Raw genomic sequence first — 72,089 nt, forward strand, 5'->3', positions numbered from 1 at the left:
CATATTGCTAAAAATTTATTTTTGCAGATACTTCAAAGGAGCGAAAATAAATTCAATGCAAGGACATTGTAAATAGAACAATTTAGATAATACAAAGCTATTGACTCAGGTATTACTTGCAACCAAAAATATATATTTGACATTTGATGTATTAATACAAAATGATTACAAGTACCATTTGTTTTTCTATTATTGCTCAGAATCTCTCTCTTAACTTTTTTGCAGTGGAGACTCCTAAGAATCTTCCACATGCTGTTCAGGTTGCTGCTGCTATACATCTTGTTGTGGATCCTGCTACTATGGATCTTGCTGCTGCACATCCTCTGTTGGTACTATCTCTTCCTGCATCCACTCCTCCTGCATCGACTCCTCCTACTGCTTTGGTGTCCCTGCCTCCTCATCCATGGGCTTGGGTTGTGGAATCGTACTGCTTTGATGTCCCTGCCTCCTCGTGAATAGGCTCGGGCTTTTGGAAAAGATCAAGTAGCTCATCAACTCCGACACCTTCTAGAATGTCTTCTAGATTGCTAGTGCCTGGGACATTCTGAGCCTCTTATTCAACTCGGAGATTCCTCAGTGCCTTTTGAGCCCTCTCCTATATGGATTGGTTGGTCTGGTGGTAGGCAAGGGGAAGAGTGATCTAGCAGCTTCAGAATTGTCTTTGCTCTGAAGCTATGTACATATTCAGAGCCAAACTATCCTCTTTCATATGCAATAAAGACAAAGAATGTTTTTAATATTTTTGTATCAATTCATTAAATTTAGAACTTCTCAAATAGTATGCAATGAAAGCACTCACAAATTTAGGCTATTTCTCTGAAAAGTATGTGTCCATCATATATTTGGCACTGATGAGAGTTCTCCATTCATAAGAGAAAGGATCCTCCTATTGTGGTGTCTGTTTTATCAAAATAGAAAGCTAAGATGTATATTGGACTATGAAGAGTGCAAAAATAAGAGGGAGATAAAGATAAGTGACAATGATTACTGTACCTGCAATGACATTGGGTGAGCTGAATCTAACATCTTTAACTTTGGATCACGGAGGTCCAATGCATCCATTAGTCTTTTGAGACAACTGCAATGGGAATGAAGTGCAACAAATTATAAAATTCACACTTTTGCAAGTAAATGCGATATGGCTGACTTTTCAAGAGAAAACCTAAAAATCGCATTTTAGAGAAAAAGTATAGGCAATGATTGACTTACAATTCCAAATCCGGGTGGGTACCCTTTAAGGAGTTGAATGTATAGCATAGCTTTTGCTGTACAGCTGTATGTACCAAACTCCAATGATTGCTACAAGAGAAACAAATAACATGAGGGGACTAGGCCAAGAGGGTGTAAATTTAATTTAAACAATCAGGATTTTGACAATAGAGGGTAGCAGTGGAAAAGGTCAGGGAACCTACTTTGAGCAATATGGGAGGAGAATCATATCAACCACATCAAAATTACAAAAGTGAAACCACTTGGAAATGCTTTTGGTTGATGTCTTGTTATCTTTCAACTTGAAAGATATAGCTGGATCAACTATATACACAGAGTGCTGAAGGCTCTGGTGGATCTGACTAAAACTACAAAAAATAACTTCACTTAGCTTATGAAAAAGTGAATGCTACAAAGACATAAACACAATTGACATAGAAAGATATACTTACTATAGAGCTGTAAGCATGATTGTGCAAGTCACATGTTTTTCTTTTTGTGCTAAAGCCATGATGCAGTCTTCTGTCAAGTCCCAAGTCAGGTCATCATTCACAGTCTGGATGGCTACTCTGATCCTTGGTCAAGTAGTAGGAGCTTCTACTGAATTTGCACTATCCTCACTAATGTCTAGGATTGCAAGACAGACACTGTTTCTTTGACTCTTTCCCTAAGGGACTCTTCATTAGGCAACCTTGCCTCGGGTATGAAGTTGGTGAAACACCTCTACAACCTTGAATCCATCATCTTCAGGTTTCCTAGTTGGAGGTATTAACAAGATATCTCTCATTTTTAGATCATCCCAATCCTCTGCATTAAGGATCTTGTCATATCTATATCTGACCCTGACAAGTGTTTGGATGTCTTTCTTCATGATGGTGACCCTATGTGCATGTGCTACTATCATCATGGTGTCCATGAAAAACTCTATGAGCCACTCTTCAGTAGCTTCTTGGAGAGCAAGTAGTGCAGTCCTTTGCCATCTAAAGTCCACATGCCAGTTCATGCATATTGCCCTGACTAGCCTCTGGAATGGTGCCATGGGTACTACATATCCTATGGCTTTCTGAGCCTTCCTGATCTCCATCAGGATAGATCTGCTTTGGCTCACTCTTTTCTTCCCGTTCCTTGCTAGCATGTGCATGGGCTTCCCCTTTATTTAGACCTGGATAGCCCCTGCAATGTCAGGTCCTTTTCCTTTCCTTCTGGCTATTGCTTTGGTTCTTGCCATAGTATATTGTGCTCCTCTCCTGGAAAGACACCCAAATATCACAAGGAAATCATCAACCTAAGAGTTTGCTTTAAAACACAATATGGTGTAAAAAGATTAAAGGCCGAAATCGCGTTTTTTAGAAAATGTTTTTGGACATACCCAAGGAACACCCAACATGCTAAAAGTTTTCTAGAAAATGTGATATGGAGGAGAAAAACAAAGAACAAGCTCAAATCGCATTTTTGAGCAAATATACTAAAGCCTACTCTAATCAATAAGTTTGGACTCTACCATACTCCTAAACCCTACAATGTAGATGAGATATGCTCAGAAAAACAACTCATAGAGTGCCTTTGAGAGAAAGCTATGGAATGGTCATTTCACCTTACTAATAGGAAAAACCAATGACTTGTGACATATTGCTTACCTGGGCTTGTGTCTATAGTTGGAGCTGGAGCTGGGGAGGTGTGAGATGGACATAGGGAGGTTGTGGCTGGAGCTGTAGTGGGTGGTGGAGCTAGTGAGAGAGGTTGGAGTTGGAGCTGCAGTGGGACTTTGTGATGGAGGTGGTGAGGTAGTGAGGTTAGAGCTGGAGCTGGTGAGGTAGTGAGGTTGGAGCTGGAGGTGGTGAGGTTGGAGGCAACTGAAACTAGAGATAGGGATGAAATGAAGGGTAGTTCTACTTAGAGGGGGTTTTGTCTCAAAATCTATGCAAATAATGATGCAAAAATAAATGCACAGGAAATTAGAAGACCGTCTTCCACACGTGTGGCTCACAAGACAGATGTGACATGCATTGGAAACTGTGCCCTTTCCTCTTATCTACACTTTCTCCATCCCTCTAGCAATTCTGATCTATACTTTCCTCGATCCCTCTAGCAGTTTTGATCTGCATCACTGCCATCATCCCCCCGCCCCCACCCCCACCCTTACTGCACTTGTGCAAGAGCCACAGACAAGTCACCAAGGCTAGTCATGGACAGAAAAAATCTAGGTACTCATTCTACCACTTAAGAATCTACTATATTTGTTTGCACTAGTGTTTTCTTGATCTGTGATTATGTAGGTCTCATCTTTTCTTAGGTGCGAGTACTTGGTCCATAGAGGATAACATTTTTTTCTAGAAAATGCAATTTGAGGTTCTTTTCCATAAAAACACCCTATATTGCGTTTTTTAGCAAAACATGCTAGGTGTGCATAAGCTTGTAGGAAGGACAAAGTGAATGATACTCTAAAAAGCTTGGTCTAAAAATAGGTGCATGCAATCACTAAATACTCTAAATCTAGTACCTTGAAGACCAGTTTTGGCATGTGTTTTCTCCCATGATTATCCCCACCTACCTATACTTGTGCAAAAGCCACATACTTGATCTATCTAATTCTATTGCATCAGCAGCTATTAGGCATTTACTTGAACTTGTCTAGACATGATGTTTTTGCATCGAGAGGAAGGGCTTTTTGCTAAAAAATGCGATATGGAAGAGAAAAACAAAGAAAGAGCTCAAATCACGTTTTTGAGAAAATTTTGCTTAAGCCCAATCTAATCAATCGGTTGTACTCCACCATCCTCCTAAACCCTAGCTTATAGATGAGATGTGCTCAAAAAAACATTTCAGGGAGTGTCTTTGAGAGAAAGCTATGGAATCATCATTTCACCTTAACAATAGGATAAACCAATGACATGTGACAGATTGCTTACCTGGGCTTGTGTGTAGAGCTGGAGCTGGAGATGGAGAGGTGTGAGATGGAGCTGGGGTGGTTGTGGCTGGAGCTACAGTGGGTGGTGGAGCTGGTGAGGTTGGAGTTGGAGCTGTAGTGGGACTCTGTGATGGAGGTGGTGATGTAGTGAGGTTGGAGCTGGAGCTGGTGAGGTTGGAGCTAGAGGTGGTGAAGTAGTGAGGTTGGAGTTGGAGATGGTGTGGTAGTGAGGTTGGAGGCAACTGAAACTAGAGATAGGGATGAAATGAAGGGTAACTCTACTTAGAGGCGGTTTTGTCTCAAAATTTGTGCAAGCAATCACGAGGAAATAAATGCATAGGTACCTAGAAGACCGTTTTCTACATGTGTGGCTGACAAGACAAATGTGTCATGCATTGAAAATTGTGCCCTTTTCCCTTATCTACACTTTTCTCCATCCCTCTACCAGTTTTGATCTACACTTTCCTCCATCCCTACACCACATCCTTACTTGCATCACTGCCATCATCCCCCCCCTACTCCCATCATCCCAACACCCCCCCTCCCCCCTACTCCCATCACCCCCCCCCCCTTACTGCACCTGTGCAAGAGCCACAGACAAGTCACCAAGCCTAGCCATGGACAGAACAAATCCAGGTACTCATGTATACCACTTAGGAATCTGCTATATTTGTGGGCAGTAGTGTTTTCTTGATCTGTGATTGTCTAGACCTCACCTATCCTTAGGTGCCAGTGACATAACATATAGAGAATAACTTCTTTTGCTAGAAAAAGTGATTTGAGGCTCTTTTCCATCAAAACACCCTATATTGCGTTTATTAGCAAAATATGCTAGGTGTGCAAGAATTTGATAGAAAATGTGATTTGGAGTAGTTTTCCTGAAGAAACATGAATATCACCTTTTCTAGCAAAAGGTACTAACCTTATTAGTATGTATTAGCTTGAGAAGAGCTTGATGGGTGATGATGGTTGTCAACTTGATGTATCTTGAGTTGTAGTGGGTCAGTGTGGATAACAGTTTGATAGGTGTTAGCTTTGATGGGTTGAGATAGAGCTGTAGTGGGTATGGGGGAAGGACCTGGAGCTGTATTGGGTTAGGGTAATAGAGTTGTTGAGGGTGTCTGTCATTTATTTATTTTTTCTCCGGATGCAATAGAAATCTTCTAGCCTTTACTCCACCAATAGATGGCTTGATAGGAACATCTTTTCCATTTGTAGATTTTTAAAGATCCTTTGTAATATGTACATCACCTCCATGGAGACCAATTTCTGATAGAACTGCTTCTAATGATTGTAGTGCCTCTTTTCTTCTACTCTCAGGGTGAAGTTTCCATGCAAATCCAATATATAGGAAAACAAGTTTCTCAATGATCCTACATAATGCATGCAATGTACAAGTGTGAACATTGCATAATGGGATCTCAAGAACTGCTTTGAAATTTTTATCTACTGTATCTCTATTGGGTGCTCTTTTCCACCATTGAGAATCTAGGACATGTGCTGGTTCGTTGTAGTACAAGCAAGGAGATTTTGAGTTACCCCCTTTGCTTATATTGAGCATACACTTCAGTGTCTTCAGGTCACTTGCCATATGCCATTCAATTTGTAAATCACCCTTCCCTGGAACATGAAGATGGTGTCCTTGGACTTGACTCTTGTTGATAATTGATGGTATATTTGTTTGATGGAATACCCAATAAAGTACTGCATGGTCCTCAGTCTTCACCTGTAATTTAAAACAACAGGTTTGCAAGATATATGATATAAAATTTATTACATTTCCAGTAAAGACTAATTTAGAAGGCAATAGTTTACATACCTCAAATGTGCCCAACCACCATACGTGCTTTTTCGATTGGACACTGAAGTACTTTGAGCGACTTTGTGATCGATTGATCAAGTGCTCGATTCATCAAAGTGATAGAAACTCTCTCAATCTTTTTTTCCTTGACGATTTCACACTCATCGAGCTTCACAACAAACTTCAAAACTCCTTTACATTCTTCAAATGTGATACTGTAGAACTCAACCATAAGTCTCTGCAATTGTTCAAGATCTACAAAAATATTATTCCAAGCATTATATGTAGTGCTTCCCTTTTCACTTTCATATACACTTTCGATATGAAAGTACTGTCCAATAAACTTATCAATTTCTTGGTTGAGATGACCTCGCTCCTTCCACACTTGTGCTTGTGTTGGTAACAACCCACATTTTATTCGTTGATCTTTTAATGTTGATGATACAACTATAAATATTGAAGCATTTCTCTTTCTGCTCATGCCGCTCACATCAAGAGCCTCTTGAATTTTCGTGACATTAGCTTTACTTTTTGATACGAAGTCTTCAAGCACTTCACGTTTTACCTTCTTAAACTTCTTTTCCTCCATCATGTTCTTTGTAACAACAGTGGAGACTAAACCCTTCATTTGTTTGATAAGAATTAAATTAGGATTAATGTTTTCTTTCTCAGGTCCTAAAATTTCCTTGCAATAAGTAAACTTTGCAATATTACAGATTTTCTTGCAAGACAGACACACATATACATATACAAATACAATGGCTAAATAAGATGTACTCTTACCTTGCTTTATGTACTCTGTGCTTACATCCTCTAGTGCCAGCTTTCAACTTTGCAATGTTTTGAATTCTCTTGCTTAATTGTCTCTCTCTAAGAACGGTTCTCTTCATTCTTGCTCTCCTTAGCTCATTCTTTGTCTTTGAATGCTCTTCGATTTCCCTTTGCAGCAGCTGCTCTTTCAACTTTGAATTTATCGACATTTCTTGGTCCTTCTCCATTCTTTCTCGGACATACAATGCCTTGTACATTTCCGCAGTTGAATGTTGAGTTGAAATGTATCTATACATTCCATTGTTCCCGTCACCCACAAACCTCAATAGCGTTGTTGGATTAGAAAATTGAGGGCTCGAATTTCTCAATGGACATTTTGGGTAAATATGTCCGTCGCACCATAAGTTGATGTGTTGGGAGCCTGCTCTTCTCATGTTTTTCTTTTGCTCAGCATTCACAAGCGGAACCTCTCCTCTTTTTTGTAGCGGTGCATATTTTTCTTCTAAATCAATATGTAAATGGTGTAGTCGCTTCTTTTGAGGTTCTTCTTCAACAACATGGTTGCACGCAGCCATTTGGTTCTTCATCTTGTCTGCTTTTTATAAAACTCATCTAATCTTTCGCGATAACCATTCAAATATTTGAAAAAAAAAGGATTAGTGATGGCGTGATGGGTTCTTTATGAGAGGCCGCCGTTGAAAGAGATGCGGAATCTATATGGAGAGTTTAATGCAGCGTCTTCTCAATTATTTGAAAGGACTTTTTTATTCCTCCCTGGATTGACACACCTGTGGTCCTAAACTGACAGATATCCGTATTTTATTGCTTTTTCCACATTTTAGAAGAGAGATAAAAGAGAAAATAGCAAATTTCTTATAGGGCCCTAAAATGAGCTCCCTTTTTTCCTAATGTCTTGGAGACCCAAGGCTACTACCAAGGTGAACATTATATTTGGGCTGTGAAAGTTTCAGACACATAGAATCCATGACCTCACGACACTTGGATTCATGGGGTAGTAACACAACAACCTGTGTTGGAGTCCTGATGCAGTCCCACAAGAACCTACCCTCAATTCCAGAATGAGGAAAGCTGCTCACATCCCAGCCCCAGTACCATGATACCACGTGTAGTACTACTCAAGGGGAAAGTCAACAAAGCCATCCAGGGAACAACACAAGAACTGACCCCTGAAAGTAGGAAAGTTACACAAGAACCTCCCTCAAAGCCTATGCGACACACACCTATAGTGTTGACTGGCACTACTGCCACTTCCAAGTTGAAAACTGTAGTACCACAAGAATCTACCTCCACAAAGGGTGCAACCACACAAGAACTTGGGTGCTTCATTTCGAAGAATGACCATCAAAAATGGCAGTGATGATCCACCACTAACAACCAGGCTGATGAGCACGATCAACACATGCTCTACCTAGCTAACGACAAAGTATGCTACTTGGAACTCAACCCCATGACAATTAACATAATAGGAACTCCATCTAGGTCTAGGTGAGTCTATACGATAGGCATATCATAAAAAAGCACCAACAGCTCACAAGTCCTTGTCGATCGTTACGCACCCACATAGTTAAGGTCAGCATTAGGTGAATACGACTAGTATATTTTTGCATTAGGACACGTTGACCTCACAAGTATCCACCGCCCACATTCCTAGGGCTGACTATTGCCACCATTCCAATGTCGTAGGCAGTACCGTTAGCATCTTCCAACCCCCTCAACAGGTCAGAAAAATGTTAAATTTGCAGATTCAGACCAAACTGGCACCCCCATGCCTTAGGGCCTTAGCATGGGTTTAGGATGGGAATCTTTTTGTCATCATTACTCCCATCCTACACCAAGTGGTCTAGGATGGATTTAGAATGGGAGTAGCTACTTTTTCTCCCATCCTGGACCATGGCCTCTAGACCCTGGCAACCAAAATGGGTTCCCCCTTTTTAGGGATTCAAAAACATGGAAGGATGACATGTGTCCCTATCCCCACAAGGTCCCCACCTCTTAAACACATGAAATGATGCCATGTGTCCTCTTCCTCCTAAACCCATCCCTAGTTCCTTTTTTTTAAGCACATGGTGGGATGGGAATAGGATAGAAATATGCATGGGACCACTTGGGACCACCTTTTCCCATTCCCATCCTATTTCTTCCCATGTGCTAAGCCCCTTAGCCAGCTATCCCTCCGGATTGGTGTCATACTATTGGCCCCTTGACCGGTGCCATACTTGAAATCCCCCGACTCACTGCATTAGCCATCTCACCGGATCATCGCCATACTACTATCCCTCCAGGTTGGCTCCATAACGCTATCCCCCTCTTGGTGGGATACTGAAAACTATAAAAGGACCCCCTTATCCCATCGGATGTCGCCTTAGTAGAAACAACAAAACTCTATTAGGTTTTTGCCCGAGTTTGTTCAGCTTCCAACAATCTTTCCCACTGCCCACCAGCCTCCAAATCAACCGTTGAATGTCCTCTGAATCCTCCTCCTCTACCGACTAGTTCATTACTTGCTTGCCAATTATGATAGAAAGAAAAGGATTTGGAGAGACATTGTGACATACAAATGCGGTTTTTGGTTTGGTTGTAATCGTACAAAACATGATTGTATCTTATACAGAACACTATTGATCACCTGGAGATGTTTTAAAACATTTGTTGAGGGCTTTTGTGATCTAAGTTGGTTGATTATGAGGATTAGAAAGGCGTCTTGTGCCTGAAATTAGGTTATTCTTGGACCGCTGTTAGAAGCGCCATTGTTGTGCATTGTATTTGTTTGTTGTTAATCATTGTTGTTTGATCCTCATGTATTCTTTTAAAATAATCTCCTTGGTTGTCTTACCTGGCTTGTATTGAATTTGAACCATGGTATGTTGTAGGGCACGTACCCATCTAGACAGTTTGCTTTTTCGTCTTGAGACTCGTAATTGTCTTATTGTCAATCTGCAAGAAGGTATGCATGTAGTTTCTCAAAGGCCCACACCGTTGCAAACAAGTTCTTTTTCAGTAGCTCCATGTCTTGTTTTGCTGTAGACAAAGAGTAGCTGATGTAGTAGACATGCCTAAGAATTCACATTTTTGTGCACCTTTGGAGGATAACTTCCCCAATTCCTATGTCAAATGTATCTGTCTGCCAATTCCTATGTCAAATGTATCTGTCTGAAGGTAAAATGGTTGAGTTAGATCTGAGTGATGGAGATCAATTGTATCTGCTTGTATTTCCTCAATGTTTTTCCAATGAATTTTGACAACTTTCATTCCATGTGAAAGGTGTATATTTTTCCAGAATCTCCATAGGGGTGCTGTGTGAGTTTTGCTGTTGACTGGATTTTATAACTCTTGCACTGATTTGATTTTCCCAGGATTCCATCTGCAAAGACAACTCTATTTGGCCCCACACACTTTTTGTTTTTCAGCTTCAATTCCAGTCAATTATATAAATCTTCTGATGGGACCTCCATTGATTGAATGGGTCTAGTCCTATATGTTCAGTATAGGGGATGGAAGCAGTTTGTGTTGAGATTGCCGTCAAGTGTTGTGTTGAGTGTTGTGTTGATGTCCATCTAGATTAGAATGTTGTGAAGTAATACCAAAAATGACTCATCCTTGGGCTGCAGCAGTTCCATTTTTGTCTTAGATTCTTGCTCGTAGGATTGGAATGTTAAGTTGAAATTGCAACTCTTACTGAAGCGTCAATGTCCACTGGTTCCCCACAGTGTCATACTCTGATCCTTGTTTGTTGATTGAGAGCCACTAAGATTAATCTAAATGCCTCTGCTCTGTTGTTTCATTGTGTGTTCTAGTCGTAAAGGAAGTCACAAGGGTGAAGTCAATTGTTCTTTGAGCAGGAGAAATGAGGATGTTGATCCACCAGGGAATCAGGACTGGATTGATGTCTTAGCGACCCTGCCTGGTAACTCCGAAACATGACTAGCCACAAAGGACAAGTGGTCCACCGATGGGCAGTCTGAACTTGCGTAAGTCATGGAGTTGTTAAGGCTGCGGATTACAGCTTATGTTACAAAAAGGTACGTTTATCATATTTTGTCCTCATTACATGCCAAATGTTCATGAAGTGGCAAGCTTGAACATCTTGGATTGAGCATGGAGGTTAACCATACACATAAATCGTCTCAAGATAAAGATTTTGTGGATGTCAATGGTTGGTATCTTTTGCAAAGACACATGGATATCCTTTCTTTTTTGAGGTTATATCACAATTGCTTTTGAATATAATACCTTTTCTTATAAATGAGGATCCACTACAGTCACAACCCAAGGACTACTGCTTGGTTGTAGGTTATGGCACAAGAATTACAGCAAGACTTCCCGTAATCCTTTTGAGGTAAAGAAGCAAGAATTTAAGGGTGGTGTCAAACACCCAAGATCTTTAGTGGCATGACCACGTTTAAAGATCCTATGAAGGCTAATTTAATGGATCCTATGCTTTGAATGCAAAGGCAGCCTAGCTTGCCAATAACTAACAGTAAGAATGGGGGCCATGGTCACAAATTTGCAATGATGTAGAGCTGTCTCACAAAGATTTCCCTACATGCTCGGCTAGAAGGGGTAACCATTGTTGCCCTGAGAGTTTTAGGGGATTACTGTACAAGTGAATAAGATTTTTTGGGGGGCCCCCTTCCAACACAGATATGCTTGTGTCTCTTGCCCTTTACCTTCTGTTACTTTCTGTTACATTGTATTGGTATTGGCATTCCATTTCTTAGAAATGAAATGCTTAAATACCAATACCAATACAATATCTGAGCATTTTATTTCTTAAAAGATTTCCACATTAAGAGTTCCTCAATCAAGCTATATATATATTCTTCTCAAATCAAGAATATTGAGATGATGTGTAGTTTGAGGTTATGAGTTCCACTTGGTAGATGAATAAGAAATCAAAGTATTTCATCTTTGTTGCCTGAGTTTCATTAACTATGTCCAAGCATGAGTCTTGCTATTCAAACTGATGTATTAAGAGCTTCTTTCATGTGTACTGATTATATTGAGAAAGGATTTCTCCTGAGATATATCTTTTCATGTAAATGGATTCAAGTTACCACGAGTCGTGACACTAATCAAGTATTGGTGTGTCTGGTTAGACTAGAATCAAGTGTGCCTCTGATAAAATCAAGTATTGGCATGTCTGGTTAGATTGGAATCAAGTTTTCTTCGTTGAAGGCAGAGAATTGCCAGAAGTTTATTGGCAGCATAACACTCCTTCCACCTTAAATTTCTACGAAATCACAGCTCATCCTGCAAAATATATGACAATATCAGGTACACAAAATGAGACAGTGGTATGACTACCAAGTACTTAATTTCACAAACAAAAGAGGATGTAAATGCTTCAATAAAGTGAGGAGCTTGCATGTGTGCCCTCTTCAGCATCTTCTTCAGACTCCTTTGGATCATCCTGCCCTCAGGTTTCATCAAATCAACAAAATTAGTACTCACCCAAAGAACAAGCACAGAAAATCTGAACGAAGTCAGAGAATTTATCATTACGTCCTATGAAAAAAATATTGAAACGCTATTATTAGACTTGCATCACAATCCTGTAGATGTTAGGGAAAATGTCTCTGAAGATGAGTGCTGAATATGCAAATTGTTAATTCAAATTTCTGCATAATGCAGTGTACTAAGAGAGACAACATCTTTTGTAAGCATCGTATGTCTCGCTGTAATCAGAAAGTTAAATGAGTATTCCACCAAAATCCTTTACTTGTTAAGTCACCATCCCCAACTGTAGGACATCTCACCTCTATCTTCTTCTTCTCTGCCTCAGCAAACGCCTTCTTTTCAGCCTGTTATGAGAAAAAAGCAGCCACTTTATTGAAATATTGGAGTTCGAACAAAACATTAATGCAGCCCGTCTACTTGCCTGCTTATGTTTTTCCCAGGTTTCTTTAGCAAAATTCTTGGCATATTCAGGGTCATCAGCTACAAGTATGTTATCGAAAATTGAGCCTGCTTTGACCTGCAATTGGGCCAGTCAGCCATGCACTTTCTTACACACAGACAATTATAAAAATACATCAAGAAATCAATCATACCTGCCATAGCTCAATGCCCACATACTTCAGGTTCTTGAATACATAGAGTTCGGGATCGTCTTTAAAATCTGTCATAACATATGGATAATATGTGAGACTCTACATCTCGTATAATCTCTTGTCAGGGTGGCAGGTGCACATGCATGTAGACGGGCAGGCCTTACTTCTTATTGAAATTTGGAAATAGCCATTGCCTGTAAGCCACGAGTGGCTTTTTCACTCCCCAAAAAAAACCTCGAGCTTACTAAAGTGCAATTCTATTCTTTCAAACTACTTTAAAACTTGAAGAATATCTCCACAGGAGGATCATACAACGAGCTCTACCTGGATTGTCAATCATGGGAGATTTCCACTTTCCCTTGAATGCTGGGTTCTTTAATTTCTGCAAATGGGTACTCTAGATTAGTATGAGTAATCAACTAGAAGCAAACAAATGCAGCCATCCCTTTCTTCGAGAAAATAATGACAAGCACTTAGACACTGTATTGTAACTGCAAGCGAGCCTATAAATGAAGAAGTTAGCTAGAGCCCTTTCCTTTGACTGAAAAACATTCAGAAAACAACTTTATTTTAACATTCAAAACCAAAAGCTCACCCTCTGAAAGGTGGTCTTTTCCTGCAACTCAGAAACTAAGCCAAACTGAAAATAAATCATAATTTTTTTGCACAAAGAGGATACCACGAAGACCTTCTCATTTAAGGACGAGGGGTCTTTGTAATCCAGATGTCCACTCTAGAGTCTTAGATACATCTCCAGAGTTCCCCCACTTACCTCCGAGTCGGACCACACTTGGTTTTTTCCATACCTTGGAAGTTGGTACCATGTTTTCATTGTAGAGGACATGGAGACATGCCATGACACCCTGAGGTACCTGATGATCTTGCCATTAGCAGGCATGTCACGGGAGTACAGGAGTATTCTCTCCTTGATTGGTGCCAGGTTTGGGATCGTTTCGCAGCCCCCCAAGACAGCAGCCTCAGTTCTTATGGAGGACAGGGTGCCAAAGGTCCAACTCGCCCCTCCACCTTACCTTCTTTACCCTTCTCTCTGAATAATTTGTCCTCCAGCAGATGGAGGTTTTAGGGCTTCCAGGACAATGTCACTGTTGTAGGGAGCTTGGCAATCTAGCCAAGGCTTGCTAGCCGCTAGAGAGCAGGGCAGGGTGGTGAGCTAGGGCCACAGTCACCTAGCACCCTCCCCCACCCACCATTGCTGTTGCAAGACCCCACTGCCCAGGTTTCCCCAAGTATGGCCTATATTCTAGTCCAAAATCGGAGAAAGAGACATTATACAAAGAAGAATGCAAAAGGACACCCATGGAGATGCCCCCCTGTGTAGGCACATGGGGAGGAATCCTGCAGAGGACTCCACCCAACTTGCAGAGGGACCACAGTATACGATCCTGCCCCTTAACCTAAGAAGCCGTGCTGAAAGGTGAAGCTAGTCCCACCCTGTTGGTAGGGCTGCCAGGTCTGTCACCACCATGCTCTCTGACAAGACTTTATCAACTCAGACAGACATGCATGCAGAGACGAGGGTGCTATGGATGGCGGGCAGGGGAGGGGGGAGATAGGCGTTTGGAACCATTACAAACGTGTCGAATTTTTCCCAAATGCATTTCGAACCAAAACTTTTCAAGAGACCTGTTTTATAAAAAATTATATGCCTAGTATAAAAAAACACATGCATAGGTCCTTAAATGCATGATGCCCTAATGACATTTCAATTATGATTTATGATGGCCTCAAGACTCAAGAGTGAGCACTGAGCCCAGGAAAGCATCAATTATACGGACTCAAGAACGCTTCAATGCAGAAGTGCACAAACCTTCAGCTGTGGGCAAGAAAGACGGGCAAGGCAAGTGCGGGTTGTATGGACATACAAACCACTTTAGCAAATTGCAAGGCTGCAATGAGTACAGGATATGATTGTGATGGCTTCATCAAAGCATCTGAACTGCAAAAGGGCAAAAATTTCTTCTGCACAAAGTACACCTACCAAAGAAATGCATTTCAAAAGCCAAACCTTTGACAACGTTTCGAAACAATTCAAAAAATATGAAACGTGTTTTCATTGCAACTATGGGACTTGGAGACGGCTCAAGAGAATGGGTGCTGACTCACTCAAGGGAAGCTGGAGAGGAAGAAGAGGGGGTAGACACCCTCAAGGGAGCTGAAGGAGGGAAGGGAGGGCAGGAGGAGAGAGGGAGAAATCATCACAACTGCAACTCCTGCAGTGAGGATGGGGAGAGAAGGAGAGAGCGACGAATCATCCCAACTGCACTTGCAGTGTGGATGGGCATTCATCCAGGGGATCCTCATCTTGAGATTCTAAATGTATATGCACTAGCAATGTCATCAGCACAGGGCTCCCTTTCAACGACAGCTCAGAAACCGTGTCTCTGATGTAGACTCTTGGATTGGGTTGAGACACATAGCATGAGTTGAGTTTACTCGGCTCACTTCGGCCAATGATGCTGTGATAGTCTCCTAGAGAGGCTAGACAGGTTCTATGTCACAGATAGTCTCTGCACAGCAGTGGGTACATAGGCATTTTAGCGAGCACAAAGATGACTCATCACTCCCCCTTTGTTCTACACTTGGAGGAGCCATGCCAAGGGATCTCCAACGTGAAGTGAGGATTCTGGATGCCCTTCATTAGGAGGAGGAGATACAACATGCCATTACCCAAATTTGGCTCATAGAGGATGCCTGCTTCCAAGATGGGTTGGCTCTTTGGACAATAGAGGTTATCCAGAGAAGCAGTCCAGAGTTGCAAGCCCAGGCCTTAAGGTGCAAGCAAGCTCTGTAGATGAGGGAGATGGCCCTCTAGTGTGATTTGGCATCCATAAAAAGGTTGAGGGAGCAAGAGCCTCTCCTTGGTTGGCTGACAGATATGAGTCTGCACAATTGAACCTACGCGAGATAGAGGCCAGACAGGCAAAGTACCCTTACCATTCCTCACACGTTCATTGGGTACAACATAGAGATAGGATAATGAGGTATTATTTCAATGGTCAACCAAAGCGCAGCTTCAGAGGTTGAGAGATGAGGGAGGCAGCTCCACTCCAGTTCCTAGAAGATCCTAGAGATCTCCACCTTCTATCATCTAGCTCTTCTAGCAAAGAAAGTTGGGGCAGCCAGGGAGAGGTGTTGACCCACATTTCTTCAGTAATTTCTCCACAAATGATGAGCCAATTAGAGACTCCCTTCACTAATGTGCAGCTTCGTGAGGCCAACAACGCCCTCCCGATGCAAAAATACCCCATGGACAATGGCCTCTCCTCACTGTTCTTCTCTATTTTTGGAAACATCCAGCCCCGTCATTGTGCTTGGCTTTTCAGTAGATTTTTCCCTCCGGACAATTGCCTGACTCTCTTGCCCGTGGATGGATTTGTTTGATCCCAAAAGAGGAAGATCAGATCGACATTTGATAGTGGTACCTAATCACTCTCCTAGACACCACATACAAGATCTTGGCCAATGTCTTCAATTTGCAGTTGCTCCCAGACATCATCCACGACACATAGACAAGTTTCATCCAGAGAGAAGCATCATGGATAACATCTTCACTTTTCAGGAGGCCACTGAGTCATCACGGCACAAGTCTCAGCCCTAGGTGATCCTACTCTTGGATTTGAGGCAGCCTATGATAGGGTGGATTGGACCTTCTTGGAGGGGACAATGAGGACACTCGGTTTCTCAGAGTCGTGTGTAAGAGGGGTTTCGGCTCCTAATGCAAGCTGTTCCATCCAAATGTTGTCAAGTCACATGAGGGAGGCATTCTCTTTCTCCCATTCAGCGAAGCAGGGCTGCACCCTGGCCCCTTTTGTGTTTTTGCTCATGGTTGAGCATTGGGTTACTCCCTTAGATCTCAAGACGCAGGCTTGGCTGGGATGTGCTTGCCTACCCAATAGGATGAGGAGGTCTTCGACAGAGTTTGAAGATGACACGGTTCTTTATGTGGAAGCCTCTACCGCCAATCTAGAGGGGTAAGACAGAGTTCTTTATGTGGAAGGCTCTACCGCCAATCTAGAGGGGTAAGACAATTTCTAGAGGAATTTATATATCTACATGAGCCAGGAACATGCCCAAACTCATCCTTTAAATAACACAACACATAGTAGTTTCAATCTCATCATAGTCACTCATAAGGTTGAAAACCATAGACTCCATCATGCATAGCAAGGACCAAAGTGATTGTGGTGAACCGATTCCACAGAGGATACATGGGACAGCTAAAGAGGTTGATCTGAAACTCTCTGGGCAGGATCGGATGACACACGGGATACCTGAGCGAGGTTAGTTTGGACCATGGTGGTCCTCTCCCAGGCAGAGGCAGGCCTATTGATCCAGACATTCAGAGCAGATCCCTCCTTAAGCAAGCTCATCGTTTGAGGACTCATTCCAGGCATAGCACTTTTGCAACGCTTGGCCTGCAAGTATCTTTTATATTTTCATGGCATGACGTATCCATTGGTTGTATACCACGACCCCCCTTCTCCTCATGAGCTGTTGGCACCTCCTTATATGGTGCTCTAGGCAGCGAGTGGAGACCCTGAAAGGTGGGTTGCAGGACAGCAAGCATCTTTTTCATTGTGCTTCATGGATTGCTGAATTTGTATTTTCTCAAAGCTTCTAATAGATGGGTCTTATAACACCTTTAAAGTTGCCTTTGTCCACCCATTGTTCATGAGGTTTGTGGCAGTCTACATTGTCGTGTGCTTCTCCAATCTTGTGCGTGGCTTAATCTACTTGTGTGCGAGAGCTGGCGTAGTATGATCCACGGGATCTGTCATTCCATTGCAAGGGTATGCTACCCTCATGACTTTGACCAATGACAACCCCCAAGTAACTACAGGCTATACACAATCAAGACAAGGGTGGGGCTAGCATCCGGGTGAAATGTTAGGTGTTTTACACAGAACCTGAAGCATGTCAGCTGATGAGCTGACAGAAGTCCGACAGTACTGCCATTTTGGATGCAGGATTTTGCAAAGATTTTCCACTTGATCCTGAATTAAGTAGATAGTAGTATAGACTTGTTAAGTCCGAAAAAGCCTGGACCTTGATTCCATGGACTCAAGCTGTATAAGGGAAGAAAATCTTATGTGGGAGGAACCTTTTTAAGGGACAAAACCGTTATTCATGTATCCCTCGACTTGTGATGAGAGTGCCTTTGGTATGAGAGACTCCTGAGCATATAATGTGAAATCTCGTAGCAAAGAGAAGGAAAAGCAGTGTGTTGTCCAGCGAAAACAAATTTGTGTGTGACCTTGCTTCCTGTGGAAGGAGCAGGCAGCAGCGATGGTTGCTGATGCACTTTGAACAATGGAAGCACAAGATGTGAAGCAATGAAATGAAGCAATACCTTTGTAAATTAATACAGCTACAGTAGCCTCCGCAGTTGTTTGAAAAAGAAAGCTCCGCTGACTGAGATAGGATCTCGGTCGATGCCCATGCAATGCTGAATCATGGTGTAATGACTCAGCATAGCTGGGTGGCAGACTGAGAGGTCAAAGCTACTCAATGTATGATATTGTGGATGAACTCACATTTTGCAGCGGTTTGCAGCATCCGAATTGCTCACATGTTTGAGTTCATTCCTTTATCGACTCTGTAGCAACTAGATAACAATCCAGAGCATTTCTGCATGTTTACTTAATTGCTGGAGAGATTCTTACACCTATAACTTAAGTGCAGTTGGAGCTGCTCTAGCTGTTAGATCAAGCTGGCTATTAAAAGCCGTCATGGTACAGTAGCAAGGAATGTGAACATCTGCATTCCAGTGGCTTGGTCAAGCCCTTTTTTTTGCTTGCAAGAACATGGGTTGACAAAGCAGGACTATGAAAAACATAGCAAACAGAGCCCCCACAACACAATATAAGACATAAAATTATGTTGAAAAGGATTGTGATAAGTCTGCACTGCAAATTTGTAAACAAGAACAAAAGAAGTAACTCATTATCAACACATAATCATGGATCTCTATTCACTGCATTGTTGTGCAAGTCCCCTGCAACCATAATCTTAACTTTAAACCATTAATACCTACCTTGGGTGACCATGGACCTTTGTACTCAGGGTTGGGGATAGTTGGAGCGTTCCATTCGCCGTCCTCATCGTCATCCCAATCCTCAGGCTGAGTTACCATAAGAAATTTGGCACAACTGATCGTACGTTATCATTCTAACATGCACTATAATCATTATTTGTGTAGTGAATTAGTACTAAGACAGTTGACCTTTGTGGCTTCCAGATCCGTTATTTCAGCTGGAATATCATCATAACCCTACAAGCAAGAGACATGACATGAGGGGAAAAACATCAGGGTGCATCTCACAACCCTTGCTGGCACTATAGGAAGACAAAAACTTGAGAAATGGTCTCATCATATTCCACAGATACTGCAATAAATATGTAAGTGAGAAAGTTACAGCACTTCTGACTTCAAATCCTCTGGATTCTCACTAAAAGAGAAGAACATCAACAAATCGTCACAGTAAATCCCACATCCATATGTAGCTCACCTCAGGCTTTATATCCTCTGGATCATCAACAAACTCCTCGTCGTCCCAGCCCTCCGGCTGTAAGAACATCACAAATGGCCAGGGAAAAAAAGTTGAGACGAACTTGCATTAGTATGCAAAAGATACGAGACAGTTAAGAACGCTCACCACACTCCCTTGTCAGATGACGAGCACAGATGGAGGAGAGTCAATTGCTACTGATTAGGTGCTAAAGAAGAATATGGGACAAAGCAAGCCAAGGGGGGGGGAAAAAATCCCTAAACCCTTTGAAAGATGGGGGTACCTTATTAGTAATGCTAACAAAGACTCAAAAGTGCCTCACCTTCTCAGCCTTGGGGTCTTTGATCTTCTCAGGTGGTAACATTTCCCAGTCCGTGTATAAACTACCTGATTCCCTTTTCTTATTATCTATCAACACACTGTATGTATTGTCAGGTTTAATGATAAGTGTGTACACATGTGTCAGCCGGTCAGTTGCACAAGGAATGTCCTTCTTGATAGGGTAATTTTCCCCCTTGTATGAAAGAATAACGTGGACCTTGTTCGTACTGTAACCACAAATGTCGGGCCCAAACATGATACTGGAAAGAAAAGATGCAATTTGTCACTCTTATGAGCCCGAACATTATAACTACTTGATAACTTCTACAGGTATTCCCAGAACCAAAGAGCTACGATGGAACACTATAAAAATACCTGTACGGCGTTTCCCCACCAAAGCTTGACTGATTGATGTCACCACTTAGTAACTTCAGGTAGCCACCGCCACAGTCAAGGTCTTGCTCGTGCTTAACAGAAAACTGAAACACAAGATCCTTGTCCTTATTACTCAATTCAGGAAACTTAGCTGAGATAGCAAAAAAACGGGAGTTGGGCCTTGTTTGAATCCCTGTTCAGAAGCAATCACGTTTTCAGAAAGGAGACTAAAACAACATCAATAACACTATCATAAAGTCCTCTTAAATGTGTGTTCTTGAGCTTGATAGTATACAAAGAAAGTAAATTGTTCAGAGCGAGAAAGAAAAGACAAGTGGAGTACCTTTATCGTTTGGATCACCATTCCATATTCCTGCAGTGTGCACCCAATGTCCTGCAGCATTATCGCTTTTCTTCCAGTCTGACTTTACCCAACGATCTTCCCAGCCATCTTCATTCATTATGCACATACAGCGCAGGGATGCAAATCAACACCAAGAGCAACAAAGATTGTGCACGACGATGTGAGAGGCCAAGCTGAATTTCAAAAGGCCGCAGAGGTGAAAGTTGCAAACAGTGATACATGCATTGCATTGGTCTGAACGGATAGACAACAGACGACCCAACGAACTCAAACGGACATTCTTGGGGTCAAAAGTTTGAGCATATCCTAGATTGCAATACAGCTTAACAATCGATGTGCTGATGGGCCTGTATCAAAAACGGCATTTAATGCCTTCTATGTACAACGCCTGATTGACATTGGAAGGCGAATTTACAAATGGGAGTCAGGTAGATCATAGCAAGCAAGATACAAGACAACGGTTTTTTACTATCTCAGCTAAGTTTCCTGAATGCGAAATGCAGCAGTCACCACATAACCGCAAAAAACAGTGGAAAATACGAAATGAAGCAGCCACCACATAACCGCACCAATTTCAATCAGCAAGCAATTCAGCAAATGCTCCCTAGTTCTAATAACGAGCAGAGAAAACTACAGAAACGAGCTGAATCGAATGCCATGGGATTTTTCTACCGACAACCACCTGGGACAAGTGCAGACAAGCTAAAGACAGAAAATTCCAAACAAGCAGGAGGGGGTGCACCTTGGAATTGCTCCTGGAAGAAGATATCGGCAGAGCTGAGGAGGATGGAAGAAGAAAAGAGGAGAAGGGAGAGAACACCAGGAGGAGGAGCAATTGCCATAGCTTTGAGGAGGAGGCTATGGCGATAGAAAGGTCTTGCAAGGTCAAGAAAACAAGAGTCACACTTCTTTGTAGATGGCAACGTTTAACCATCTTCAGATGCATCAAGGTTTACAGGGTTCAACGTTTGGTCCCAAGGTTTGACCACCATCAGTTTAATCCCTGCATGCATGCAGGGGGAAACTATGGCAATGGAAAGGTCTTGCAAGGTCAAGAAAACAAGAGTCCCACTTCTTTAGATCCCAGCAAGGAGGATGCAAGAAAACAACAGTCCCACTTCTTGAGATCCCAACAAGGAGGCTGGGAGAGAAGAACAACTGAGGAGCAAATGCCATAGCTTCTAGGGTGAGGAGGAGGCTATGTTGATAGAAAGGTCTTGCAAAGTCAAGAAAACAAGAGTCTCACTTCTTTCCCTATGCCTCTCCAAGCAATGTGTTTAAACCACAGTAACACCAGGGTTTAACCATTTACCCACACGTTGCGCAAGTGGATTCATGGAGTTCTTCACTGGAACCTTGATCAATCGGCTCATTAGTTGCTATAAGGTTTGAACACTTGTTTGACCCTTCGATAAAACACTTGTCGATGCTTTCGCTAAGCATTCGAACCTTTGTGCTCAGTTGCAATCTTACATCGATCAACTACCATTGCTTGCCTTTAATTGTCGGTTTGTAGCTCTCCCAAAACCTTGATTCGAATAGAAAAGTGCGTTTGAACCTTCATGCCACTTCTTCCATTGTTTCTTAGTTTTACATGATTTATTTTTACACTCTTAAGTCCATCCTTTGACTGAAGATCACAATAGTCTCGTTTTCAAGGTCTTTCAAACAAGTATCCATATTGTATAGTTATGAATTGACCTTGACCCTTTTAAAAAACTAACAAGAATCTCGCATAAACTGAACCCTCATTTTCTAGTCTTTCGTCTTATTTAAAAATCCATAAATTGAGAGCTTGAAGTTCTTTAAGATATTTAACATAATTTTTGAATTATTCACACACTCCTTAATCCCAATTGGAGCACACACTTCTTAAGCACTAGTGGGAATAGATCCCCTCACATTGAAAAGAAACCTATATCCCCTATAAATCCAATTTTTGAATTATTCACACACTCCTTAATCCCAATTGGAGCACACACTTCTTAAGCGCTAGTGGGAATAGGTCCCCCCACATTGAAAAGAAATTAAAAGTGCAATAATCAGTGAAAAATGAAGGGGGGGGGGGCGGGGGTGAAAGGCAAGAAGGGGGGGGGGGGGAAGAGTGATTAAGGAGGACATCTCTCTATTTATAAGGGAAGGGGTCCTTTCCCTCTTATATATGAGGGTAAGAATTTGAAACCCTTTTACTAAACTTATTTCACAACATCTTCATGTAACCTATTAAAACAAGTTGAATGATATATCCATCATTCATTAGGCATGCCTGTGTGTGAGTGAATTGCTTAGAGAGAGCATAAAATTGGAGGCCGCAGAGTGAAAAGGAAGGAGATTAAGAGTGTGCAAAGAGGAGTAAATGCGAATGGCCCAAAAGTCATACAAGGGGACCCAAATCATCAATACTCTACAAGTGCACCAACCACAAATTAAGAAGAGAGCATAAATAATAGCAATAATTTTATTTTTCCCATTTCAAAACCACGGCCTTCACTAAGGCCTACCCATGGCAGGCCAAAAACCTATGCACCTCTCCACCTAAGAAATCAATTAAAATTTGAAGCTATCTCTTGACTTCATCTTGGTTGGGCCTATGTCCACCGCCCCACGTAATAAATCAATTAAATTTCTCCATTGAAAAAGAAAGGCCATCTCAATTTTGTTTCTCCTTAGGTCAAGTTATATCTATGGAATAGTTTGTTGAGATTAAGGGCCATTAGAATAGGTAGATGGGGATAGGCCCTCGATCAAATTATAACCCAATTATGAGTCTTTAGATCATGGGCTAAGCAAGGGACCTAATAGACTCCTAGGGACAATTATCTTCAAAGCCTGCTCTCTCCATCCCTAGCTTGTAGGTTCAAATAGGAAACTTTATCAACTCCATGTACCAAAGTAATCATAGAAAGCACCTAAAAGAATTCTTCTAAATCTTAGTAATCTATAATTGAATAGCTTCAAGCTAAAAGATTTTAGGGTTCAACCTTGAATCATCATCACCAAAATCAATTAGTAGAGGTTTGTGGTCTGACTATAGAAGAGATGAAAAGTTCTTATTGGTGATCTTCAAAGCCTTTTCACCTAAAAAAGTTGGAAGTATGGACTCTATCTGGTCTAGCTTCTCTGCTACAATTCCAACCTGCCTATTAGACCAAGTAAACCTACCAAAGTTGCTAGTATCTACAAGATGCAACTGTTCTTAACCAATAAGTTCAAAATCTTTGATAAGTATTCCTTTTCCTAGCCATTTGTCTCACTTGTCTTCAACTATATTGATATCATCCACCATGTCATGATTTCTCTAAGAAATCAACTCCTTTTTACTCATCTCGTTTGGTAGATTTAAGTATTCAATTAATAATAGTTTCATTGTCCTTTTAAAAATTCAAAAAGGGATTTATTTAACTTGATGATTTGGACAATATTTTATATGACTGGAGAATATTTTTGCATCATACTTCTAACATATGAAATGAAGGCATGCAAGCCTTTTATCTCATCCCATGTCAAGTGCTTTTTTTTTTGCAAGAACAAATGTTAAGTCGAGTAGTGCTTCAATTGCATCACTAGAGTGTTGGGTATGGATGCTAAACCTAAAGTATGTGGCCTATTAGTGCATCATAATGTAGCTCTATGAATGTTCTTCAATATGCTATCCTCTGTACAATACCACTTCTAATTCTTCCTTTTGAGAACCTCCAAAATTTTCCCGAATTCGAGCTAGCATATCCTCTATATTTACAACACTCCTTGAATTCTATGTCTTCATGTGTGTGGCCACTAGTACTTCTTCAAATATTTTTAAATGAACTAGGATAGAACACAACTCAAATATGTCTCTATTTTTGTTTTCTCTCGAGCAATTATAAGCCTATATACAGAAGATGCAAGGTAAACACTCATATGCATCTTTGACCTTTTGTATTGCCTTCCTGGTGGATATTGCCACCTGGTTACTATCGTGCTCATGCAACCATCAACCCACATATGTAAAAATACATGGATATCCATGTACTCACACACAAGTTAGTGTTTAGTCCCTAAGGGTGCACTTGTATTTTGGCAATGTTGTCTTGTTTTGATCAATGCCATCAATGGTGATACACATGAATGTATCCATGTTTAAACACTATAAGACGCGCGCCGTTTTCTGACAGTGATATCGACGCTAAATACAAAGATTTTATTTTTAAACAAGGGAAAAGTGTCAGAGTGTCCGTCGATGAGTGCATTGCAAAGAATGCATCGGTATCATCATCAAGAGGGCCGTCAGTAATAATTGAGTGTTCTCAGTGTCGATATATCCCAGCATTATAGTGTTGATATAAGCCCCATATAAGCATCGGTATATACTAACGCTTTGACAAAATTATTTTTTTCTGATGGGGCAGCATGGGGCTTGTTTTAGCCCCATCTTGCCCCACAAATTTTTGCCCCCATTAGAATCATGTTAAAATGTTACAAAAGAGGTATGCAAAATCATGTTACAATGTTACAAAAAAGGTCTACTAAATGACAAAAGTGCCGAAGTTCAAAATGGCAAATCTACCGAAGTATTGCGCTACAAAATGGCAAAAGTGTTGAAATACAAAACGACAAAATGTCCTATCCTATTAAATATTACTCCTCCTCCTCCTTGTCCTTCTCGCCCTCCTTGTGCTCTCTGCTTAGCCCTAATCCCTTTCCCTCCTCTAGACTTAAGCCTCTCTGCATCTTCTTATTGAGATCCAATCTTCAAGTTTGGATCTTTGGATGGGACAAAGTTGCGTCAATAAGAACGAAACAAGTTAGAAAATAAGATAAGAGCATTGATTGTAAGACAATGATGATACTCAAATGACAATGATGATGATTAGGGTATACTCACATGATGCTCCGCCACCTTTTTCCAATCAATTACATGTCCTTCTTGCTCCGTCTCCTTGAACCAAGGCATGGCTCCAACCGTGAACATCCTTCTGTACTCATCGTCGTCTAGAGGCCTACCCATCATAGATTCTTGTGGATCCAAATTCAAGGAGTTAGATATAAATCACAAACCATTTGAATGGCTAAACATGTTAGATATTTAGTAGAAGATAAATAAATACTTAGCACCCATGCTCCGTTGGCTAGTCTGCCATCGCTCTCAAGGTGCGAAGGACCTATGGTCTCAGTGTCTCCTCGCCGCCCTTCGCTAAGTCATGAACGTATATTTGGATTCTCCTTGAAGTCTTTCTTCACTTTCTTCCAATCTTTCGAATCCACCCACCCTGGCTTATTCTTACCTTTCTTATCAGCTTTCCAATTTGTATTTACAAGACCTTAGGAGCTCTCCCATGCCCGTAAGCATGGCACTTCGCTCAAACTCATACCCACGAGGGTTGGGAAATTGTTGCCTTAGGGCCTCTGTGATGGCATCCTTGGCTCTTTGGTCCTTTTGATTCCAAAGTTTCAATATATCCTTGGGGAAGTGCGTGCTCATCAACCTCCTCATGTAGTTATGACCTTCCTCCCTTGGTTATCCTCTACAACTTCTCCAACGGTGTTCACGAGGTACTAGAGGTCCTTGGGTAGAGTGTGGAGTGGGAGTAGTGGGCTAGAGCGAGAGGTGGAGCGGGACTAGTAGAGTGAGGGGTGCAGAGGTGTTGTGGCCTATGAGAGGGGTGGGCAAGGAACCAGACTAGAACTGTGTCTCATGAATGGGGGGAGACGTGGAGCACTAAGAGTGTGTAGACTTGTCTACATCTCCCGTGCCACCACAACAGCCTTGACCTTTCCTACTCTTTCTAGTCCGGGTGATGATCCCTCAAAAGTGGCAAGAGGGGACAACTATCTAGTAGGAAAAGCCGTCGATGGTCCCGATCCACCCCTAGGGGTGCAGGAGACGGAACAATGGAGGTCCTCTGGGACAAGAGAAGAGCAAAGTATCTCTCTACCGCCACATCGTCCCAAGAGAAGAGCAAAGTATCTCTCTACCGCCGCATCGCTCATGGATGCAACAAACTCATTAGGACTCCTGACAAAGCCATATGCTCCTAGTAAAAGGAGTCTCCCAAGGGGTAACTCCCTGAGGAGTTGATCGAGTGGAATTGAAGTCCTCTGGAGAGTAGAGCCCATGCTCTCTCTTCCTACGAGTAGTCCCATAATCACCAAGAGTTTTCTCTCCGTACGTGTGACGTGACGACATGGCTAATTTAACGGGATTAGACTAACACAAATACAAAAAATGAAACAAACACAAACACAAAACCAATAAATAATTACATGCGGAAGAAATACTAGAGAGGAATGGCAAAATGAGAGGAATGAGGAATGGAAAGAGAGGACAAGTGGAATGAGAGAAAAGATGTAAAAGCGAAAAGACGAGAACGCAGAAGATGAAAAGACGAAAACACAAAAAAATAGAAAGACAAAAATGCAAAAAAGTGGAAAGGCAGAAACACGAAAACGTAGAAGGATGAAAACACAAAAACACGGAAATACAAAAATGCGGAAAGGCGAAAAGAGGAATAAGAAGGAGATGAGAAAGTGAAGACGAGAAGAGGAATAAGAAGGAGATGAATAAGAAGAGGAGAAGAAGAAAGCGTAGGAAGAGAAAGAAGTAGAGAATGAGAAGAAGGAAGAAAGAAGAGAAAGAAAGGAAGAAGAAGGAATGAGAGAAGAGAGGAGAAGAGGAAAGAAGAGAGGAGGGAAGGAGAAAAATGATTGAAGAAAGGAGAAGAGGGGACTATAAGTAGAAAGAAAGAAAAAGGAAGAAGGAATAAACAAGGATAAAAAAGAAGAGGGAAAGAGGAGAATAAGAGAAGAGAAGGAGGAGAAAGAAGATGGAAAAGAAAAAATAAAGAAGATATAAAGAGAGGAGAGAAAGAGAGCAGAGAGAGAGGAAAAGAGGAGAGGAAGGAGAGTCAAAAGAGGAGAGGAAGAGAGGAGAGAGAGAGAGAGGAAAAGAGGAGAGGAAGGAGGGCCGAAAGAGGAGAGAAAGAGAAAAGAGGAGAGAAAGAGACTCAAGAGAAGGAAACGAGGAGAGGAAGGAGAGTCAAAAGAGGAGAGGAAGAGAGGAGAGAAAGAGAGAGAGAGAGAGAGGAAAAGAGGGAGAAGGAAATAGGAGAGAGAGAGAGAGAGAGAGAGAGAGAGAGAGAGAGAATAAGTAGAAGAAGAAGGGAGAAAGAAAGAAAAGGAGGAAGGAAGAAAGAAGGAGAAAAGAGAAGGAGAAGAGAATAAGAAGAGGAGAGTGAGAAAGAGAAAGAGAGAAAGAGGAGAGGAGAGAAAGAAAGTCGAGACAGAGGAAAAGAGGAGAGGAAGGAGAGCCAAAAGAGGAGAAATAAGAAGAGGTAAGAGGAATAAGAAGAGAGAAAGAAAGGAGAGAAAGAGAGAAAGAGAGAAGGGAAAGAGAGCCGCGAGAGAGGAAAAGAGGAGAGGAAGGAGAGCCAAAAGAGGAGAGAGAGACAGAAAAGAGGAGAGAAAGAGAGAGAAGGGAATAAGAAGAGAGGAATAAGTAGAAAGAAAAGGAAGAAGAGAAGGAGGAGAAAAGAAGAGGAGAAGGAGGAGAAAGAAGACGAAAAACAAGAAAGAAAAAGAGGAGAGAAACAAGAATAAGAGGGAACGAAGAAGGGGACAAGAAGAGGGAGAATAGAAAAGAGGGAAAGAAGAAGAAGATAAGAAGAGGGGAGGAAAAGAAAGAAGGAGAGAAAGAGAGCCAAAAGAAAGGAAAAGAGGAGAGGAAGAGAGCCGAAAGAAGAAGAGGGAAAGAAAGAAGGAGAAGAGAGAAAGAAGGAGAGAATAAGAAGGGAATAATAAGAAGAAGAAGGGAGAAAGAGAGAAAGAATGAGAGAAAGAGAGCCAAAAGAAAGGAAAATAGGAGAGGAAGAGAGCCAAAAGAAGAGGATAGAAAGAAAGAAGGAGAGAATAAGAAGGGAATAAGTATAAGAAGAAGGGAGAAAGAAGAAAAGGAAGAAGGAAGAAAGAAGGAGAAGAGAGGAGAAGAGAGGAGGAGAAGAGAATAAGAAGAGGAGAGTGAGAAAGAGAGAAAAAGAGGAGAGAAAGAGGAAAAGAGGAGAGGAAGCAGAGCTAAAAGAGGGGAAATAAGGGGAATAAGAAGAGAGAGGGAGGAGAGAAAGAAATAAGAAGGTGATGAGAAAGTGAAGAGGAGAAGAGGAATAAGAAGGAGATGAATAAGAAGAGAAGAAGAAAGAGTAGGAAGAGAAGAAGTAGAGGAATAAAAAGAGAACGAAGAGCAATAAGAGAAAAGAGTGAGAAAGAGAGAAAGAAAGAAAGGAATAAGGAGATGAGAAAGTGAAGAGGAGAAGAGGAATAATAAGAGATAAATAAGAAGAGAAGAAGAAGAAAGAGTAGGAGGAGAAAGAAGTAGAGGGTGAGAAGAAGGAAGAAAGAAGAGAAAGGAAGGAAGAAGAAAGAATAAGAGAAGAGAGGAAGAGGGAATAAAAGCGAGGGAATAAGAGAAGAATAAGAGAGGAGTAAATGAATAGAGTAACAGAGGAGTAAAAGAATAATAGAGGCTAAAAGAATAAGAGAAGAGGGAATAAGAGAGAGGGAATAAGATAAGAGAAAGAAGAATAAGAGAAGAGGGAATAAAAGAGAGGGAATAAGATAAGAGAAAGAAGAATAAGAGAGGAGTAAATGAATAGAGTAGCAGAGGAGTAAAAGAATAATAGAGGCTAAAAGAATAGAAAAAAGAATAAGAGAGGAGTAGGAGAGGGAGACGAGGGAGAATAGAAAAGAGAAGAGAGGAATAAAAGAGAGAAGGTAAAAAGAGAAGAAGAAAGTGAAACAGAGGAGGGGAGGAGAAAAGGGGTAAGGGTTCCTATGCCCATCACTGCACCTAGAGCTTAAGGTGCTAGCTACCAATGTATGCACGAAAAGGAAAACAAGAGGGAGACAAAGCACGTTCTTACCTAGAGAGTACGTGTCTCAGGCGTGACCACGGATGATCCCGAGCAGGGTTTCTAGTTTTTTGCCCTATAAAAGAGAGGAAATATACAATTTTAAAGAAAACTAGTTAGTTAAAGGAGGAGTTTGGAGAAGCAACACACCAAAGGAATGGAGAGGAGACAAGGAGAAGCCTACAAACAAATGCAAAGTATGAAAACAAGAGGTAAAGCTTTCCTACTCCTCTCTTTCATGCTTTTTTTTTCATACATTGTTCTTTTCTTTCATAGTTTTAAGGGAAAGAAAGGAAAGGAGGAAAGAAAAATAAGAGAAAGGGAGGAAACTAGAGGAGAGGGAGAAGGAAACATAAAGGAAAGACAAGGCAACAAAAAAAACTTGAAATAGAAGGAGATGAGGAGGTGGAGAGGGAGAGGGAGCTCTTGTAAGTCTTGGAGGTGGAGAGGGAGAATGTAGGAGAGGATGGAGAGGTGGGAGGGGAAGAGAGGAGGGAGGATTGAGGAGGCAAGTATGGAGTGCGATCGCGAGCTAAAAGCTAGGAGGGAGGATGCAAGGAAGCGAAACACAAATGGCATCGCGAAAAGGGGGGGCACAAGTTTTTTTTCTCTGATATCGTTTGTATAACCAATGGTATCGGTGTCAGTATAGAAAAGAGCATCAATATGGGTGTTAGTATATACCAACACCCAGACTGACAAAACAAGGGTTTACGGGGGGTTTGGAGATTCTGAAGGTTTAGGGTTTAGGGGGTTTGGGGGGTTCAAGGGGGTTTTGGCGGTTTTGCGGAGGTTTAGGGGGTTTGGGGTTTGGGGGGGTTCAGGGGATTTTGGGGACATTTAAGGGGGTTTGAGAGGATTTAGGGGGTTAATGGGGTGTTGGGGGTTTAAGGTTTAGGGTTTGGGGTGTTTAGGGAATTCGGGGGGGGGGGGGGGGGGTAGTGGGTTTGGGGGGATTTAGGGGGGGTTTAAGGGGGTTTAGGGGGTGTTGGGGATTTCAAGGGGGGTTTAAGGGGCTCTGAGGGGATTTAGGGGGTTTAAGGTGGTGTTGGGGGGTTTAAGGGGGTTTGGGTTTTGGGGGTTTTGGAGAAATTATTGAAAATTTGGGTATTTGACTTGACTCTATGGGATGGTTTTGGATGCGTTCAGGTGGAGAGGAAGTGGTGACAGCTCATTGGATGGGGACCACCTCTTGGGAATGGGGAGTAGCTTCGTGAGAGATTGCCTTGTCTTTGAACGCATTGCAGGCGAGAGGTTCGCCATCAGCACCGTATTGTCATGTGCCACTTGCAGATGTATGGAGAGGTGCCACCAGTAGAGGAGATTGGTCATCATGCTAGTGCATCATCGGTTATCCAATGGTATTTGAGTAATTCATGAATATTTATATTGCGTGCATATTGCACACACTAACCTTGCATCATTATACAAGATGAGGAGAGCAGCAAGGGAGCACATGCACCACCACCACACTTCGAGTCAGATGATCCTCTAGAGGAGGACAAGGGTATGGCAGACATGATGGATTCTATTTTTGGAGGAATGACCGAAGATGGGAGAAAGATGTCTGAGCATGATTCCGTGATGCGCATCAACACGCTTGTATGATGGTGCAAGGATGACAAAACTATGAGCTTGCCTCTCAATCTTGAATTTACAAGCAAAGTATGGCTGGTCAGCAATCTCCGCCTTGATGAGGTTAGTGCAAATCATGTTTGGATCCTAATTGTTTTAAAGTTTCTCGTTCTTAGTATCTCATTTCTAATTGTTTTAATTCTTACTATCTCATTCCTAATTCTTAGTATCTTGTTCCTAATTATTTTAATTAGTATCTCATTCTTAAGGTTTCTTGGATATGCAAATTGCAATAGGTTTTAAGGGACACCTCATGATTGCCCTACTTGTGCGAGGAAGTATAAGGCCAAGAATATGGACGTGTACATGGCATCCTTGATTGAGGAGCTCTAGACCCTATTGAGGGCCGTACGTGTCTTTGACATTTTTAGAGCTCCAAGGCGAGCCACAGACATTTCCATCAGGGGAATTTTGATGTGGACCATGCATGACTATCCAGGATATAAAAAAACAAGACTACATTTAGAATACAATGAGACTATCATCATCATTGCCATCATTGCCACAATTCACAAATCACTATCCTCATCATGTTTGTCATCAATGTCCTCATGTTCAGACCCATGTGGAAGGTGAATATTCCTTCATCTTCATCCAATTCATCCTCCTCATCGCTATCCTCCTCAAATATTGCACCATCAGTCCCTTCCTCATCCTCTTCTTGGGGTTCTAGAATCTGCAACGATGGGGTTGCTTTAGGTTGGATAGCATTAGGTGGGATATCATAGGTCCATTTTGGAACTTTCTCCTCATATCCCACATCTCCTATTGTTTTTAAGATTTTATATTGGCATAGATCTACACTTGCTTCTCAGCCTGATCCTCTAAAAGTCTATTTCATACCCATTTCATAAAGTACTATGAATGTACTTATAATGACTCCAATTTCTTTTTTTGAGCCCAAGTTTGAGCATGTCTAAGAAAGAACCCTCATTGCAATCGGGGGTAGAAACTTACATGTGTCACTATTCATCATCCACCATTTCCAAGTCGATGTAGTTTCTTCCAATGCTTGAACATCTCTCGGTGCAAACAACCACTACTTGCATCGATAGTTGGCTAACTCCGTTAAAACACTTTGCAAACTCATGGTTTTGGGGATAATATTGTCACACGACCTTATGAAAGTCATGCATAACAATTGGGATCTATTCGAGCTTCATATTCCACCACTCGGGGTCTAAAAGATAACCAACACTATGCAAAGTGGGAGCTTGCTCCCATTGAGTCCTAAACAATTGTCATAATTCCTTGCATTTTGTAGCATTAAATGTTCTTCTCTCATTCTCTTGGCCTAGGCGAGCAGGGGGATTTCTCACAATAAGAGCTTGCTCAATACTCCAAAAGTGCATCCATGCTTTTTTGATTGTTGGAGCCTATGAGTCCAAATCCCTAAGCACATATAATACAGGTTCCTAACATTAGCAACATCCTCAAACCATTTCCATAATGTAGGGGATACCAATGTTTCTTTCAGGTCATGCATTTTCTCATGTGTTGCCCTATCGATCAACTCTGGCATCCATTGTTCAAATGCATCACAATGAAATGTCTCTATAAGAAAACTCCTACTCTTCATCAAGGATTGCAAATTATAGAAGTACGAGGCAAATCTCATGGTTGTCAGCAATTGCAACATGGTAGAACATCACGAGACATAAAGATTCTTTGATCGTATTAACTTCATGATGTCTCGAGCCTCACAAACAATCTCTTTGAACCATGGCACTCGTTTATACCAATATTTAAATTATGCGTACAGCACACATATGCATATAGAGATTGGTATACTCCCTTTGCAATATTCTAACCACATTTTACAACTCTTGGCACTATCCACCATGATAACATGTACAATAATTTTAGGGCCTAACTCTATTATAACCTTTGATAATACACCAGATATATATGTCCCCAAATTATTTACATGTGAGGCATCAATTGATGTGTGGAAGGCCTCCCCACATGACAATATAACCATCACATTCAATAAAGCATGGTGTTTTATGCTTGTCCACCCATGTGAGACAATTCTGCATTCGGTGTTATACAGTTGCTTGAAAATGATTTATGCGATTTTTCTTTTCTGCATATGCCTTGTCTAACAATGTTGTATGCAATGTGTGGTATGAAAGGGGATTGAAGCCAGGTCCATAGAGGATCCATAGTTAGCAATGCAATTCCATGCAGCTCTCATATCATCGTTATCGACCATACTCAGTGGATATCCTGACCGCAAGATTGATCTACCAAAGTACATCTATGCATTCTCCAAATCTTGAATTTGGATGCTCTCAACTATCATGGGTTGCCTGAAATTAGGAGTCATAGTTGCCAATCTAGCTTTGCGAGCCATAGGTGGAGATCTATCTTGCATGTTAGTGTCCACACAAGGAGTTCTAGCATGGGAGCATGCAACACTTGTACTTCCATCATCATGTGTGCTTATAGACTCTACTCGACTTACACCTTGGCTTTTCCAAATTGATCTTCTTTGGATTTTATCAGAAGATTGCAACTTCTCTGTCAAGGTGAGAGCTGTTGCAACATCTCTTGGGCCACACAACCCTGAATGCTCTTTCTTGAGTCACCAAGCAAGTGATCCCTTATGCAAGGTGCTCCCCTTGATTTTTGTATTCCATAATACTTGCAACACTCAAACATTAATGACAAAGTCCCATTCTGGATCTGTCACTTACATTTCCCCCCTGTGCATGTGGAATACGACTTTGAGAGGATTGTGACACCTTCATAAATCCTCTCCTTGTATCTTGGTTAACAACCTCATAGGGTGGATGAAGCGTTGGGGTAGTGCCCATTTCAGCATTGAGATCCTCTTATGCAACTCCTTGTTCAACCCCAGTAACATTATCAAGCATATGAATACTGCCATGGGCATGACTCGATGCATCCACAGTTTGCCTAGTCACAACTCATCTTGAAGACTGTGGACAAGCATTTCTAGTTTCTGCCATTTTTGATTGTGTGTTCGTAGTCACAACACGTGCCCTGTTTTTGCTCAAATCATTGCCATCTCGTCTCCCCCTTCTCTCCATGACTTAGCTTAAGACTCATCACTAACAATTGCATTCAGTGGCACTCATGATCATGGTCCGCAAGTTCCCCAAAATGCAAGGTGTCGGAGTATAGATCACCCTCAAGAACACACAACAAACACTCACATCCCATAAGGGGAAATATGAACTCAAAAAGGGCCTTTTATATTAGGGGCTTAACAATATGGATTAAGCACTTGGCCAATGAGGAGGCTCAAGCATTAAAATAATGGTTTTCTTCCTCCCTCCATTGGTGGTTGGAATGGAAGGTTCCCACCCCAAGCTCAGGGGGTGCACCACTAAGAAATCCTAGGTATCACGTGCGTTCAAGGGGTATTAAAGAAACCCTTGAACTAAAATATTGTCCCCAATAAAACTACCCCTCTTTACTTATGAACAAATGGATTTTTTTCTAAATTTGAATTAAAATCCCCTCCTGTTATTGTAAACTTGTTAAAACTTTTCCAAAAGGGGAATTAAAATACCCCTACTTTTGAATGAGTATGATTTAATCTGGAGTTCAAACCTATGAGCTTATAGTTTCAAGCTTGATTCCAATGACCTTTCATGATATAACCTTTCCTAGAGAAATGGTGTTGTGCACCCTTTTGATTCTTCCACCCCATACCCTCTAGGTTTGTCTCCAATGTCCGTACAAACACTTACCAACCACATAGTACCAAAAATACAACACCAACATAGAATCTTCACCCAAACCTCAAAACACTATAGATATGGTGTTATTCTTGTCATACCACAAGTACAATCCTTCAAGCATATACTAAAGATGTAAAAATGCATATTGTAGTCATGATCATATCCATGCTTTAAAAAAAACGAACATATCATAGTCAAAGTGTTTTCGACAACATGCAATCTAACCACTACATTGGTCAATTGAAAATAGCATAAAGCCATAACATTAGAGATGTACCCTAGGATATGGAGTCCCTACACACCTTAAGGACTACTACATACCACCTAACCCTTGAATAAATGATTGGTGTGCATAAGGGTATTCAAGGATATTAATTTGAACTAAAAACCCTCTATTTGCTAATGATATATTCCCCACTTGCCAATTCAAATTTGGCATCATCGGCCTCAAAACCAATGTGATTCCCACATCTCTCACTATCATCTACATACTTGAGGCTTGCTCTCTATCATGATGTTGGTCTTCCCCCTTAATATCATGGTGAATCTCTTCATGTGTCCCACTAAATCTCTTGACTCCAACATCTTGGCTAGTTGAGTCCTCTTGCATCCACTCTTACTAGAAAATGTATTATTTCCTCTTCCTCTTCCTCTTCCTATTCCTCTAGAGGAGTGTAGTGCATCATGTTTATACTCATGTTGGGGCACCAACTCAATATGTATTATGTTACTACCCTCGTCCAAAATCTAGGGTATAGGGGGACAAGGTGTATATAGAAGAATATGCATGGATTTCCTTTAAAAATTTCAAATATGCAAGGGAAAAATATGAAAATCTCATGTCCTCCCTCCCACAAAATATAAGGCATATACCTTGAAAAATATGCAAGATTTTAAGATTTGTACATATTTTTTATAATATGTGAGGCCCAAGGGCCTGGGGTCTTTTGGATGAGGGGGGGGAAACAAAAAATACACTAAAATATGAAAACCCATCTCCTTTCAAATTAATGTAACTTTTTCATGGTTACCTAAATTTCAAGGTGTAAATATATATTTGAAGCTCTTTTAGTGTAGAACATAATGATGTTAATTTGACTAATTTCTACTTGTGGCATATTTTAAATTCATCTCATATGCAAGATTTTGATAGGTTTTGGTTATTAAAGGGAGTTGGTGCCCTAGGCTTTGGCAAACCCTCCTCCCCCCCCTCTCTCTCTCTCTCTTATAATGTTGGTAGGACCAATTTTTTTAATAAAATTATATTGATCATTTGGTTGGATAGAGTCTTATAAATACACCATTTTTCCTTTTTATAATTCAGCAAACTGAGCTATTGTTTGAGAGTTATGACCATCATCACATCTCTGTGAACCAGTTTTCTAGTGAAAGGGTCCTAGAAAGATGCCAAAATTTATTTTTGAGTACACAATAAGATACAACACAAAAGTACATCACATTTTATTTTTACATCTCATGAATCCAAGCTACGATTAGAGAGTTATGAGCACTTTTGTTATCCATCATCATGATAACTTTCCATGGTCTTTGAAAGGTCACCTCCATTTATCATACCTCCCGTTAATGGAGGGGAGATAATGAGGTGAAGGGAAAAAAGGGGGGTGAAGTGGATGCTTCAAAAGAGAAGCGAAGCAAGTTGCAATGGAGAAGGGCTGGTAATACATAGAGAGTTGATCTTAAATTAAGGTCTTAAAAGTACCGATAGGACCCTTTTGTTGGCCAAAGGGTCTCTTGGACTGTTTCTTTGTTGTATTGAGCCTCAAGAAATTAAATAAAAAGTGTTTTGAAAAAATACCATAGGACCATTTGGTCGGCAAAAGTGTCCTTTGGCCTTTTTTTTGGTTGTATTATGCCTCATTTATTAAAAAGGAATTGCTCATAGGACCCTTCCATTGGCTAAAGATTGACTTGGACCATTGTAAGAACTAAATTTATTGACTTATTCTTATTTGAGTGCAACACAAAAATGCTCATATGACCCTTTCATCCAATCTCATGGGCTTTTTAAAGATTGAAATTCATTTATTTTCTTTCAATTTGAATGCATCCAAAATAAGTTCGAATGACCCTTTTGATAGGAAAACGGTCCTATGAGCTTATTTTTTACTAAAGAGCCTTAAAAACTTATGAAATTTTGGTTTATTCACTATTTGGGCAACAAAAAATTTAGTAAGGATCCGAGGAGATATTTTTTCTTAGCCAAGATGTAGTCAAAAGTAGCATTTTGCATCCTTCTAGGACCCTTTCGCTAGTGAAAGGGTCCATGGATATGTGACGAGCCTCAAATCGTAGCTCATATTTGGTGAGAGGGATTTCTAATTTTTGAGCAAAACCATCTGAGCATTTGAGCAAATTGGATTAGAATGTAGTTTTTTTGTGTCAAAGTTTATGAAAACAATCCAAGTGTATGGACCCCTTTTGTAAAGAAAGGGGTCATATTGCTTAAGAAAAGAAATGGAGATCCTCATTTCTAACTAAACAAGTTTTCTAACTCTTGAAGTTCATGAAATGAGGCCATGATTATGAAACCGTTTTGTAAATGATGGGTCCATATTTCTCAATAAAAGAAGTGGTTATCCTTGTAAACTAATAAACCACAACAACCAATAACCAAAAAACAAATCTTCAAATAAGTTTTCAACCTATGCAAATGAAAATGAAGACATGATTTATCACATAGAAGACATGTTCAAACTTTTGTGATGTAAAATCATCCTTTAAAATGTCCTACCACAATTATCAAGTGGAGAATAATTAGCACACTATCCTTGTGGTTCAAATTACTTATAGAAAAAAGGATTTCTTATATACAATCCAAGGTACAAAAGGAAATGTAACAAATATAGCCAAATTTTAAGTCAATATTTTACACTCATAGTTTGGTATTTTGCTACTAGTTGTGTTGAGTTCATGTTATTTCAAATAAGTTTCCTACAAAGCATCCTGCCACAATTATCAACAAGTGGAGAAACAAACCAAAAATTTACACAAGGAGAAATGCAAAAGGCTCCAAAAACATTGTTCTTGTGGTTCAAAATCTTCATGGAAAAAAGGATTATTATAGATATCTTTTCATTTTGTATTCAACATCATGAAGGTTCAGTCTTCAAAAAAATACTATTTTTGTGGTTCAAAATCCTCATGGAAAAAGGATTATTATAATAGCCCTTCCATTTTCTGTTGACCATCATGAAAGTACAGTCTCCAAAAACTAAACCTCAAGGCATGTGGGACAATGCCTGGAATATCTCTTTTTTACTCAGGGTGGCTTGGTGGACAAACGTATTATTTCTACTATCCAATCCAAGGTATGAAAGGAAGATGTAATAAATATGTTTGCATGGAATATAGGCATCCAATTTGCATGATCGTCCAATGAAGTCTTCACAATTGCAAGAAGGAAATGGAGAAATGTCAACCTTGTATTCAATACCTTTTTGCATTGATGCTTCTGTAGAAACAATGAACTCAGCATGCTCCATGGCCTTCACAACTGTTGTGTCCTTAACAATGCATTTCATGACCAATGACCTCTGAATTCTATCTTCCATTTCTTTGGAGATTTTGTTTCGCCATCTGATTGCTTTGCCATCTTGATGCCGAGGTCGATCTTCATGCAATACTATTGTTTCATCATGGGCTTGAATTGGTGAAGTACAACTTGCATCCACCATTGGAGTTGACACTCCTAATATGACAAACCCCGAGCTTGTCAACCTGGCAATCTCTACACTTGTCAAGAATGTTCCTGATTGAACCTTCCACCTTCCTGGTGATGGTCCTGGAATACCTGTAATGCTAGTTGATGGCTTCCATGTGTGGGTTACATCATTTCCACAAAACCAAATCATTTGGGAGTGCACTCCAATTGGTGTTTGAATCCTCCCAAAGAATGATGGTGCAACAACTCCACGTCGATTTTCACGATCCTTTATATTGACAAGCTTGTTACATTTTCCTCCTTTTCCAAGCCAAGCCTGGCAACAAACTTGGCTTGTCACAGGAACTCTTCGTAATGCCCAATTTGCATCATGCACTTCATATTCTTGTACACACTTGGAATCATCATCCTCAAAACTCTCTGTTGCAAATTTAGTACTAGATTTTGGAGACATGGAGTATCTTTTCTTGTTTGCATAACTGTACTCAGGGCAATGAATATCATCCTCGCATATATTTGAAGGCATTGACTTTGGCCTTTTCCTTCACACAGTCTTGTCATCTCCATCATTAAAACATACTTCAGATGCAACACCCATTTCCTTTGCAACATCACTTGTTAGATCAACAACTGTTTTGGCACTAATGTCAATCCGAGATTTCAAAGATCTTTTTTTTAAGGTCTCTAGACTCGGTCCACTTCCGATGAACTGGCCCTTCAAAAAAGATGTGTATCTAGAGCTTTGTAAAATTGCATTTGAGAGGTCACTAATAGAGGCATTGTAGAGACCAACATATTTGACATGGTTCAATCCAACCCTCCAACTACCATGAATAGACTCTGCTAGATTTGTTCGAGGTATCAAGTACTTCTCATTATCTAACATACTCTGCAAACCAAGCATTGCAGAGATATTGTAATGGCAAAATTACATTATTAACATGATAGAAAAAATTCAAGAGAAATACAAAACCAACCTCTATAATGTAGTGGCCCCAATGGGAAATCCTAGCATGCCACCATGCAAACCAAGTTTCAAGCCGTGGCAAGTCTGAATCACTTGCATGGCCTGCATTCCACCATGCCCTTAGGCTTCTCATTTTGACTTCTACAGCTTGCTCTGTAGAGGCATCCTTCTAGCGCCTACATCGGATTTTAAATTCCTCTTGGCTGCCAACTTTTATACATGCCTTTGCATGGGAATGAAGACTTTGCTCCCAATGGAAAAGGCAAGAACGCTCTTTCCCTTCCATTACATTGTAAGGGCCACCATTGAAAGTGGCACGTACAGCTCTCCAGTTGGTTTGGGCCTCATCTGCCATGAACCCTTTGAATTCTGCATTGTCAAACACTTCTGAAACCATTACTTTGTTGAGAGTATCCCAAAATAGAATTTGTGCATCAGTACCTTCCACCTTGAAGTCACAAGTTGCAATTGTTTGCAACTCTTGGATAAAAGGATTATACACATGGCAAGCCATGGTAGTCCAATCTTTCATTCGCTTCACAAAGTCAAACCACACCCAACAATGACCCAGTTCTCCTCCAGGTCTCATTTTATTTACCAAATCAACCCCTGAACTAGAACCTTGGGTAGACATTTTAAATACATGACACCTGCTGAATGAACTATGTTGCAATTGTCCAGGAAACACTACACTTTGGAAATAATTATATCTACAATGTCTTTTCAAGTATAAAATTCCATCTAGCCCATCTGACACAGGATGAGAGTCACGTCGACCCTCCTCAATCCATCTTGATAATCTATACACAGACATAAAGTTGGTCAATATTCATTGTAATAACATAATTTAATAAACCAATGCAATAACAAATATTATGGTAATTACCTTCTTTTGTCGAGCAAAGGTTCACATTGTTTTAGCAAATGTTGTAGCTCAACATCAGACATCTTAATCCCATCTTGCACTTTCTTAGACAATAAAGTTTCCATAATAATGTCTTGGACAATTATATATTGTATCCCTTTAGGGCATATAGCACCACCAGCCCTCACCATTTCAGAAACTTTGGTTTTAATGGCATCCTTTGTTCTCCTAGTCAAACCATCTCCAACAGGATGATTATGATGGCCATGGGGTATGACTGCACGAGTAAGATTCACACCATCTCTACATTCTGGCATGCAGAGTAACATTTCATAGTAACATCTCTCCAAGCAAATTGGTGGACAACCATAATGTATACATGATAAGGAGCCATATGATTCAATTGACACATTTGCTGGGGCCACTCTAATCAATCTTCCATCCCATTGTGTCTCATTCTCTATCCCAATTCTTGTTTTATAACCACAAGTTGCATTTATACAACGGAGGTGACCTCCACATTCCTTTCTATGAACCACACCAGGAAATACTATATTTGTTGTAATAGGATCACTCCAAACATGACCATCAAATTTTGACTCCGTACCTTTTGTGTGATGTTTCACTGAAGTAGCTGGTAACTCAAAGAAAACATCACCATCATAAGTAGAAGGCAACTCATCCATAGTGACATGCATTTCAACCTTCTCATAGGCCTCATGCAATCTGTTCTTTATAGGTAGTTGCATAATAATCTCAATGACACTATGTTGTTTGTCATTCTCAATGTTGCTAGCTGAATCATGTTTCCTTGCCTCATCATTTTTGTTGCAAACAGAGTAGAAATCTTTTTTGTTTTTGTGCACTAGAGTCTTTTGAAGTTCATTGTCATCAAGCTTGAATCTTTCTCCCTTCACTGTGAAAATATCACCAAACTGCGCATCAAGGTGAAACATTTTGTATCCATCGTCATGGACTTCGTATTGTAGCTCCATTGTCAAATCAGACCCATTATCACCAAAGTGCTAATGGACAGATATGGACCCAAGTGTGAATTGAAAATGGCTAGCAAGCACCATCTCTGACAACACTCCTCTACCTATGGAAGTGCGAACAAACATATGCAAAGATCTATCCTCATTCTGAATTGTGATAGATTCCATAAGAATGGAATGGTTAAGCTATGCAACTCAATGAGATGAAGTCTAAAGGGTGAGATCAAGAGCAGAGTGTTCGTTTCAAGAACTCATTTGAAACAAGAGTCTGCTGCAAGAAAAGTTGCTCACAAATGCTTTGCACACACTGCCCATTGTTTATACTCACGACTTTGTAAGACAGGTCTTGTGAAAGTCAGCACAAGTGTGACAATGGTACTGAACCATGATGTAAATTTTAGCCATCATTTGTTGACAACAATGCTATAATACCATGGACTCTTAGAGCTTTTAATCCCCAACCTTTCTTTGACACGTATGGGAGTTATCGCAAGCCATTCTCGCTAGTAATGACATTTCATAATTGCTACATATTCATTCCGACAATTTGATATAAGTATTTTAAAGTTGATAGATAGATATAAATTATAATTGTGGTGAACAAGAAATGGTTGATCAGTAATTTTCAAAAACAATTATGAAAAATTATCAACTTCACATAGTAATGATGTTTAATTAAGTGATCACTCATCATTGCTGCATTCTCATGAGCAATCGAATTCATATGATAATCATTATAAGTCATGGTTCCTATTAACATCATAGTGCAGTGGCATTTCTATAGCCAGTATGTCATCCCATCATGGTGAATAAAATAAATGCATTGATTGTATGTCGTCCCATCATGTGTGGTAAGGAGTGCTAGGTAATAAAGAGCCCTCATGAAAATGAAAGGCCCATAGACCCCTTTCGTTGATGAAAGGAGTCTATGGGCCTTTCATTTTCATGAGGGCCCTTAAGCCCTTAAGAAATATAAAAGCCAATAGACCCCTTTCGTCGATGAAAGGGGTCTATTGGCCTTTTAAGCCCTTAAGAAATATAAAAACCAAATCCCTTAAGAAATGCCAATAGACCCCTTTCATCGACGAAAGGGGTCTATTGGCCTTTTAAGCCCTTAAGAAATATAAAAGCCAAAGCCCTTAAGAAATATAAAAGCCAAAGTCCTTAAGAAATATAAAAGCCAATAGACCCCTTTTGTCGACGAAAGGGGTCTATTGGCCTTTCATTTCTTAATTAAACTCATGAAAATGAAAAGCCAATAGACCCCTTTCGTCGATGAAAGGGGTCTAGGGGCCTTTTATTTTCATGAGTTTAATTATCTCCCTCCCTCCCTCGCTCTACCTCCCTCACCTCACCTCCCTCCCTAGCTCCCTCTGTCCCTCGCTTGCCTCACCTCCCTCCCACATGTTGCCTCCCTCCTGTGCCTCGCTCCCTCGCTCCTTCCCTCTGGCTCTTTCTCCCTCCCTTCCTCCCTCCCTCGCTCTGCCTCCCTCACCTCGCCTCCCTCCCTCGGTCCCTCCCTCCCTCGCTCGCCTCGCCTCCCTCCCGCGTGCAGCCTCCCCCCATGCAACGGGCCAGCAAGTAGCGCACCTCTATGGGGCAAATGCATCACAGTATCTGGCTGTGGAGGGTTTTAGCTTTGTAGGCTTCCTGACTATAGCATTGCTCGCATTGCTCTTGCTTCTTCCTTTGAATTTGTATGGCGGTACAGTTCCACTTCAAGACCAATTTACCAGGTCCACAGTTATACATGTGGAAAAGGGTGCTTCCTTATTATGGGGCCATTTTTTGTTCATGGTTGTAGTGGTGGCAGTGATGCATCTGTGTATACAAGCTTTGGATGAAAGACTTGTATCCACACAATTTCATGGAGAGGTAACTACAGACTGTATTGCTGCATTTACACTTACGATTCATGGGATTCCTAGGACGTTAGTAGCAAACACGAGACCACTACAAGAGTACTTCGAACACCACTACCCTGGCAAAATATATCGTGTTGTTGTGTCCCCAGATCTGTCTTCTTTTAGATGTCATGGTTGCAAGGAGAGCTTTTCATGGATTACAAAGAGGATGCAAACGGTTTTGTGAATTTGGCAGGGGCACGGAGGAGTAGGTTTGCGGGGTTGTAGGAGGGTTGGCATTTATGGAAGCTTATTCTAGAGATGCTGCTGGTTCAACCTTCCAGGGCTACTGGTATTCGTGATAACCAAGTAAGAATTTAGCAATAGAGAATAATTGAAAAAAGAAGGGGCTGCGAAGGTTTTCCAAATTGTACTCTTGATCTAATACAATTTTCATTCTCACGAAAAAAAAGAAAGTAATGTAAAGCCAATTTTATGTTGAGCTCAAAAAAGGCAGTTCTAAGAAGGCTTTGGAAGGGTGCATAAATTTGTCATTGGTTTCTTGCACCTGAAGTTGCTCCCATTTGATCTTCTTGTCCTACATCAGTTGTGATATGCTGCCAACAATCACGAGCTCGTGACAAGCAACTATCACGAGCTCCTTCCCTCTGCTGCGCTCCTTCCCTCCCTCGCCTCGCCTCCCTCCCTCTGCCTTGCCTCCCTCCCTCACCTCTGTACCCTCTCTGTGTCCCTCCCTCCCTTGCCTCGCTCCTTCCTCCCTCGCCTCACTCCTTCCTCCCTCTCTGTCCCTTTGCCTCGCTCCCTCCCTCACCTCGCCTTCCTCCTTCGCTCCCTCCCTCCCTCTCTTTGTCCCTCTGTGTGGCTCCCTCCCTCGCTCACCTCCCTCCCTCCCTTTGCCTCACCTCCCTCCCTTGCCTCTGTACCCTCTTTGTGTCCCTCCCTCCCTCGCCTCGCTCCTTCCCTCGCCTTGCTTTCTCCATCACGTCGTAAGTTCTTCTCACCGATTTTTGTCACGTTGGCAGGATGGTAAAAATAAGAACTTCTGAGAGGAGGGGGAGAGGTGGAAGAGGAGAACGAGGAGGCAGGAGAGGTGGAAGGACAAGTAGCAAGAGAAGTTTGCAAGTGGAATCTACACCAAATTTAGAGATTCAAAAAGAGGTTGAAATTGGAGTTGAAGAGGATAAGGAGATTGAAGACTTTGAAGACACTACTATAATTGTGGAGGAATCTTCTAAGAAGAGAAAGAAAGAGGATAAACAACTGGATGAGGAGTTTGAGCAAGAGTTTCCTACTGCAGGGATGTGACAATCATGTCATATCTTAAGTAAGGTTTGCATGTCAAAACTATGAGTCGTGTACAAATGATCATCATGGTGAATTGAATCTTGAAGTATCTCCTTGATGCAACTAATAAATGTTTCGGCATAGATGCATGCAAGTTTGCACTCTAAATTCTTCACCATGTGACTTGCAATCATTTCATCGATAAATCACTATCTATCATGATAGTATGAATGATGGATGATATAGGTGGAGGGTGTTGAAATGAAGTAGACATGAAAAGTAGTTTTGTGAATAAAGGGATCTTATAAGCCCTAGATACTATTGGAAAGAAATGTAATTACATGTATATATCATCTTTGTGGGGTAGTTTTATGACTAAAGGATGTGTGATGTTAGCGGCATCTTTATGGGGTAGAAATGTATATAGTATCTTCTTGGGGTAGTTTTATGACTAAATGGTGTGTGATGTTATGATAAAATTGTCTACGAAATCACAATATCGGCCATGCTCAGAAAAATGTGCTCAGACCAAGACACTCAGAGAAAAGACGTACCCTTTGGTGAGCTATAAAAAGAAAAAGTGATGTAATTTTTGTTATCCATCTAACAATGCAATCAAATATAGAGACTGCTAGCGAAAGGGTCCATGGAGACGTGATGGCAGTGAAAAAATGGTCATAACTTTGAAACCATATCTCGGAATGATGAGATGTAAAAAGAAAAAGTGATTGAAATTTTTTTCTCTATCTAATCACAAAATCAAAATTAAGTTTTTGCATCCTTCTATGACCCTTTTTCTATAGAAAGGGTCCATAGAGTTGTGATGAACGTAAAAAATGGGTCATAACTCTCAAACCATAGCTTGGATTGCTGAGCTGTAAAAAGAAAAAGTGACGTAATTTTTGTGCTGCATCTAATCATGCAGTTAAAAATAATATTTTTAATCCTTTTAAGACCCATTTTCCAGAGAAAGTGTCCATGGAGATGTGATGATGGTGAAAAAATGGATATAACTCTCAAATCATAGCTCGGATTGATGAGTTACAAAAAGGGAAAAAGATGAAATTTTTGTGCTCTATCTAACCATGCAATCCAAAGTACGTTTTTGAATAAAGAAAAAGTATTTTAATATCTTGTTCTATCTAGCCATGAAATCAAAATTAAAGTTTTGCATCCTTCTAGTATCCTTTCGCTAATGAAAGGGTCCATGGAGATGTGATGAGAATTAAAAAATGGTCATAACTCTCAAATCGTAGCTCAGATTGATGAGATGTAAAAATATATATTTATAAAAATCTATCCGACCAAATGGTGAAAATAATCTTATAGGAACAAAAAAAACCTCCCAAGAGGCTCCCAACACTAAAGAATGTCAAAGAATGTAAGATCGTGCTAAACCTAGTGCACACAAGATCAATGGAAGAACTAAGGAGGCTCAAAGCACACTAAATAAGACATGAGAGGGAGATAGCAAATCTATATCTCTTGCAATGTGTGTGTGTGTGTGTGTAATCAATCATACATGATAGGCCTCTTATATAAAGAGTGCCCTTTGAATAGTCAACACATGTGTGATCCTCTCATCCACATCTCTCCTTGTGGATATCCTCAATCCACATCTCCACATCATGTAGTCCACTACCTAGGGTGGCTACTTTAATTCTTTCCTATACCATACCTTAGCCCTTTAATCTATGTGCTCATGGCACCACAACTCCCAACACCTCCCCTTGGTGCCATGATCCTTTGGCTACTGCAAGGTGGTCAGATGTGAGTTACATTCCATCACCTCCCCTTAGTGCATGCATTGCTACTTAAGGTGGTAAAGTGTGGTTTACATGTCAATACCTCCCCTGGGTGCTTTCATAGCTACTCTCAAGTGGTCAGGTTTGATTACAAACATATAGGCAAGGTTGGCAAGGGTTTTCGTTTCTCAATACATTCCATTGATGTCACCTTTTGGCTCATGGCTTGATGACAAAGGCGTTTGCTTCTTTGCTTGGTGTAGCTTCGTGCATGATGCTTTGTACTTCCATGTGCCTTAATGCTTTGTGTGTGGATGCCATGCTTTGGGCTATGGTCATCTCATGCACTTGTGCTTTTGGCATGCTTATGACAATGATGTGTGCATTCATGCTTTGCTTTTCCATTTGTTGCAAAGGTCTTACCAATTGATTTCTTTCAATATTGGCAGTGTCTAATTGCATACAATGATTCTGACATGACAGGCGCGTAGAGCTCGAAAAGATGATCACTTTTCCTTTTTGGAGCGTGTCCAAATTCTTCCTGGATTGCAAGTTATGGCTTGTCGAAGCTTTTGTGAAGAAGAGAGCCTTTGATGATGTGTCATAGGGATTCACATGCTACACTCACACTGTGCTTAGCAAGAAGCTGTGTGCTTAGGTGGAACTTTTAACTAACCACATAACTTAACCATAGCTATGTTTGACCTTACTAGAGTTAAGTCTTATCTGCCACCTGGCACTCTGCTAACCAAAGACCACTAAACCAAGGAGGAGTTAGCTAAACTAAACCAAGGATCCTATCTGCCACGTGGCTTTTCCAAGGAAGCCTCACAAAAAATGAAGTTTGCAGCAGGGAGCTCGGGGCGACGCACGATTGCGCTCTCAATCTCGATTTCGTTGAAGGTGATCGGAGGCTGGGCGCTATGGCGCGTCGCAGAGTCGATCGTTTGGAGAAGACGTAGTCGTGTGCTGTTGGCGTATCTTCTGCTGCAGGTCTAGCTTGCAGAGCCCGTAGGTGGAGCAAAGGCAGAGAAGGCGCAGTCCGTCGAGGGAGCCGAAGATGCACGTAGGAGGCTGCTAGTCGTTCTGATGGAGGCAGCCGAGAGAGTTTGTTGCAGGTAAGAGATGGAGGTAGCAAATGAAGGCAAAGGAGATGAAGAGAAGACGGGCTTGCAGAGAAGGCTGTGGCGACGATGAGGATGCTGCAGAGCTGGTCGGCCGAGGCGGCTGTGGTTGTTTGGAGTCATCCCGCTGGAGACACACATGGCTCGGTTTCTAGCCTGGGAGCTTTGCTCTGTCGTGGGCTGTCATGGAGGATGCGGTGCTTTTGTAAGGAGTCGCAGGTAGCGGCTGGGTTTGTCAAGGCCTTTGGAGAGCTGTGGCTATGGAGTGGTGGTGGCTGTAAGCAGCCTGTGGCACGTGGGCATGCGGGTCGCTATGCTTGAGGGCATATCCCGTGACTGAGATGCAGGAGGAGGAGCAGCAACCGCAACCAGCTGAATTCTACAATACAGTTCGTCGGCACAGGAAGCCTGTTGATCACCAGATTGCAAGCACGGACTTTGCATTTTTCTGTTCTTTAGACCCAGTTCTCAGTACTTGGACTCCATTCCCCTCGTAGGTGCTGTAGAAGAACTGTGGTTTCTCTACTTTCTCAGAGCCAGCTTTCCGCGTTACGTCCCCATAGATAAAGTCTTACTTCCAGCTTCAGAAAATGGAGAGGAGCCACAGACACGGGAGCTTGAAAGTCTGCTACTGGTGTATTGGAGCCTGCTGGAGGCATCGTTTGCAGTCAAGAGTTGCAGCGCTAGAAGCTCGTTGGTAGGCGAAGCTGTAGTTGCATAGATTCATGAGCAGAGCTGGGGAGTGTGCATGGAGCTAGAGCCTTTGTTGCAGCTCGAATTGATGAAGTCTTGGCTGGCACTTGTGAGGAGTAGAATAGGACTTCCTAGTTCTCTCAAAGTAGGATAGAATGGAATCTAAGATCTCTTTCTCACAAGAATGGAAATGATGAGAACTCTCATGAATCTCTTGAGAAGAATGCTCACAAGGGACTCTCAATCACCCTAAAACTAATCTAGGTTTAGCTAAACCTGCTCTGATACCATGTCAAAGAATGTAAGATCGTGCTAAACCTAGTGCACAAAAGATCAATGGAAGAACTAAGGAGGCTCAAAGCACACTAAATAAGACATGAGAGGGAGATAGCAAATCTATATCTCTTGCAATGTGTGTGTGTGTGTGTGTAATCAATCATACATGATAAGGCCTCTTATATAAAGAGTGCCCTTTGAATAGTCAACACATGTGTGATCCTCTCATCCACATCTCTCCTTGTGGATATCCTCAATCCACATCTCCACATCATGTAGTCCACATCCTAGGGTGGCTACTTTAATTCTTTCCTATACCATACCTTAGCCCTTTAATCTATGTGCTCATGGCACCACAACTCTCAACAAAGAAGAGGGAGGGTTACATTCCAAATATGAGTATATGCATGGTGCGCTAAGTATATACATAATAAAAAAGATAGATAGTATATAAATGGTGCATTGTGCCCTTTTGTTCGCATGAAAGGGGTCATGGTAGCATCCATATGAGAACACACATTTCCTAATACCATTGGATTCCAAGAGGCTCATGTGCATTACAATTATTTCCCTTGATGCTATGCTATGAAGGATTTCATGGTGAAACATATCCTACCATTAGTACATTCCAGCAGGCTCATAAAGTGCCCTTGCCACTAGAAGATGAATGAAGTGTTCAACATCCCTTTCACTGTGTCACACACACACGCACACATACACACAAATTTGAGTATGTGATTTGAGCTTAGGACTCATCTTGTTCCAGAGACATCCTATGATATTACAATAGTAAAGGGTGACTCTTGGACTTGGGTAAGACTCCAAGACTTCAAGTCTCACATTGCACATGGTTGAGTACTTCCTTCAAAGGACATATATTTCACCCTTTTTCTAAGAAAGAGTAGCTTGGGTGGCTATTTTTTAAAGCTATCTTGGCAATAAAAGCTCGAAGCTCGAGGGTTTAGGCTTGGAAAAGGGAAGCCCCCCTTTTAAATGCACGTGGTACACTAAAATTTTGGGAGGTGAACCCCTCAAGACCCCAAGTTACTAGTATTACCAATGTAAAAGGCCTTAGGAGAAATCGTGACTTTTAGGGATGGTTGGATCATACTTGATCAAATGGTTAACAAGCCCTTTCATCTATCCAATCTCATCCATTGGATCATGGAAGATCTAATGGATTTGATTACAAGCTCTACAAGAGCATATGTGTGACGTTGGATCATTGCTTGATCCAGTGGCAGTGGTAGACTGTAAGGCACCAAATTGGACTGGCCCCTTGTATAATAATGGCATTGGAGATGCATGTCGAATGCATGGTAGTCTGGTAGGATAGCCCTTGTGCTTCAAACACGTGGAGCATGGATTTAGGAGAGCCCTTGGATGGGTAGTAGATCCAACCATCCAAAAGAGGTGTGATAAGCGTGCCCTTGGATGGGAGTATAGAGGCCGCATGCGAACCCTTGATCCAAATTGAGATTGACGGTGTATACTCATGCCCACATATGTCTCCATGGTTGATGGAGAGCCATTGGATCATGCACAGATTAATGTTTCAAAAAAAAGGCACCACATGCAAGTTATTGGATTAGGAATCAAGATCGACAATGGAAAAAGGACGTTAAATGTGAGCCATTAGATGACATCTTCAACATTTTTAAATACATCACCCCTCATTATGACTCATCAAAATTTCCCTTTACTACAACGTTTTCCCTAGAGATTGACTTAACCTTTTTCTTAATCTCTCCCTTATGAGCCCTTTTTGAGCACATATTTCCCCTAATGCACTAGCCCTCGCATTCGTGGTCTGTAATTTTCCCAAAATGCAAGGAATTGAAGTAGATAACCACACCCATGGGCCATAAGTATAATGAATGCTAACTCACCCTCCCCCACTCAGCCTTACCACTATTCAGATCCAAATTACGGCGGTTCACTTTCTTTCCCAACTTACCAAAGGGTTTATTGGGATATGAACCACAATTGGATTGAATGACAAGCCTCTATTGCCCTTTCCTCCAATATATAGCACTAGGATGCACGGGAAACTATGAATCTGCAACCTGTAATATTGCCGGTACTTAAGCTACTACCGGTGATAATATGAAAAACACTACCAATAATATAGTATTACTACCGGTTAAAATATCAGTGGTAATAATAACCATCGATATTAGTTATATTACTGCTAGTTATGTGAATACTACATGTGGTTTTACTCGGTTTTTTGATGATTTTTTTTTGGGAAACAATGTGATCATGTTGTTTTCATGCTACTTTAAAGTGTAATTAATGAATGCTAATAAACCATTAACGCAAACGTGAAAATGTGAATGTAATCCCACCCTTAGAGGTTGGATTTAGACAATTTAGTATTTTTATTCTTGATGTAAAATGGTTAGAACTATCTACAACAATCCCAATGCTATAATTAGGAAATATGGTAGTGGTTTTTTGGTCATAGACTCCACCACCAAATCTAGACCAATGAAAATGATACTTTTTTTAAATTCGTAAACAATGTGAACAGGTACATACTAATGAATCAAGCTAATGTATTTGTTTTTAAAAATTGTAACATGTTCATAACTAAGCATAAATTAATATAATAGATGGAAACATATTCATCTTCAACATAGGTCTTTCATCTGGATTGTTTTGACTCAAGATGGAGGTATTTGGTTCAAGTTTCTCCTCATAGTAAACCAACTTCTAGGGATGTGGATATAGAAATTGGTAGAGTATAGACCTTGATGATATAGATGAGTTGGGAAATAGAACTTGAGATAGACCCCGGGGGATTCACTCTTCATGAAAGGGGGACGTCACCTGTGTGCATGAACTTCAAGAAAACCCCCTATTTAAGATCCATGTAGGATGATAAAACACCCCTATTTAAGCTTATAAGATACCACCAAAATTCTATTATGTCCCCCTTTCCTTAAATCTACATTCTTTCTCAAGCATTTAGATCACACAATAAGCAAATTTAGATTACTTTCCCTATGATGATTTAAAACCATACACAAAACCAAACTTGTTTGGACTAGTCACCCAAGGTAGCCTATACTATGTCCCCCCCCTCTTAAATATGGCATGGCCCCCCTAACTTAAATTCAATATTGGGAAAAAATAAAAGTCCCCCCACCCCTAATGTATAAGATTATGCCTCATTAAAAAAAACCCCCCTATTGTACACTCACGTGATATCATAAGTTTCCTCTTGTGAACCCCCCGGGAGATAGACTTAGTTAGTATGATGGACTTGGCTGAAGATGTAGTATTTGATATAAATACTATTAATTGATTCTTTTGCCATCAAGAGGGCTTCTTATCCTTGATCCTTTCACTTTTATATTTGTATCATGTATTAAGGTCATCATTATTTTGATCCCAAATAGGGTGTACATGTCCTTGAGTTTTTTATCTTTAGAAGGATCAAACTTATACGTCATAAGTATTTTGGGTCCTATTGCAAACACTTTCTATAATTTTGTTAGGTAACACCAGCATTGGTATATGTGTCAGTATCTATGTTCATATTTGGAATGCTAGTGTCATTATAGGTGTTGGTGTCTGTGTTAGTATATGTGTCAGTATGGAAGTGTGCTCCATGCACAACACCTCTATACAATGACAGATCAAGATTAGTAGAAGGTGAGCAAGACACATGAGATAGAGACTCGAGCATAGCGACGTGTAATAATTCTATGCATTTGAGTCAGCTCTAGGACACGCTGCAGTAGAGGAGGAGGAGCTAGCTGATATGAGAGTAGCCTAGGTCAGTAGAGAGAGATGACATGGTGCCACAAAGAGAGTGACATAGAGAGCTCACAAACCCTATTGATGAGTTGCCAATTGTGGTGCAAAAAGCATTCTAAGGACCGCAAAGCGTCAAAAATGGACTCCTGTGTTAGTAGTGATAAAAACCTAAAAAACTTACTAGAGGAAGACAATAGAAATGGTGAATGATGGACCAAGGACTTTATGTTGTGAATGTAGATGGAATGGGTTTTTATAGGTTCTACACCAATTTAGCACATGGTGTATCAACATTATTGCATAGTAAAATGAATCAATTGTGAAATGACACGTTGTAAAATAGCCATGTGGTAAACATGGTAGTAGCTAGGCAAGGTAAGGTTACCACAGGATAAGCTTCAAATACCATGTAGTATATTAAAACACCACGTGCTGTATTAAAAATATTATGTGGTGTATTACTACATATGTCACATCGTGCTTTCAATATACCTAGTGGTATATCACTGGTTAAACAATTGCCTATAGGGTTGCTACAAAAATGCCATATTGGTGTTTTAAATGTTTTGAAATGACTTTAAGTCGAATAAATCATATTTTTAAATAAAAAAGTGTACTTAAAAAAACCTTGTCTTAGGACATGTGAGTCAAAAGCTACATAGTGACTTATGGAATGGCTACCCATTATGTTCCTCGTAGAATAACTATACCTCTCTAGTTAGGTTACCTCAATCCATCTACTATGCCACATATGACTCCATTAATCTAGCCTTGCATGGGTACTATCTCCTTAGGGTTGTTATATGATGTGGATGAGATGAGAACATACCTTGGAGGATGATCAAGGTTCTCATGTCATTCCATGTATGTCACAAATCATACAAGCGATCTTTGACAAGGGCTATTTTAAATATTAGAATTCCCAACCTTTGGAGAAAAAACTATTTCATAAGGTAGTTACATCCGGGAGTGTCTTATGTCTTAATAAAAAAGACTATGTCATAGAGTAGCGCCTACATAGGGGTTCACTTATGCCTTAGTACCTAGAGTTTGGTTATAGCTACATGCTTGATTACATGAGGTAGATAGGGAGTCTCTTATGCCTTAGTAGTTGGAGTTTGATCATAGCTACATGCTTGATTGCATGTGTTTGGTCATGAGCCCCTACGGATCAAGAGATTCAAGATGTAGTGAGAGCTAATACACAAAGGTTAACATATGTGCATAAGAGTGATTGGAAGTATGCCAATGATGAGTTGCAAGTTGACTCTAAGCTAGCTCTCAAAAAATGAACCTAAGCAGCGAGAATTTTAACTAGCAATGAATAGTAACAAGGCTAAAATTGAAAAGAAAGGTGCTTCTCCCCTTGGAAGCTATGGCAAGGGTCGCTTCATAATCCAGTTCATAAGTATCATTACTATTAGATTTTTCCAATTTATGAATTTGGTCATAGTTTCTTTATGCTTAGTTAGGAATTGTCTCATGAAGAACTCTATTGATCGAACATAGTGTGGTTGGCTTTTGCCAACCAAGGAGTATGGGTATGTTTTTGAAAACAACTTGCAAAGCCTTTTTGACAAGCTAGAACTAGAGGGCATAGTGGGCATATAACCATCAATAGATGATGTAAGTCTTCCATCCTTGCTTTCTAACCAAGCTACTTTCATCTTGGTTTACTTAGTTTTTTGTTTTGTCATGCATGTAGGTTACCATATCTATTAGTGAGAGCACACGTGAGGGTGAGGCTGGGGCAACGGCTTGGGCTTATGTCATGCAGAGGGCTCCTTGTAGAACATTGCCATGTATATTATAGTCTCCTTATTAATGGAAGTGCATATATGTATATTGTCTAGTCTCACTTTTTTAATGGGATTTTGGCTTTTTATTCCCTTTGATGGCAGATTTTGTATTTAGCTCTTATATGCATGCGAGAACATTATTTTATACCCCTCTTTAAAGGCATTTTCATAAACAATACATGATGACTTACACTTTCAAATATTTATATATTTTATTATAGCATCCTAGAAGGATGCACTCCATCTCATTATTATGATCATCTTATGGGGACGCCTTTACTAATGTGTATATGGTGATGATTTATTATGATGACTTATGGTGACGCCTTTACTAATGTGTATATTGACCTTAACTTTGCAAGAAACAGTGTCAGGAGCCAACATTAATACTGAGATATTATCTTTTATGCTTTTATCATGTCTATACAAATGCCCTTCTGCTTAGAAAAAATCAAATTCTTCACAAATTCTATCAAAATATGTATTAGAAAGTAGTAGTGGGAGATATGAGGAGATGTTGGAGCGCAGATGTGGGGTTGAAATTTAGTAGTAGGGAGTGCATAAAGAGTAAAGTTTGGGGTTTTAGAATGTAATGGAAGATGGTTTAGGATAGTGTAGGCTTCATTTTCGTACTATGAAAAAGTTCAAATTTAGCAAGGAAATTTTAGTTGAGGGATTTTTTAAATACCTCTCGAATGCATGTGATACATAGGGTTTCTTAGTAGTGCACCCCTCGTGGGAAGGGTGCACTTTTTACCGATGGTCCTTAGTAGTGCACCCCCCGAGGGAAGGGTGCTCCTTCATGGGCATTCTTACGCTAGATTTAGACCACTCGCCAGCCATCCTCCAAAAGGTGGTGTGAAGGGTTGCCATCTTAGTTGGCCCAATAGGAGAGATGGTCTCAGACACAGACAAAAAAGTTTTCTGTTCGGCCCATGAAGGCTGGGCCCACTTCATGGCCAACTCCTCTAAAAGTTACATGATTGATCCATTCCATCTCCTCCAACTCCTACACTGATCACATGTTGGTAACATAAATTAGTAGCATGATGACTACCGGCTGGTGTGAACCATTTCCTCCTCCATGGGCGGACGCATGGTGTGAAGCTCCTAATTCTTTATTACTCCGAATCTTAGCTAATGTTACAAGGGTCAAGGCCTTTTTTTTTTGGGAGCTTTGAGGGTCAAACTTTGAAACTAATGTTTCAACCTTTAAGGTCTTTTTCAAACTTTAAAGAAGTTTTATGAGCTTTGAGGGTCATACAAATTCATACAAGTCTTTGCGAGATGCTTCATTCCAATGGAAGCATCAATTTAGTGAGGGCCAGGGTTCACATGGTTCCTTGAAAAATATGCGGTACAGGGACTGTTTACGTAATCAATGACGAGGTCGGCCGGTCTTCTGTTGAAAATTTTCATTGCAAGTTTTATCGCATCTGGAAATTGTGTGATGGGCTTAGCTTCTGTTGAAAAGTTTCAGTTCAGGTTTTTACGTATCAGAAGTTTCGAAAATGCCATCAGTAGACACGTTTCTGATTTGGAAAGTGGTTTAATCTGAAAAATTTTGCCATCTTTGAACGAGGCCTTCGAAGGTCAAGTTGAACCCGACAGCACCCATACATTGTGGTCTATGCGTTCACGTGGGTTGAAGCATTTAGTTCAAAGTCATCCACCTTCAACGAATTTGGTCCGCGGTCCTATCGGCCTGTTGTCTATCCTTTGACAAATTATACAGAGCCTGTGTAGAGCTGCACTTCACTGATTATAAGTAGATGTGCTGCATCATTCTCTCCTGGACGCTCAGCCCAGTAGCATTTCCCAATAAAGTATTGTAGCCTGTAAGAAGCTTTGCTTCAGCGGCTCCCCCCGATGATTAAGCTGGACATTTAGAGCACTGCAAGCTCCCATGCATTTTATCTTTTTGTCCGGCATAATCATCTGGGTGGGAGCTGTTGAAGCGCATGTTTCTGAGTGTATATGGGTTTGCATCTATTGTTGTTATAGATCGTAGCTTTCATCTATATATGACCTTTAATCCACTAAAAGACGACCCGGCCAGTAGCTAATTCACGACGCGGTTTTGCAGGAACATGTAGACGCGTTGCGAGCTGATTGTATCTGGGTCTTTTCGAGCTTCGACCGTATGGTTCGTCATGTGTTTATCAATATCGCTGCAGCCTATGAGTGGGAATTGCAGATCCGATTTGTTCTAATTGTACACACGAGTAGCTAATGCACTTCGTAAGAAACTGGATATTGTAACTGTACGCCTGTGGGAGTAACAAGGCTATGTTGATTGAAATGCGTGTTCTTTGCCACATCGTATTTGTGTACACATACATGCCTCCACTGTTCTCCTTCTTAATTTCTGTTACTCTTTTGCCAGAATAGATCTTATCTCCCACTCTATTTACATATATGAACTTATGAAGCTAAGTCTGGCTTTTTAGTTCTTAGATTGCATTGATAGCTGAGCCCGGGAATCTCGCCATCTTGAGTAGATTCGCAGCCGCTCGTCCTTCTAGATTCTGTGTCCCTATGGTTAGCAGACTTCAAGACGGAGCCTCAAGTTTCAATAACATGTTTAGACATATAATTGGAGGGGCGTGTACAAATAGGATCCTCTAGGATGATTCACATACGGTTTAATAGGATCCTCTAGGATGATGTGCACACGGTGTCAGTGCACACCGTATGTTCTCCGCTACTTAGTCCTTAGTGTTATCATTTTGAGTTAGCTTCAATTGCCCTGTGTTGTGTAAATGCAAACGAAATCAGTTGTAACGCAAGCCATTCACAATGCTCTCAGGCCATATGTATGGACGGGTTTTCTGCTTATGTTCGTTCTACTTCTCTGTCGACACAGCTCATGCGCTTCTCTTCCGTTAGAACTTGCATAATCGTTTGAAATCGAACGGGCTGTTGTTCAAGCGCCCATAAAAGTGCTCGACGATGGAGTGTGAAGATTGCGATTATTAACGTCAGGCTGATTGTTTATGCATTGATCCTTGGATTCCGTGAAAGAATTGAACGCCTTAAAGTAATAGAAATCGTTGAATCAATACGATGAGCTGAAATCATGAAAATCCGCAAGAAAAGTGTAATACCACCTTCCAAAAGAACGAAAATTAGCAAGCACATCGACCGACAAAGTCTTCATGTTGTTCAATGGCCTCCTGCTGCCGATCATACTATGAAGAATGTCGAGGCCAGAAGCGCAGACGACATCCCTTGATCAGCAGACTAGTAAAAGAGGTTTTGAAACAAGAGATACATGAATGCTACCTCAGGACCTCCATGGTTAAAAGGAGGTTTCCTTAAGGAGGAGCGGATACTCAGGTGGTTTGGGTATTCCCCAACCTGAGCTGACTGCCATCGTTCGATTCCCTGAGAGACTCATGCTTGGCTGTGTGAGTGGAGGAAAAAAAAGAGGAGGTTCCCCACACGAGGGGAGGCATAAATTTTCCCAACACGTACATATTGTGAGCAAAGAGAATGTGATTATGGGAGACAATACATAACATACCACTATAGGTATTGAAGAAAGTATCAAAGAGAATGTGATTCTCCATGATAGGTATTGAAGAAAGTATGGTGATATCGGTATTGAAGAAAGTATAAAAAAGAATGTGATTATCGGTGACAACACATACAATACCATTTCATCGTGATATAAAGTAGAAGAGTGTATGTTCCTACTATGGTAAATTTTTAATTTGGAATTAATGAGAGTACAAGATAACCTTGAATCAGAAAAGGATAGTATAGCCTTATGAGCAAATATTTATGGCAAATTTTTTAATTTGAAATAAATGATAGTATAAGATAACCTTGAATGAAAAAATTAAAGGATAGTATACCCTTATCAGCAAATCTTCTCTTGAAATGACCCAAGGTACAAAGTGGGACTTTATGTTCAATCATGAATCATAAATAAAATGAAAGAAAGATTGTGAAACAAGACATCTTCCATTCTCCAAAAAAGAACTATTAAAATCCCTACTTATTACCAACTAATGCCTCCTTGATTGTGTTCTTTCAATATTTGAGAACTTTTTCAAAAATGGACCATAGCACGAGATGCTCTTTAAGACATCAAGCTTGAAAATAATATATGAGCAAATCTTCATGTAGATTTTCGAAGGTAGTGGGACTTGATTTAAATTCTTATGAGAAACTTGTGAATATGAAAGGGACATCATTTCTAAATATATTACGTTAAAAAAATATATATATATTAATTCATAAACTTATGGTTGCAATACAAGACACGAGTCTCTTTCCGACGCTATCTACCAACACTTCACAGATGCGGGCACGAAAATCATCGATATGGTTGGTGGGCAAGGAAGGTGTCGGTGTAAACAATGAAATTATAGTTGGTATGAGCATCGTTGTGCATGTCGGTATGCACATCGGTGTAGGCATCAGTATATACCAACGCCTACACCGATGACCTACCAATGCCAACGACTGATAATGTTTTCACCGACGCTGATACCGACTCTGGGTTAAATTTTTCATACCAATGTTTTTATAGAACGTCGTTTCCAAGGGTACCCAAAATAAAATTTGACCACAAGTTTGATCATTTGAAAGATAAAAAATATAAGAGTATGTACACCAAAATTGAGATCAAAACACTCATATATTGATGGTGAACTTAACATACAAATGTACAAAATGTCACTATAAAAATGAGAGGGCCAAACATAGGAAGCCTTGTCGATGTCAAAACAATCAATTAGTAGCTTTCACATCGATGGCTTCATCTTGAGCCAAGTCTTGCATGCCAAATAAGTCTATCTCAAGGTTTACATACAATTGATCACCTATATCATCATTCCCTATTGTATGTCTACCTAAGACTTTTGATCCTCTAATTCACCCTCTAGTTCTCCCTCCTCCTTCCCCAACGTCGTGATCTCCTCCTTCCTCCATTTAGTGTCATTATTGTCACCTTCTTCCTGGCCCATATCGCCATCTTCATCCTCTTCCGTAGATCCATTGGCGTCATTATTTATATCTATTAATGGCAGCATCTCCATATCCACATTCTTATCTTGAAAAATATCTTTTCTTCGAGGAGTAAATTGGACCATGTACCACCATCTTGAATCCGAACGATTCGGATGAAAGACCTGTAAGAAAATAATACAACATCTGTGCTCAACACATAACAGGATCTCGTATACAAGAGAGAAAACAGATAGTATGGAGAATCAAAAATTTGATTACTGTAGAACTAATACAATAGATGGCGCTGCCTCCCAGCCATGCGCTCCTGTGAGAGAAGCTTCGATGGCGATCTAGAAATAGTAGAGGATGGAGGCTGGATGCTAAGGAATCAGGGTTGTTGTAGCCAATGATGAAATGGGCTTCATGGGCTTGCTCTTATATAGCCACCAGTCGTAGTCGGTTGGACCCAATTGGGTGACCGACCCAGTCCACCCAAACCGACCGACTGGGGGTCGGTCTCGAAATATGCCACCGACCACATGATAGAACCAGTGTGCAAAATAGAGCAACTAACCTACAGGCCCACAGCCATCTGGGATCATCTGGAGCTCCAAACGGGCCCCGCAACCCAAGAGTGGGCTGCCCCGAGAAATGCTCCATCTACCCTGAGTGCGGTCAGTCATGGGATGCCGTCCCACACTTGCATGTAGCCTAGTTGGTAGTGTGCCAACTCCGTCCAGCCATCAGGCCACACATGGCCCCCATCTGGTGTCAAACCAGGACCTACCGGATAACCGAGCTACTCAGATGCCTTCTCCTCATATGGGGGGCTTACACGTAGAGTTAGCTAGTTCCCGCGTAGTTACACGAGAGTGGAGCATTGATATCTAACAAGACCACCTATGTTGAAGATGCAAACTAGATGCCAATAATTATATTAATTTATGCTTAAGTATATTTTAAAAAAAATATATGAACATCTACCAATAATTGTTTGCAAACAAAGATATAAACTTTTGATTAATTCATTACTATGTACTTGTTCGCAATGCTCTAGAAGAACAAAAGTATCACTTTCATCGGTCCAAATTCTGGCGGAGTCAATGGCAAAGAAACCACTGCTGTCTCTCCCAACTATTGTCTCTCGTAAACCATTTGACATCAAGAATGAAAATACTAAATCGTCTAAAATCAACTATAGATGTCACGTATGGTCCCACAATAATCTAACCATGGAAGAGAAGATTAGTATTAGAAGCACTTCCTTGGATATCTTGTATGAAGGTAGCCATGACTCCACAATCATAGGTGAGTCTCCTTGAATCGATGCATTCCACATGAAAATGCCATCCATGTGACCATAATGCATTGTACTTTTTGTACTACAAAAGAATATGATTAAGACAATGAGGATGCATTGTGGCGATTGTGACCATAAATACCCAAATTAAGTAGAAAGATAAGAAACTTACATATGGCATACATTTGACTGCAAGCTCCCACTCTCGATCGGCTACGTCCTCTCCATCATCTTTGGCTTCACAAAGAGCTTCTTGTAGCCAATCATGTGACATGCACAACAACACAATGCATCTGTAGATGTGCTCGATAGATGCACAAAATAGCGAGTGCGTCTATAAGCACTGATATACTTAATGAAAATATGAGCACGTCTATTATTGTAGTTATTCACGCGTTTATCAAAGCAGTTATACATGCATTTAATAGCACGTCTACACTGTATAATAGATGCACATTTATACACGTTTATAAACATAGAGTTTGAAATTTTCTTGCAAGCTGATAAATGTACATCACTGCTTGCCAAACATTGCCCATGATTACTAAAGTACCTAATTTAATAAAAATATCAATGCTATGCATGTGTCACATACCATAATATGCTTTTTGCCAAACACACATATACAAAAATTAAGTGAGGTGAGGAGAATGAGACAATATGTAAAATAGTTTTGCCAATATGTAAGAAATTTGGATGATACAATGATGGGCTATGGTTTGATCTCATCCTCAATGCGATCAACCCTTGCCAAACTATCTACTTTGATATCCAAACCAATGTGGAGATCTACAAATACATTCAGCCCACTACTACTTGCACTACTGTGCTAATCAAAATCAGCATCACCAATGGTAGGCTCGTCCTTATGGGTAATGGCTTGAATATCTATATCCCCTATCTCTTGATCATCCTCCACTCTCATATCACGATCATCATATCCTCCATGGCCATGATCATTCTCCATACACTCCATAATAGCAAATGTACTATAAATCACTTTGGAACATGGCATAATAGGTATGACATGCCACCACCTATAATTATCCACCATTGGTTGATAGGCAACCTATTCAAACACAAATATAAACATGTTAATTTCCTTGCATTGAAGGTATGAAATATAAATAAGTGAGCATTTTTATATATGTGTAGATTACTTGTTCACATTGTTACATGCAGTACTAGTGTATCCTTCTTGCTTTGCCAAAACTTTGTGGAGTCAATATTTACAAAGCCACTTGCATGGCATTTGATTGTTGCATTAGGGCCTCTTTCAACCATGTCCTTAAACCACTTGACATCCAAAACATCACAAAGAAGCGCCAAAAGTCAAGCTTAATAATATCTTGGATTATGCCACAATAATCATCCATGGCTCCATTGACTTCCTCAAAGCTAGCAATGATGCCACAATCTTGTGTGTTTCTTTTATTATCAATCCATTGTGTCTGGAAATGCTTGCCCTCAAACCATATAGCATTGAACATAGTACACTACACCAAGACAAAATCAATTGAATAAGCAATCTAAATTGTTGAAAGCTCCTAACTTATGCATAACATTCTATATACTGACCTTTTGCATGCATCCTCTAGCATACTCCCATTCTTCCATTGTGATATGCATCCTCTCGTCTCTCTCTGCTCTCTCCATTTCGTCAAGTAGCCAATTGACATGAATATCCTTTGGAAGTGCTCTTAGATGCTTAGGGTATGGCACACAAGATCCATGGTGTGTAGAAAAGAGGGCCCTTTCTCCTTGTCTTCTTGCCTTTGCATTCTCATATCTTGTCACCCATCTTTTCATCACATCACTATTAAGCATGCAATAGAGGTTTAAATTATTAAGCAACTCCTTGTCCATTACTTTGCTCCGTCCTTTCCCTTGAGGCACAATAGAGGTCATCCTTAGGTCTTCTTCATCTCTCCATAGAAGTGGAAGAGACCTATCCACATTAACTTAGAAATATATACAAGTGACTCTTGTACCAACCAACCCCAGCCATGCTACCTTCAGGCCCTGCATTTTGCCTCACAAAACCCTTCTAGGTCTTCATGAAGCGCTCAACGAAGAGAAACCATTGTGCATGTACAGTGTTGCATATAGAAATCTCATCCACCAAATGCACTATGAGATGTAGTTGGCTTGTGAGAATAGAACGTGGAAAGGTCTCCTCCACTAAACAACCCACCTCCATTGACATAACTTGAGCATCCTCAAGCGTGGTGGGATCTATTTCCTTTGAGCTCTCATACCTAGAAAGAAAAAAGTGCACCATATTAGCAATATGAAAACCTTGCATCAAGCATTGATTCGCTTCACATTTTGTATAGTGTGTAAGTATCTCACAAACTTGCCCATCTTGGTTTGAGACGCACTAATAGACGTATTAACGCGCTACCGGGTTTTTAAACCTAAATGAACAAAAAAATTTTCTCACTTCGCTACGCTTGCATTCCGCTCAGCTTGTTTTTCCATCTCCAAGAGGAACTCATCTCCAAGAATCTACACCTCATCTCTAAGCATACACATTCATCTCCAAGCATACAAGAGAAGGGGGTGAAGAAGGAAGCCACAAGAGAAGAAGGAGAAGAAGCTTTTCATACCTCTATCCAAGGTAAGTCTCTTGTTAGTTGCTCTTCTCTCTCAATCTGTGATTCTTCTTGTACTTGTGGAAAGATGTTTTCTTTAGATTTGTCCTCTTCCGCATGCAGGGAAGAATGTTTTTGGACACTTTTGTTTTATGTGGGGGTCAGTCGGTCCGTCGTTGTTAGATTTTTATTGAGATTTGCTGTCGGAGCACGTCTAACAACACCTCTAACAATGTGTTAAACTATTTTCTGAATTATGCACACGCACCTATAGATGCGTTGGTAGCCGCGTGTATAGATGCACTGGGATAGTTTAACCTCCTCCTCCTTCCCACTCTGTTCTCCCTTCTCCTTCCCATTCCATTCTCCCTTCTCCTTCTCCTTCCTATTCCATTTTCCCTTCTCCTTTTCCCCCTTTTCCTTCTCCTTCCCATTCCATTCTCCCTTCTCCTTCTCCTTCCCATTCCATTTTTCCTTCTCCTTTTCCCCCGTTTCCTTCTCCTTCTCCTTCTCCTTCTCCTTCTCATTCCCTTTTCATTTTACTTCTCCTTCTCACTCTCATCCCCCTTCTCATTTCTTAATTGTCCCATACTCATTCCTTCTTCTTCTCCTTCTTTCGCTTCTCTTTGTTGATCCTTTCCTTCTCCTTTCCCTTGCATGCATGTTTAAGTTGAATTTTCAATGCCGTAAGCATTCACAAATGAGACGGGGTAGGTTGTATGCATTGTTCTTTCCTTCTAGTTGATGGTCATGCATAAAGCATTATTCATTGAATCTTCATGCATGAAGCTTTAAAATTTTAAAGCAATAAGCATATGCTCAATTCATATGAATAAAGATTTGATGCATGTGTTTCATTGGCATTACTCTTTTATGCATGTGCATAACTCTTTAAAGCTTTATGGATATGCATATGCATATGTATAGGGGTAGAGCATGCTTTTTTGTGCTTGTGGAAAGAGGGCACGCATAAGGGATTGCATGAGGGAAATTGGGATAAAGCATGAGGGCAGGATAGGGAAAGAGGGCACGCATTGTTATTTCTTCTTCTCTTTTCTTCTCTGCTCTTCTTTCTCTTATTACTCTTATTATCTTCTCTTTTCTCTTTTCTTCTCTACTCTTCTTATCTTCTTATCTTCTTTCTTTCTTCTCTTTTCTTCTTTGCTCTTCTTCTCTTCTTCTCTCCTCTTCTTCTCTTCTTCTCTTCTCCTCTTCTCTTTTTCTCTTCTTCTTTGTAGTTCATCATGTGGGGAGGTTCGCCTTACCCTCAAGATGCCTACTTACAGCAATTATATAGTACTTTGGGGCAACCTACCACTCCATAAGAGTTATATACATACATGACGGGCACTCAAAACACCCCGCATGAGTTGAGAGTACAGACTCCAATCCACCCCACACCCACACCACCTGAGATTACCCCTGTAGAGTCAAGATAGCCCAGCAGAAGGCAGAGCTGCCAGCCTTCTCCGGTGCAGTCAGGAGTCCCTTTTAGATCATAGAGCCATTAGCCTTCTCGTGTGTAGTCAAGAGTCCCTTCTAGATCACAGAGCCACTAGCCTACTCCCATGCATTCGGGAGCCCCTTCTCCAAAGGCGAGTGCCCATCCCAGAGTAGCTCATCATGACGTAGTAGCATGTGTAGTAGCATGGAGAGTCATGGCACAGGATGCATGGCACAATACTTTGGGTCTGGGGATGATTCAACTACAAATGTGCTAGAGGGTGATGGTACGACCTAGTATAATATCACCTGAGATGGGCGGCATCTTGCAGGATGCATGAGGGAAGGGCGTCATGTCCTTCATGTGCTTTGTAGTTAATAAGAACTACATAGATTTCTTTATTCCATTAAAAGATCAGAAAGAAAGTTTGGCCAAGGACACCATCAAGACTTTATGCAGGAGGTATCCCAATCCAGACCGTCATGAGTTCACTAACAAATGGGCAAAGACAAATATTACCTGTATCCTCGCCAATAAGAGGTCTTTGCTTAAGAGACAAAAGTTTGCTAGGAGAGAGGGAGACAACCACCAAGGGGCCAGCCACACACTACTCATAAGCGTGAGTGGAAGAAAGCCATGAAGCTAGCAAAAGAGGACCCCAATTTGTAGCACGTGGAGGCACGATGGATCTAGATGGAGTGATATGGATCCTTGCATTTTGGAGCAAGGGATATTGCATCATGGGAGGCCCAATTCGCAAGTATCAAACTCAAATTATATTGTGTTTATGGGATCTATTAGGAGGTTGTTCCTTTGTTCTAACCCCTCTGCAAATTGTGTCATCTTGCAGCTTGATATCGTGAGCAGATACCCTACTCCTGCGAAGACAGCCTATCATCATGGACATGGCAGGGGAGCTACTTGGAGGCACTTCTATGATGAGGGGATGATTACTAAGGAGAATTATAGCCCTGCTACTAGAACACCCATGTAGGTATTTAAAAGTACTTAAGAAATATCAATGTTGTAAAATTTTCTTGATTTTACATACATTGATACATGTTGTCCCTCGTTTACAAGCTCCTAAGGATATTGAGGAGGAAGAAGGAGAGGACATTGAGGAGGAAGAAGGCTCCAAGGGTGGCGAGAGCAATGATGAGGATGCCTTTGATTAGTCATAGAAGTAGTGCTAGCTAGCTAGTATTCTTTTTCGTACTTGAAGCCACAAGTGGCTTGTCTTTGTGTTATATGCATATACAAACACTTTTTGGGATGTGAATTAATATACACTCCTCTTAATTTTTGGCATTGAATTTCCTTGTGCAATGTTTTATCAATGAATGCTTTGTGATGCAAATGTTTTATTTGGAATTGTAATTGTCAACTTGTATATGAGTGTTTAATAATATATGTACTTCAAATTCCAATACTTTGTCGCTTAACTCATTTAATAATATATAATGAATTACCAATATCTATAGGCCTGCACGGAATTGTGCAAAATAAAATGCTGTTGGCTGTAGGAATTCCACTGCACACTGTAGAAATGGGATTCTTGCAACCACACAACATTCTCTCCTTTTTTTGAATATTTTTACAGAGTGTCTATAAGCACATCTATTAGCACTGCTATAAGTGCATCTTGCAGTTTTATTAAGTTTCCACAAAGTGTCTATTAGCAAATCTACTAGTGCATCTATAAGTTCGTCTCGCTGTTATATAGACATGTGTTTAGACGTGGGTCTGTGGATGCACTAATAGACGCACCCGTCACTTTTTATTTTAATTCAAAAAATGCGTCTAAAAACATGCCTATGGTCCCTTTTCCTTGTTGTGATGTGTCTGAGGAGAAAAGGAAGGGCCAGTGGATATGGAACCCTTTGCTTGTGCATGACTCTAAATCTTGTCCTCTCATTTATTCTTTTTGCTTTTGCCTCTTCATATCTCTCCACCCATCTTTGCATCTAGGGACTATTGAGGACACAAAACTTATTGAATTTCTCTCTTTGCTCTTTGCTCATTCTTTCAACCCCTTTACCTTGGGGAACCTCCGCAACAACACAATCATCATCCTTGATGTTCCAAGCATGTGGCATATTGGGATCCATGGATGCAAGAAACTCCGTGATGTATATACTAATAACTCTTGCACAAGCCGTCCCTCCACCATGCTTGCTTCAGGTCTAGCACTTTTTCTTACAAATCCCTTCAAAGTTTTCATAAACTATTCAAGGAAAAACATCCAACAGCTATGAACAATTCTGCAATGGCAACCTCATGAACTACGTGTACAAGCAAGGGCACCTGAGTCATCATAAGGCTTGAGGGAAAGTGTTTCTTAAGCAAGCACACAGCTTCAATGGAGTTCACCTTAAATCTTTGCTACTCAATAGAGAAATCTCTTTTTGTGAGCTCCACCTATTCCACGTGCACATGTACGATTCAATATTTTCTATCAATCATTTAAAATTGTATGAAATATAATGAAGGTGATATGATAGTAAGCATACCTGACAATGCCATTGATCTTGTAGATAGCTTTTCTAACATCTTTTGATAAGCATCCTCTCATTGTAATTGGGAGGATAAACTACCCATGCAATAAAGGAGTTATAACAATGTATCACAATCATATAAGTTACACAAAAGCATCACAATCTTAGTTCTACTAAGCATTCAAGCTAACATGTAGAATACCTATAAGACCTTGTGCCAATCATGGGACTTGAGGCCACTAAGCTTATTGCCATTTGTAAATGTCTTGTGGGTATCTGAAAAGATGCAATGTCTGTCTTGACCCTTGCCTTCTCTACCATGGTGCCTTTGGGAGAATAATTCTAGGAGGACACTCTTGGGTTCTTGAACCACCCACTTGAGTTGTAGAACCATGCTCTCAGGTTCTACGCACACGCCCTTGGAGCCACAAGTGAGGCATCCTACCCATCTCGTGCAAGTCTTCTCGCACTCCCCTTGTGTCTTTGTCACCAACCAAGTGTGCCCAAATAGAAGCCCCCACATTCTTGAGGATATGCATGGAATCCAAGAGATGATTGATTTGTAACTCACCCCAATATGGAAGCTCATGAAAGACCGACAACCCTTCCATACTAGGAGGATGCTCCTCACTATTAGCTCTCCAATTCCGAATCCAGTCACTTGCCTTCCTATGGACCGATGGTGGATCAAGTTGTACTTCACATGCATGATGATCAAGTGGAAGATATTGAGCATCACCTTCATAAACCATCTTCCTCATATGTTTGGAGTGTCATGCGTTCAAACTAGGACCACAAATAGGACAAGCATGGTACCCTTGTGTTTTAAGTCCTACAAATATGCATGGACAAATAGTTCATTAGACATGCATAGATCACACCACAATAAAGCATAAAGGTATCAATAGGCATGCACAAGCACTTACCTACACACTCCCCATAACAAATAGTCATGCATGGTCCACATCAAATTCCCCTAATGAAAATGTCTACAGCCCACGTCTCAGGGCTCTAGAAATATCAAAGACACGTACGCCCCTTCATAGGGTCTGTAGCTCCTTGATCAAGGGTGTCATGTACATGTCCATATTTTTGGCCTTGTACTTTGTTGGTACAAGTAGGGCAAGCATGAGGTCTCCCTTCTTTATTGTTGGCCATGGTGGGATATTGTAATTCACCAAGACTATGGTCCATGTCGACCAAGATGTCTAGTGTAACCCGAAATAGTTCACACCATCGATTGCAAGTCCGAGATGTAAATTGCATGGCTTCCTCGCAAAGTCTAGCCACATGTTGTCTATGTGCTTCCAAGCATCACAATTGGCATTCTATATAATGATGCAAGGTTAGTGTGTGCAATACACATGCAATATAAATATTAATGAATCACTTGAATATCATTGGTTTACTGATGATGCACTAGCATGACGTCCAATATCTTCTTCTAGTGGTGCCTCTCCATACATTTGCAAGTGGCACATGACAATATGACACTAATGATGAACCCTTTGCCTGCAATGTGTGCAAGGACAAGGCAATCTCACTCCACACTCCCGGGAGGTCCGAGGAGCTATCATTACTCATCCTCTCCACCTGAATGCATCCAAAACCATCCCCTCCAGTCAAGTCAAACACCCAAATCCCCCAAAAAACCCCTCCCCCCCTCCTCCTCTCTACTCCTACCCCCTCCTAGCCTCTCTACTTCTCCTCTCTCTACTCCTACCGTCTATCTTAGCCTCTCCCCCCTTCCACCTCTGTACTCCTACCCCTAGTCCTATCCTCTCTCCCCCTCCCTTAGCCTTCTTCATCCCCTTCTCTCCCCTCAACCTTCACCCTCTCCTCCCTTTTCTCTACTAAAAGAATTTTTAGTTAGATGGAGCTCAATAGTGTTCGAGTGAGCCTTCCCACCTCGATTGATGATGGTTTAGTCTTTAGCCAATCCTCACCCGCTTCCATGGGTCACAAAAACCATCATTTTCTCAAAAGATGAGTTGCAGCAGCTCAAAAAAGATACATAGCAAGAGAGCTCGACATCGTTCTTTGCTCGCATCCATGGGCCCCACCCTTCCAGGTTATAGGCTAGGGACTGGATGCTTGTCGCTCTACCTAGAGACCTCGTAGGGCACCTCACAAATCTTTGTCTGCTTGTGTGAGGTTTCTTCTAGATTGTTTTTGACTCCTCGGAGGTAGCAGGTATAGTGCTTCAGGCTAGCCCATTAGCACTGAGCTCCAAGAGGAATTTTTTGACCCCTTTTTCTTTGGGGTTTGATCCTATCGAGGAGGACAGCCGGACGACATCACTCACATTAGATTTCTCAACCTTCCTCAGGTGTACCATTAACTTTCACATTCCCTTGGAGCCACCTTTGGGGTGGATTCTGAGCTCCCCCCACTCCTTAAGATGCCTTCTTTAGTAGAAGAGGCAGTCAGGTCCGATGGGGTACCGTGTGTTAGGGTCATTGTCTCTGACCCTAACATATCGGATGACTACTTTATGCTTCAGTGTGTCTAGATGGCTCCTTCTTTAGAGAGAGAATCGAGACTATAGGGAGACAGGATCAGTGTAGGATTTGCAGGACCCTGGGCACTTTGCTAGACATTGCCCACGGAAAAGAAAGAAGAAAAGACCTAAAAGATCCATAGGTGCACCTCATAACTTCACCCAACCTGGACCTTCCTCATGACCAGCTCCTACCGCTTCACGAGCTGCTAAACCTTTAACTTCACATCCAAGACTGACCTCTCATCCTGGTACTTTTTTAGCACAGCCAAGACAGTCAACACATTCTGTTTCACCTCAAAGTTGGGGAGGCAGTTCCACCTCAAGCTACCACTGATGGCACCACGGTCTTGTCTCTTTAGGCAGGAGACATTCATGTCCTTGTGTTCCATGTGCAGATGAGACTACTCCTGCCCCTTGAGGTGTTCATGTGCAAGAGCGCTCACCTAGGGAGAACCTTTTGGTAGAGACCCGTGCCTTACTTGAGAACAATGCCAAAGTCATGGTTGAGGTCAGGCAAATTCATGTTGAGGTCATGTCGCATGCCGAGTTCTTGCAACATCCCCCTCCCTCTCCTGCACGTCTGTCTACATCTGACAAAGGTAAGGGGGTTATTGGCTCCAGTCCTCCTTCCGTAGGGCTCCTTTGCACTCCTATGCCAGAGGTACTTCCAAGGAACTCATTTTCCATTCTAGTAGACTTGGCTGAGTTTGAGTCAGAGGAGGAGTTTGTATCCTCTACGCTTGGGGAGCACATCTTTCAGACATCCGTGGTGGTGGATAGAGTTGCCCCCTCAATAGGTATGGTTGTGCTATCCCTAGTTGATTTCCCTCCTCTTTCGCAGGAGAGGGATATCTCCTCTACCAAGTTGGGTAGGATCTTCCATCCGGCCTCCTCCTCTCACAGATGAGGATTGTCAGTTGGAACATTCAAGGCCTCAGGGGTGTAGCTCACCACCATCGTAGGTAGCTGATTCATAACCAACTTCATCCAGGTGTTATTGGGGGACCCATGGTTATTCTGATGATTCAAGGACACAAATTGGATGTTAGGGATTGTGTCAAGTTGGGTAAAGCTTCTTTTAGGCCATACTTTTTGGTCACCCACCTTGGGTACCAAGGGAGGTACTTGCATCTCTATTTCTTCTTCTATACTCCCCTTGGTGATTGGACACGGGATCATAGTCCCTTCCAAAGCTCATTGGATTATACTTTTGATTGGTGGGCATAAGGTTGGTATTTTAAACCTTTATGCTCCCAATTCTAGAGGGGATTGTGTCCTTCTTTGGAAGGAACTGCTCTCTTGGTCACACATTGCAGATGCTTGGATTATAGGGGACGATTTCAACATGGTTGAAATGCCCTCAGACAAAAGCAGTGGTAGGGAAGGTGGTATTCAATCCCTAGAGAGAGTAGCTTGGGATGCCTTCCTTTTTCAGTACAGTGGGAGGGATGCTTGGCACGATGATGCTTTTCACACTCAGCCACATTCTCTCCTATTTTCTTGGTCAAACAGGAGATTGTAGATGCCTATCCATGCATGGATTGACAAATTTTATGTGGATGAATAGGATCTTGATAGAGGTGGTACTGTTAGCATTGTAGCTGGGGTGTCCACTTCGGATCATTTTCTAGTTATTTTTGATGGTTTTAGATCCTCATGTGAGGGACTGCTCTGCCAATGTTAGGAATCTAGATGCCTTTTATGTAGAGGAGGCCTTTGCAGAGATAGTGTTGAGGACTTGGGTATCTCATATGCAGGATGGGTAGTTTTTGCCATCATATTTAGCTGCAACCCTATCTGATATTAGCGAATTTTATCTTTCAATTGCTCATATTAGGAGGGGTGAGGTCTCAGGTGTGAGATAGGTATCTTCCAGCAGTTGGTTGCCCTCCAGAGAGAGGAGCAAAAGAGGCCTACAGATGCTTTGATTCAAGAGTGCCTTGCTGTAGCAAGGGCCCAGCAACAACAGTCGCTTTTAGATCAGAGAGTAGAGTATGTCTTTCATGCCAAAGAGTCATTTTGGACTCAAACGGGAGGTAGGGTCAACAAGTAGTTCTTCTCTACTCTTGACCCAAGACATAGTAGGGAGAGCGTCTCATAGCTTGTTGATTCAGGCGGATTTCTTCAAACACATCCAAATGTCATCTTGCAAGTTTTTACCGATTTCTATGCCTCCCTTCTTACAGCAAATCCTGACACTCAGGCCACAGATGATGCTAGAGTGGTTATTTGGCAACACTTACCTGGGTTGGTGATAGGGGATATGGTTGTCTCACTTGATGCACCCTTCACTAACGTAGAGTTCGGGACTGCTGTCTCTACCCTTCACAAGGGCAAGTGTCCTGGTTTAGATGGACTTACCCCCTTATTTTTCATTACTTTTTTGGATCAAATTGGGGAGCACATTACTTCAGCCCTGCAAGGTGTATGGGACTTGGGTGAGATGCCAGACTCACTTATGGAGGGCCTCATTCATTTGATTCCAAAAGGGGGTTGTAGGAGTTTAGTGTCTCAACGGAGACCGATTACCTTGCTGGGTACCTTGTATAAAATCCTAGCTAAAGCTATCAGCCTTCGTCTACAGCCCTTTCTCCTAGATCTTATCCATGATTTGCAGATGGGATTTGTGCATTGTAGGAGCATCTTTGATAACATTTTCTCATTTTGGGAGGCTTCAGATTGGGCCATGCATAATGGCCATAGGCCGGCCATTCTACTCTTGGACTTTGAGAAAGCTTATGATAGGGTAGACTGGGGCTTTTTGGAGGGAACACTTACTCGCTTTGGTTTCTTAGATGCATGGATCAGAGGGGTGTTAGCCCTCTACAGATCATCCCACAGTCAGGTTCTTATTGGTGGAGTCAGGGGGGACAGGTTTGAGATTACTAGATTAGTCTGCCAAGGTTGCCTCTTAGCCCCCTTTCTGTTCCTATTTGTGGCTGGAGCTATGAGCTATTACATTAGAGCTCAAGCTGGTATTGTAGGGCTCAGGCTTCCTTTGAGGCAGGAGGATGAGCTCTTAGATAGTGAGTTGGTAGATGATATGAGTGTTTTTTGGATGCCACTTCACAGACACTGACTTCATTCAGGATGGCATTGGATTTGTTTTGCATTGCGGTAGGTGCACACATTAAAACTAGAACAAATCCAATGGCTT

The 72,089-nt window shown here is 41.1% G+C and overlaps 1 protein-coding gene across 1 annotated transcript; it reads right to left on the reverse strand.

The window, feature by feature from the left end:
- Positions 1-12,514: 12,514 nt before the first annotated feature.
- On the reverse strand, positions 12,515-21,192 carry LOC147900158 (calreticulin-1-like). Its single transcript, XM_087376593.1, is given in 11 exon segments — positions 12,515-12,559; positions 12,562-12,684; positions 12,761-12,828; positions 13,085-13,142; positions 18,816-18,902; positions 19,005-19,052; positions 19,291-19,347; positions 19,613-19,871; positions 19,987-20,179; positions 20,330-20,437; positions 21,093-21,192. Coding segments are annotated over 11 exon segments (1,146 nt in total).
- Between the last annotated feature and the right edge of the window lie 50,897 nt (positions 21,193-72,089).

This window comes from Dipteris shenzhenensis, chromosome 7 (assembly GCF_047967505.1).
Source record: "Dipteris shenzhenensis isolate YYH24624 ecotype China chromosome 7, Dip_SZ_1.0, whole genome shotgun sequence".
Classification (NCBI taxonomy): domain Eukaryota; kingdom Viridiplantae; phylum Streptophyta; class Polypodiopsida; order Gleicheniales; family Dipteridaceae; genus Dipteris; species Dipteris shenzhenensis.